The sequence below is a fragment of the Hevea brasiliensis genome, chromosome 17 (assembly GCF_030052815.1).
Source record: "Hevea brasiliensis isolate MT/VB/25A 57/8 chromosome 17, ASM3005281v1, whole genome shotgun sequence".
Classification (NCBI taxonomy): Eukaryota; Viridiplantae; Streptophyta; class Magnoliopsida; order Malpighiales; family Euphorbiaceae; genus Hevea; species Hevea brasiliensis.
Window position 1 is genome coordinate 4473805 of NC_079509.1, and position 68523 is coordinate 4542327.

A 68523-nucleotide genomic window follows, 5' to 3' on the forward strand; every position below is an offset into this window, starting at 1 on the left:
TCTCTTGACATGGATGTTAAGCCGTCTGATCAATAGGGCGGTGATATGTGCTAAAAGGCTACTCGATAATTTTGGTTACTTACTAAGCCAAGCGATAATGACACTTAAATTACGTCATTACTTGCTAATGACCCTTCAAAACAAACACATTCAAACAAAATAAATAAAAATAAAAATGAATTAATTATGATAAGCATGGTATCAAGAATGTAGTGGTGAGTGAGATTGATGATGCAAATTAATTAAATTAGCCATACAGAATTTAAGAGATGCAAAAATTAAATTGAATATCATTAAAAATAATCACTAATTAAATTGACTTAAAAAAAAAATGCATATGCTAATATAATGGAATCTTTATGTTTACCCATTTGATTATAGATGATGCATATGATTGGCAATAATATCAAGTATGACTAGAACACTTTTTTCCGGCATGACAGTAAGGGATACATAAGCAATTCTGTGTCGGTCATTGTGATCATTTTCAATTTTAATTTAATTACTAATTGTAATTAATTAGTTGATGTTTTGTTGTTTAAGCCTTGGTTTAATTAGTTGACCATGATTATATATTGATTATGCAAATATTTTCCATCATTTCTATTTCTTTTAATTTAAGGTAAATTATTATTTAGTCTTTATATCTTAATAAAATTAATTATTTGATCTCTATATTTTAAAAAATATACTATTTAGTTTATATATTTTACGTTTGTTAAATTGTTTAATTGCTCTGTCATTTTTTTGATTTTTCAATATTGATTAAATTATTATTTAATCATTTTATTTTGACGAAACTAGTTAGTTAATCCCTATATTTAAAAAATAAACACATTAATAAGTCCCTATAATTTGACTCCGTTAACTATTTAGTCTCATAATTATTTTTTATATATAAACTATTATAATTATCTCCACTTTATTTATCTCTTATCTTCTGTTATTTCTTTCTCCCTATTTTTTTTCTCCTCTACACTCACCATTCTCCTCCTTATTCTTTCTTTGTTTTTATCTGTAAATAAAAATGATATAAATTATTTACACGAAAAAGTAAATAAATTTTCTTAAATTTTTAAATAATTAAGAAAAATTATTTTTCATTAAAGAAACACAAACATAATATCAAGAAATTCAAAATTTAAAAAAAATGTAAATTCAGATATAGTATTCACATGGTCAAATTTATATTTTTATCTAATAATATATTTTTCAAAATATAGGGATCAATTAATTAATTTTCTTACATAGAAAGACTAAATAATAATTTAAATAGTATAAATAACAAAAAAAAATTAATAGAAAGACTAAATAGTATAACGAAGAAAAAATACATAAGTTAAATAATATAATTTTTAAAATATAAAGATAAAATAATTAATTTTATTGAAATACAAGAACTAAATACTAATTTTCCCTTAATTTAATTTGCACCCTTTCACAGGATGGAGCCAATACAATTACTTCTATATGGATTTTTAGAATTACATCACAATACTTGTAGTTTGAATTATTATGAATATTTTAAATTATATATATTCTTATTAAATAAATCAATTCATTAAAAAAATAATAAATATAAAATACAGTTTTTATCACAATTTTAGTTTTTATAAAATAATATCTATTTTATCAATTTTTTTTAGATAAAATTTGGCAATTCATTATAAAGAATAATAAAATGAGTATAGTATAATGTTTTTATGAGAGAAAAAAATATAAATATATATATAAATAATTAAAATAATTTCTGCAGAGATAGATTCAAATTGAATAGAAGAACCTTCTCAGTAGGAACTTGCCTTTTTTAATTTTGGACGAACAAAAATTTTTTTTATTATAATACTGTATTTTTAGAAACTTGTTATTTTTGTAACTTACAAAAGATACTTAACTACAAAACATCAATGAAAGAATAGACTATATTACCAGACTCGATTGATAGAAGATTATTATTCATATATAAGTTTTCGATCAAAAGAAATTAATAATCTATATTAAATTTTGAAATACCAAATAGTCTATTCAAATATTAAAAAAATAAACAAAATCTTATTAATATAACCCAAATAATAGGGAAAAAAAATAAGACTTAGTATAGAGAAAGAATCTTAAATATGTTATTAAACGATATAAATTTGAGGAGAGAAACTCAGATTTATTCCAAACGAACACCGATATAAAAGTTTATTAGGGAAAAAAAAATAAAACATAAAAATTAATCTAGGGATAAATACAGGTGAAAAAACTCATTGATGACAATTCAAAAAAAAGATGTGAGAGAGAAAAGAAACAAGAGGGAAGAAAGGAGGAGAAGGGGAGAGATGTTAACCCATATTTATTTATTTTATCAATAATTATCACTAATTGTATTAAAAATAACTATAAAAGGTGTAATAATTAAAAATTTCAAATAATTGATGAGCATGTCATTAGTTAAACTGAAAGACCAATGTAGAGCCGTGCTCCCTGAACCTTGTAAGCGACGTCGTTCCCTCATGGCTGAAACTAATTAGATGCTAACCGTTACTCAATCCTCAGCACAACAAATCGAAATTTCACGCTGTTTATTGGAAGTAAAAATCCAAAAATCCGATATTCTACATATGCCTTGGAACTTACAACTGAAAATCTCAAATTTATTGCCAAAATGCACATTCCAACATCTGAAACAAATCCATGCCCTCATCATCGCAGCTTCTCTCTATCAGAACACCCAATTCTTCTCCAGATTTCTTCGTCGAAGCACCGAATTTGGCTCCATGGATTATTCAAATCTCATCTTCTCCCAAATGGATCATGATTTTAACACAGAAACCTTGCTCTGGAACGCCATGATTAGAGGATACGCATTCAACGGTCCTTTTGAGAAATGTATATCGATGTTCGATGAAATGCCTCTGAAAGACCTAAAACCGGATAACTATACGTACCCATATGTGTTAAACTCCTGTTGCGAACTGGGGCATTGCAGAAAAGGAAAGAGAGTGCATTGTCAGATTATAAAGTCTGGATTTGAGTCCAGCTTCGCTGTCGCCTACTCCCTTTTTAACATGTATACAAAAATGCCTGCTTCTCTTGACATGGGATTGCCCGATAATTACAAGTTAAGTGATGTCCGCAAGAGTTTCGATGATATGTTTATGAGGCCGGTAGAAGTATGGAACAAAATGATATCTGAGTATGTAAGCTTTGGTGATGTCAGGTCCGCGAGACAGTTGTTCGAAGCTATGCCAGAAAGGGATGTTGTTTCTTGGAATTCTATGATTTCAGGTTATGTCAAAATGGGAGAAGTAGAAAATGCAAGAGAATTGTTTGGGTGGATGCCAGAGAAGAACGTTATTTCTTGGACGTTGATGATAGGAGCGTATGCTGATACAGGTGACCTTAAAGCAGCAAGGAGGTTTTTTGAGAAAATGCCGCATAGGAATGTGGTTTCTTGGAATTCAATGATTTCTAGTTATACCAAACAGGGGAAATTTGTGGAAGCATCGAATCTTTTTGTTCAAATGCACTCAGAAGATGTGATTCCAGATGGATATACCTTTGTTTCTGTTTTGTCAGCATGTTCAAACTTAGGAGATCTGGAGTATGGGAAATATATACACTACTTAATTGGAGATCTCTCTCAATGGGAAGTCATGGTAGGGACTGCCCTTATAGAAATGTATGCTAGCTGTGCAGATGTTAATAGAAGTTTTGCAGTGTTTTTAAAGATAACAAATAAGGATGTTTTTTGCTGGAATGTTATGATCAAATCTTTAGCTATCAATGGAAGAACTGAAGATGCTGTGAAGATTTTCTATTTGATGCAGAAGTCACGATTGAAGCCAAACGATTTCACATTTACTAGTGCTTTATTTGCTTGTAGCCATGGAGGCATGGTGGAACAAGGTCGCAGAATCTTCAATAGCATGGAGAAAGATTATAAGATTAGTCCGAAGATTGAACATTTCGGTTGTTTTATCGACTTGCTTAGCCGGAATGGTCAGCTTGAAGAAGCAATGCTTCTAGTGAATAATATGCCCTTTGAACCTGACATTGCCATATGGGGAGCTTTGCTTGGGGGTTGCAGCACAAGAAATGATTTGAAATTAGCAGAAGAGGTGGCAGAGAGAGCTACCGACTTGGAAGCAGAAGAATCAGGTGTGTATGTGCTCTTGTCAAATATTTATGCCTCAGTGGGTCAGTGGCCAGAAGCTCTAGACGCGAGAGGGAGGATGGAACAGAAGAAGATAAGGAAGGACGCAGGAAGTAGTCTCGTTTTCTAAATTCTAGGATGTTTATGCTCGTGGAAATTCAGAACAGAATACACAGGGAAATAAAGATGGTAAGGCATCCTCCTACCTGAGTTATAGCATTCTTAGGGGATGATTGTCTGAAATTGTTCAATTTTTTAAAGAAATAAGAGTTGAAAAAAAAAATTGCTATTTCCCCAAATAATTTTTTTCCCGCCCAAGACCGTAAAATAATTGAGCTGAGTCAACCATTAGCCAACTCAGACGGCGTTTGTTTCTCCGATAACAAAGGAAGCAAAGATATAACAGCATCCATCAGGGATTCTTAACGAAATCATGTGTTCTTTATACTGTTCAATCTCATATCTTCACTCAGTTGCAAGTGAAACACAGTTCAACCATCTTAGAATATATAATTTTCTTACCAACAAATGCATAGTACACTAATTCCTATAATCCAAGCACTTGCACACTACTGTACCAAAATTTATATTTCAAAATATGAAAACAAACTAGGTAGCCATAAATAATCCTGTATTTCCTCTACAGATACAGTGGCGGCAGCATCAACACTGTAGAGACATTTCCACCAGGACATGCAAAGCACATGGCGTTCTGACATCCTTACACTAACACGCTAAGTTGAAACTATAAAGATCCTACATTAATTGAGACAAATACATAAACTCCATCAAGCAAAAGTTAAATACCATTAACTTGAAAAAATCAGTTACAAAGCTCTCAGATCCATACTATTGTCTGTAGCCACCATGAATCCAAGCACTACATCGAAGGTGTAAACTCTAGAAATCCAGGTTAAATTCATGTAGCGATCATATTGAACTGGAATCTGGAAAGCTGTTGAGGAATGGTGGATATAACTGGTCCATATCTCTGCCACCAAGCAATTTATGTGTTACAAAAGTAAATTTTGAAAAATAGAATATTATTTATTTTTTATTAAACTGACTAGATCTGGGGGACAAAGATCATGTACGCCATCTTAAAAGAAGCAACTAGGGGTAACTGGGTAAGCGAGTGAAGCAAAAATCAGCAGTTGAGGAATCAAGGATGAAGCAATCCACTGCACAGTTAGACATGCTTTTCATGAAAAAAAGGGGCTAAGGATAATAGAAAATGATTCAGTCACTTTAACTTTCATGTGCATTGAGTTGTCAACTGTTTGATCAGAAAAAGGATTCCAATCGAATGGCCGATAATTTGTGTGCATGGAAACACATGCACTGAATCAGTTTCCAAAGAAAGATAACAAAGAACCCTATGCAGTGGTTTGTACAGGTTGAATACTTATTCACTAGTTACCCTTTACCTGACTTTGAAAAACATTCAATTCTTAACTCATCAAGTATGTAAAGCCAATCCAGTATTTAAAACTGTGAAACAGCAAATAAATATTCAAAGTTAGCGGACCATCCAGCATGGCCATACCTGCACATTGTCATAGAGTTCAAACAATGGAACAGCAAGAAGTTTTAAATTTTTGGGTACAGCGAAGTACTCTCTTTCAGATAAGTGAACAAGGAAAAGCTTCTTGCACTCCTGTATTACCAAGAATGGGGAGACAAGTAGATTAGTATAATCCATACAACCAAGTACGCAAAGAGGCAAAAAGAAATAAGAAAACCCAAATAAGACAGAAACATGCAAATATTCCCCAGTTAGGTACCTTAGGCTTTGTTATGTGCGGTGGGCAATATGGATACATGATGGTCTCAAAGTTTGGCCTCCACCAAATGGCCACACATTCACCAATCTGCAAGAAGATGCCAAGTGACAAAAACACATATCAGAAAAATGCTAATATTCAAAATTCCAATTAATCTAGTTAGTTCACAGAAAGCAGAGGGAACATGCCATCCAAAAATAAGCATACGTTTTATATCTTTTTTTTTTTTTGTTCTCACTTCCTGCCCACTCCTTTTCAGAGATATTTTTCAAATGTTTCACCCTAATCACATCAGTTCCTAACATCTTTGTTTTAAGCCCACACTCAGAACTAAAGTAAAAGAGGAAAGAAATACCTGCCAATCTGGCACCAGAGCAGCAGAATTAGCACCAAGCTTGCTGGTCAGTTTTCTTTTCAAACCCTCAATTTCTATCACATTTGCATGGAAATTTTAAGCAAGACAAAATATCTGGAACAACATATATAGAAAAAGAAGACATTCTGCCACAATATTTATGAAGATAAGACAGCATAACAATAATGGAAAATAAAAGCAGAGCAGCGGAGCTCTACCATTCTCTCCTGGCTTTAGACGTCCACCTGGCAGTTTGCAGAATGTGTTTCCAATTTGCAGAAGAAGTATGTGAGGATGATTATGCTCCTGTACCTGCATGATCAATTATTTAATGAGACGAGAGGGGTAAGAGTTTCTAGATGTACCTGATGCTCTCTTTTTGTTTTTTTTTTTAACCCACCAACCCAAGGATGCCACAGCATTTTAAGGGAAGATTGAATAGATACAGTTTAGCTTAGTGCAAAACATTGGACAGACTATAGAAGGTAGAAGCTTTCAAAAGATCGTGAAATTGTAATAGGTTTCCCCGCTTTCTTATTTAATTTTTTTTTTTATTTTCACGTGTGTCTATGTGAAGGTGGGGGGGTGAGGGTGATCAAAGATGAGATGAGATGCACATAGCTTGTCTGAGATGAGGCTAGAAACAAACAAGCGAAAACATAAATCAAGAAAAAGGTAATCCAATCCACATTACCAACAAAAAGAGTGAGAAAGAGGGGGGAGAGAGACATTGAGACCGTCTGCCAATAAAAGTCTTTATGGAAGGATTATTGTAGATAAATGTTGCTTTTCAAATTTAAGTTCTCGCTGATTTGAAATTAGGGATCAAAATTAGTAATTCAACAAGCCAGCCTGTAGGCTTGGGCAAATTACACTAGAATGGCACACAATTCATGATAAAAAACAAAGGCTTAACCATAATAATTATTCTAAGACTGCCAATCCTTTTAATTGTCTACAACATCGTGGTGCAGCTTTAGCAACCACAAGAGAGTAGATATCCAAATTAGAAATACTAGAGAGGAAAGGAGAGAAATTTTTGTTAGTGAAGAATGAAGATTACAACTTCAATACTAAATATACAATTCCACCTTAAAGATGGCTCAACTTGCAAGTCACAATCTGTATCAACTTTCCCTCCATGATCAATAAATAAGGCTATGACAGAATACACACCTCAACCTGCTCTTTCAGCTTATAAGGAAATATTGACCACTAACAATTATTATCAGCAGGATGCACATGGTATAAATATTTTGACTATCCTTGAAAGAAAGTAAAAAAGTACATACTTTCATTGTCTAGAAGCCAAAACCATTGCACAAAAAGATAGAGAGATGGCTAGCTAACAACTAAATTGAGTTTGTTATCTATAATTCATACTTTTTTTAAATTAAATTAATAATGATAATAAAAAAAAGTCACAGTTTGGCTAGAAAATTGTGTAAAGCCCAAAGTAAAATTGCGAAGCAAAATACTAATAAGTTCATTTTGCAATTAGTCAAGACGCATATTTTAACAAAAGTAATCGGAACATACCAGCAAAATTGCTTCGACACTTGTTCTCATCCCTTCTTTCATATAGCTGTAACACAGAATCAAAAGAAATGATCAAACTCCAGCACTCTAAAGCCATATTTGTTTGGATCCTTCACGTGAAGAGTAAATGAGGAGAAAATAAAGAGGACAAATGAAGTATAGAAAAGAAAAGAAATTAAAATTATTTTCTACTGTTTGGATACTTATGAAATAGAGGAGAAATATTTCTCTCCTAATAGAATTACTTAATAGTAAATTGTGATTTTGTTATTATATGATGTTAAGGATGCATAAGTAATTTTAATATAAATGCTATGTAATTCTCTCCATTTCCATCCATTTCACTCTAAATTGAAGAGAAATGTTTTGGGTTAATAAAGGGAAATTAGGATACATTTCTCCTCATTTATGTCACCTATTTGCTATCCAAACAAAAAAATTTGAGAAATCACATTTCTCTTCTTTTCTTTTCTCTCCATTTCCCTCAAGCTAAACAAAGGGTAGCCAGTTTTTATTTGTAAGAGTTTCTTATATTTCCAGACCAAAAACACTCAGCTTTTAGCTCTGCATTGAATGTGACGCGCAATTTTCTGTTTTCGGTAAAAATCCCACAGTTGGGACAGAAACTAGGGTTTTGAATCAATAATCGAAAATAGCATAAATCATCTGAAGGTAGTTAATTCCTCTCACTAATAGATGAAACAAATAGGCATACAAAGCCCAAAAGAAAATTAACAGATTTAAATTTATTCCTTAAGCTATCACTCTCCAGAATTTATCTGAGGTTTTCAATTGGTCTACTGCCACAAGTTGGAAAGAGAGCGAGGTAGAGAGAGCGCTTACTTGACTTTCATACGAGCAAGACGATCAGCTACGGAGGTATCTTTCTCCATTTTCGGCTCTTTAGTGCCGAATGTGTAGCTCGACAGAGGATAGGTGTTCACCACCGATGAGTTCACCATCTTTTTCTTTTTCTCCGCCTCTGCCCCGTAACCAGATTGAAGCTTTAGTGATCTATCTTCTCTCTCTCTAAATTGGAGAGTCCCTCCGGGTAAGATTTTCAGCAGCAAGAGCCAGAACAAAAACAGGGCGAGAATATGGAGGCATTAGGGATTTAAACCCGGTGGTCCGCCAATTACTTCTTATTGGATCTTTCTCGAGTAACAGGAGTTCTAAAAAATTTCCGAAACCGCCTAGCTATTGACCGTCCGATCTAAATGAAGATAGGAATTAAGCTTGAATCTACGATGATAAAGCTAGTTGTGACCAATGTGATTATGCCTGTTCATTTTCTTTATCATCCTTTGGCCAAATTTAAGTAGCCTGATGCTCAATTACATTGTGCATTTATTGAAAAGTCCAATTTAATTAATTTTTAATTTTTTTTATAATTTATTTTAAAAATTTTAATTTAAGAGTTTAAATTTTTTAATTTTTAAACATAAATCAAGAAATTTAGTTATAAATCATTTTTTTAATTAATAAATTTAATACATAAATTTTAATTTTTAAATTAAATTAAACTTAAATTAAAATTTTTAAGTTAATTTGAATTAAAAAAAATAGAAATATACTAAATCAAACTTCTCCAAGACTAAATTAAACATTTTGCCAAACTTTGTTGAAATTCAAACTCTCACTTTAATATCAACAATCTAATAAAAATTTTAATTCTCTTATAAATCTTATTCTAAAAATAACTAAATCTATGCAAAAATTTTAATATAATACTTGTGACTTTTTTAACAATGACTTCTAATATAATGTTTAGTATTTTGGCCTTAATTAAAATACTATTTATCTTATTTATTGTAACATTTTAAATTTTTAAATAATTATTTTATTTTATTAAATATTTTGAGAATTTATTTGAAATTTTTAAAATTTTTAAAATCGGAATTGATTTTCTTAAAATAATAAATTTCATTAATTTTTAGAAATTAATTTAAAAACCACATGGTAAATCTAAAAATATATTTGAACTCTACGAATTTTTTTGAGTTTTTTGAAATTTTTTTGAAATTTTTGGATCTCGTTTTGAATTACATGGCAAAGTAAAAATTTAATTTTGAGTATTTTAAATTGAACTGGCCAAATCGAACCGAATCAAATCGGACCAATTGAATCGAATCGGCCTTTTTCCTTCTTTTTCTTCTCTCCTTTTGTGCGCCTCAACACCACTCCCTTTCCCCCTCGATTTCTCTCTCCTCTCTCCTCTCCTCGCCGTCCAGCCACGGCCCGTCCCTTCCCCAGTCATCAACACAACTCCCCTCCCCCAAGGCTCCCCACAGTCGGCCGACGTCCCATGTGGCTGGAAAATCAGGCCAAAGTCCTCATCTTCACGCGGGCAATTTTTCAACTTTCAAGGTCAAATCCGATCGATCCGGCCACCAATCAAACCTGATCTTATCTCAAATACCTTCTACTCCTCGAAAGCTTTCTATAGACACCGATATCATAAGTTTTTATTTAGTGGATTGTCCAATTTTAGCCCTAGAAATTTTAGCTCATTTTGACTTTTGGACTAAATTTTTCCCAAATTGGGAACCCCACAGAATTCCAAAAGTACTGGTGTGCTCCACTCAACGAGAGCTTCGTAGCAATATAAATTTTAAAATTTTTCGACATTGAAAATCTGTGGGTCCTACAGACTTCGCATTATTTTTTCGAGTTTTAAACGAGTTTATTTATTTTTGTAAAAATTATATTCTAACCCCTGGTAGTATGGGCTTCACATAGGTACCTTCATTTTGCTGAAAATTCGATCGATGCCCAGATCTACCATTTCGGGTCAAACAGACAGGTTGTCGGACCCGTTACATAATCGGATTGGAATTGCAGTCCTCACCACCATTTGTAGATTCCCTAGACGTGTTCTAAGCATCGAAATTGGAGTAGGTAAACTCGAACTCTAAGTTTCTTCAATTAACTAGTACCAGATTTAGAACAAAAATCCATAAAATATTAGAAATTTCCAATTCCAATTGCATTAGCATTGTAATATTGTTGAGGATCATAGGGCAAAATTTTAGAGCTTGTTTGAAGGATTTTTTATAAAATATTAGTTTTAAGGACTAAGACGTAATTTTTTAATTTTGTGAATATTGCCTATTTTGGATGGCCCATGAGGGGCCATATGATGTTGATGAAATGTAGATATGGGAAATGTGATTTATAAATATTATTTTTATCATTTTGCAGGTTGGGTAGGTCCTAGGTATAGGAGGAACTCTGCTAGATTTTCGACAAAACTTATGATGTCCTTTGATTCTTTAAAGTTATGCTTTAAGTAAAAGATTATTATTTTGAAACTATAAACTTAATGTTATGCGTGTATGTTGAATGGAATGGATATTTATGATGGATGTGGGAGTTAAACTCCCATTAGACTTCATTGATTGATTGAGGATTATAAGGGTGAGTTGAGCTCCTAAATTTGTATATTTTGTGGTTATAGGTCGGGTGAGTTGAGAAATCCTGATTGGATGGTATAGATTACAGTCGAACTCTGTCTGGTTGATTTATTAAAATTTTGTTCAAACATGGGCTTTATGGTTGGGTTAGAAAATAATTAGACTTACTACGGATTTTAAAAATCTTATGCTGATCCAAGTCCTAGTACTAGTCCGGCCCATAATTTGGTCATGACATTTACTTTGTTTAGTGATATAATATTTATACTAATATTTAACAGTTTAAGCAGTGATTAATAAAAAATCATCCTTCTAACTTTAGACGTTGGGATAGTATTTTAACTGTGATTAGTAATATGATATCATTATTTTTACATTTAATAGTTAATTTAATGATTATTTTTATGAAACACATATATTTTAAATCATTATATAAATAACTAACAACTAATATTATTGAATATGGTCATAATTAAAAATTAAAAATTATCCTAATTACAAAAAAAATTTCTTTCATTAATTACCTTTATACAATTAATTCTAATACTATAAAGATTCTTAAATTTTTTTTTTCTCTAAGAATAATAGGTGTATAAGAAAAAAAAACCATAACATGCTTAACAGTAATATTAGCATAAAAAAAATTATCGTAGTATTGTTAAAACTCAACTCAACTCAACTCAACTAAGCTTTTATCCCAAAAATTTGCGGTCGGCTATATGGATTCGCTTTCTCCACTCTGAACGATTTTGGGTTAAATCCTCATAAATGTGTAATGCTTCTAGGTCATGTTGTACTACGCTCCTCCAAGTCAATTTAGGTCTACCCTTTTTTTTCTTTCTATCCTCTAACCTAATGTACTCTACTTGTCTAACTGGAGCCTCCGTATATCTACGCTTTACATGACCAAACCACCTCAATCTCCATTCTCTCAACTTATCTTCAATTGGCACCACTCCTACCTTTTCTCTAATACTCTCATTATGGACTTTATCTAGTCTAGCATGGCCACTCATCCACCTTAACATTCTCATCTCTGCAACTCTTATCTTAGATGTATACGACTCTTTCAGTGCCCAACACTCACTACCATATAACATAGCCGGTCGTATGGCTGTACGGTAAAATTTTCCTTTCAATTTATTGGGAATCTTACGATCACATAAAACTCCCGTCGCACGTCTCCACTTCAACTATCCGGCTTTAATCCTATGACTAACATCCTCCTCACATCCCCCATCTACTTGAAGGACTGAGCCTAAATATTTAAAGTGATTACTTTGGGGCAGTATCACTCCATTCAAACTAACTCCTTCCCTATCACCAGTTTGGCCTTCACTGAACTTACAATGCATGTATTATGTTTTCGTTCTACTTAACTTAAAACCCTTTGACTCTAGAGTACTTCTCCAAAGTTCTAGCTTTCTATTGACTCCTTCTCGTGTCTCATCTATCAGAACAATATCATCCGCAAACATCATGCACTAAGGAATACTCTCTTGTATATGTTTCGTCAGTTCATCTAAAACTAATGTAAAAAGGTAAGGGCTTATGGCTGATCCTTAGTGTAATCCAATTGAGATCGGAAAATCTCTTGTGTCTCCTCCCACTGTGCGCACAATAGTAGTTGCTCCTTCATACATATCTTTCAATATTTGTATGTACCTAATAGATACCCTCTTTTGTTCTAATACATTCCATAAAATCTCTCTTGGAACACTATCATAAGCCTTCTCCAAATCAATAAAAACCATGTATAGATCTTTCTTCACATCTCTATATTTCTCCATCAAGCTTTTAATGAGAAAGATCGCTTCCATAGTTGAACGACCGGGCATGAAACCAAATTGATTGAGAGAGATAAAAGTATCATGACGTAGTCGATGCTCCACAACTCTCTCCCACAACTTCATAGTATGGCTCATGAGTTTAATTCCCCTATAGTTTGAGCAACTCTGTATGTCTCCCTTATTTTTAAAAATAGGTATTAAAATACTCTTCCTCCATTCATCAGGCATTTTCTTTGAGTTTAGAATATTATTAAATAATTTAGTTAACCATGCCACTCCCATATTTTCCAAATACTTTCACACTTCAATTGGTATTTCATCGGGTCTACAGGCTTTACCCACTTTCATTCTCTTAAGTGCTTCCTTTACTTCTAAAGATCTAATCCTTCTAGTATAATTCACATTCTTTTCTATTGTTTTATAATCTATATTCACGCTATTACCATTTTGACTATTATTAAAGAGATCATTAAAATAATTTCTCTATCTTTCTTTAATGTCCTCGTCTTTCACCAACACTTTTCATTCTTTATCCTTAATGCACCTAACTTGATTGAGATCTTGACATTTTCTTTCTCTCCTCCTTGCTAATCTATAAATATCTTTCTCCCATTTTTTAGTTCCCAGTTTCTCATATAACTTTTCAAAGGCCTGTGCTCTTGCTTAACTAACTGCATTTTTTGCCTCTTTCTTTGCTATCTTGTACTGTTCATATACCTCATTATTATCACATTTAGGTAATTTCTTATACCATTCCCTTTTTCTCTTCACTGCCTTTTGTACTTCCTCATTCCACCACCATCTCTCTTTTGAGGGTGGTCCCTGTCCTTTAGACTCTCTAAGTACATTTCTAGCTACTTGTCTAATCTTTGATGCCATCTGTATCCACATATTATTGGCCTCCATATCTAGCTTCCACACTTCGAACTCGAGAAGCTCATTTTTGAACTTCACTTGCTTTGCTCCTTTGAACTCCCACCACTTTGTTCGAGCTATACTATTTCTTCTGACCTTGCTTGAATTGTTCCTAAACTTGACATCCAAGACCACCAACCGATGTTGACTTGTTAAAGCTTCTCATGGAATGACCTTGCAATCCTTGCATAGAGCTCTATTTGTCTTCCTAGTTAAGAGGAAGTCGATTTGGCTTCTATGTTGTCCACTTTTGAAAGTCACTAAATGTGACTCTCTTTTTATAAAGTAGGTATTTGTTAGTATTAGGTCGTATGACATAGCAAAATCCAGGATACTTTTTCTCTCCTCATTTCGACTGCCAAAACCAAAACCTCCATGAACATTCTCATAACCTTGTCTATCACTTCCTACATGCCCATTCAAATCTCCACCAATGAAAATATTCTCTTCATTTGGTATGTTTTGCATTAAATCATCCATATCTTTCCAAAACCTTTGTTTACTCTCACTGTCTAGTCCTATTTGTGGGGCATAAGCACTAGCTATATTTATTATTTCTCCTTTTAGTACTAGCTTTACTAGTATAATTCTATCTCCTACTCTTTTCACAGCTATTACTGCGTCTTTCAATGTCCTGTCTATGATTATGCCTACTCCGTTCTTGTTTCTCTCCTTTCCGATAAACCACAGTTTGTACCCTGAATTGCCCACTTCCTTACTTTTCTCTCCTACCCATTTAGTCTCCTGAATGCAAGCAATATTCACCCTTCTCCTTTCCAAGGTATCCACAAGCTCCATTAATTTTCCTGTAAGTGATCCAACATTCCAAGTACCAACCCTGATCCTCCTTCTATCCTGCTCCTTCCTAATTGGTCTCCTTCTATGATATCTTCTATTGTTTTTCAATGTCTATCTTGTGTTATGTTTCACTATTTATTTTACTATCTGTCATATGGACTAACTTCTTTACCCATACCGGTCCATGATGTGGGAACCCTTGCTCACTTAACACCACACCCGGGCGCTGGCATGGCACGTCGCTTTCGATGAACGCCCTACACCCTTGCACATTTCTCACTACACCCGGACTCCGATGTAGCACGTCGTTAGTAGAGGACGCCCCAATGTTTATATCATTTGAATCCATATCATAGGGTGTGACGAAATTTTTACGCTGGTTGTCACCTACCGCAATCCTTCTCCTTTATCCGGGCTTGGGACCGGCTAAGCACAAACTACTTAGGCGGAGTTTATCGTAGTATCGTTATCATAAATAATTAAAAAAAATCATGATACAAATTCTAATCCTAATTTTACAAGTAATTAATAAAACATATGCATAATATGTTTACACTCATTATGTATTTTAAATTATATATGTATAATTTTAGGTTACGTTATATATAATTCCGTTGATTAAAATAATATACCACATAAAATATATAAATAATATAAAAATCATTACACATAATTTGTTTAACTCATAATGCACATATTATAATAAAAATTTTAATTTATTATTATTCTTTTATCTCAAATTATGCAGTTCTAAAATAAGTCATTAGATTTCTAATGATTTTAATATTAAATTTTTATTATTATATTTTGAGTCTAAAATATATATTGAAGGAAGAGATTTTTAGAAATGTTTTTAAATGAAATAATTTTACATTTAATTTTAATTATCAGTATATTACATAACATATATATTTAAATACATATTTATATTTTCATGATTTTCACATATATAAACTATTCAGATTTTATTAATTATTATTTAATTCCTTATCAATTATTATTATTTTTATATGCAATATGTCTTTTTCATTATTTTTTATTATTAATTTGAATATTGATTTTTGTAAAAAATAATGTATAATAACATGAAATATTAAAACAAGTCTTATCCTATTAAAGTAAAGAGTTAGTCATATTTTTATATATATGATATGACATCTTTTTAAAAACATGGAAACTTAATTTTATATATAGAATTAAACACACCTTTGTAAATGTTATGTGTTAAACGATATAAATTAAATGGAATGATCATGAGATATTAAAATTAATTGAAATAAAAAAATTGTCTATAAAATACTAAATTGGGAACATAATATAAAAATAATGTCATAATATAAAATCTTATGGTACTAATTTGATAAAAATAAAAATTTTATTCCTTGAAAAATAATTAATTAAATCATAAATTATAATTTAAAAATTATCTATAATTTTTTATTTTATAAATAATACTCTTTCACTATAGCTAATAAAATCCCATTACATTGATAAATCAACATTAGATTTAAATTGTCAAAAGAGATTAAGTAATAACCAAATTAAAATTATTTTCTTTAAAATAAAATAATATAAATGAATCTAATACCATGAGCAATTTTCATGTAATATTAATCTGTCATTTTGAAATTTAAACAACATATTCACTTATAGATTTTTTAGAGAATTTGTATTATATCATATTTTAACTTTATTATATTTAAGTTAACTTAACAATAAAATTGATATTATAGGTTAATAATTAAATTAGTTATAACATAAATTTTTTTGTAGAAACATAATATAATTAAAAATAATTTATTTATTTATTTAAACAATAAAACAGGAAGAAGTTCAAATTCAAAGACAAGGACTTTAAGGAATTGCAAAATTTATTTATTTTTAATTTAAAAGAAAAATAATTTACAAAATAAAATATGTCATATCTAAAATGGTATATTTTCATAAAAAGTTTACTCACTCAATATGACCTACTATTAAAGACTAACGTATAAAAAAAAATATATTTATTGTCTCTCCCCACAAGCGTATATATTATTAATCAAAAGTTTTTTTTTATTACCTTTAAAATGCAATAAATAGAAAAGTCTCAAATTAATTTTCACTTATTCTAAATTTTATAAGATGAAGGGAGAATATTTTGCAAGATAAAGTGAAGGGGAACGGTGGGCGAGGGTAAACGGAGGAGAGAATTTTTATTTTTTTTAATAATTAAAAAATATATTTTTTTTTAATAATTAAAAAATATATTTTTTTTAATCTGAATTTTGATTAAATTTACAATTAATTTCAAAATTAAAAGATTCGAAAAGGTGATGATTTTTTTTTTCTTTTCTGGTGTATAATTAGGCCTTTTTCCATTGACTATGCACATGAATCATAAGGTAATGTTTAGATTGGAAAAAAATAAGAAAAAAAAATTATTAAAAAAATAAATATATATATTTTTAATTTAAAAATAAAAAAATAAAAATAAAAAAATAAAAAATATATTTATTATTTATTTTTCTCTTAATAAATATATTTATTATTTATTTTCTCTTCATTTTTAAAAAAATATAAATAAAAAAAATATAAATAAAAAAATCATAAAATTATTTTTTATCTCAATAATTATTTATTTTAATTATAAATAAAAAAATAAAATAAATATTTCACTATTTAAAAAATTATTTTCTCTCATTATCTTTCCCTCCTAATATTCAAACAAGAAAAAAAAAATTTTTTTATATTATTTTTATTTTTCTCCCTTATTTTCTCTTTTTTATTTTCCTTCCTCTCTCGTAAAGTGGTGTAAATTGCGAAGAGGCTGGATCATATAAAGTTAATAAAAAGAGGCTGAAGTCACATCGTGTGGAAAGCCAGTTAATTAGCTCAGTCGAAATTGGCGAGGTAATACAGCAAGAGTAGTTGTTCAGAGAAACATAAAAGCAAAGCGCGCCAAATCAGTAATATCCTTCTATCGAGTATTCCACTCACGGCGACTACCAAATCGCCAGCCCAAAACCTCCCCAGCAATAGCATGGGCAAGCAAAAGCAACAGGTAATCTCCCGCTTCTTTGCTCCCAAAGCTAAAACCAATGATCCGTCAACTCTACCAACAACCCCTTCATCTTCTTCGTCTCCGGCTTCAACCCCCAAAATCTCTGCCACTGTCTCCTTCTCTCCCGCCAAAAGAAAACTCCTCTCTGCCCACCTCACTTCCACTCCAAAAAGGCCCAAACTTTCCCCTCACACCCAAAATCCTACCCCCACCCCCTCCGTCCACCAAAAGTTCCTCGACAAACTTCTAGAATCATCCCCTGAAACCTCACAGCCATCGTCCACTCAATCTTCAATTCCCAAAAAGTACACCCCATTAGAACAGCAAGTTCTGGACCTAAAGAACAGGTATCCAGATGTCCTTTTGATGGTTGAAGTAGGTTACAAGTACCGATTCTTCGGGGAGGATGCGGGGACTGCGGCCAGAGTGCTGGGGATTTATGCCCACATGGATCACAATTTTATGACGGCTAGCGTGCCAACTTTTCGATTAAATGTCCATGTCAGAAGATTGGTCAGCGCAGGGTATAAGGTTGGTGTTGTTAAGCAGACTGAGACAGCCGCAATTAAGGCTCATGGGGATAACAAGACAGGCCCATTTTGCAGAGGGTTATCGGCGTTGTATACGAAGGCGACAATGGAGGCAGCCGAGGATGTTGGTGGAAGGGAGGAGGGCTGTGGTGGAGAGAGCAATTATCTCTGCTGTGTCGTGGACAGGAGCTTTTTGGTGGAGAATGCTGATCGTGAGGTTGAGAGTGGGTTTGATACGAGGATTGGGTTTATGGGAGTTGAGATTTCAACTGGGGACGTTGTTTTTGGTGAGTTTAACGATGTTTTTTTGAGGAGTGGGCTTGAGGCTGTGGTTTTGAGCTTATCTCCAGCTGAGTTACTCCTTGGGGACCCACTTTCTAAACAAACAGAGAAGGTAGTTTTTAACTCATCGTTAGAACATGGTGTATTCTTTTGGGGGTATAAAAAAAAAAAGAAAAGAAACAATGAGGATCTTTTGTTTATGTTGTACAAAGTATGCAATTTTAAAATTTATTTGAGATGTGATTTAATGTGCCTACTGTTAATAATTAACTTGAAGCATGCAAATAAAAATTATATGTTATGTGTGATAACTGAATGGATATCAGGTTAGATACTAGTTCACATGAGGGTCAGGTATAAACCCATCAAAAACAGGGAAAAATGATTGATTGGGTTATTTTTAGTTGAAACATTCCTTAAGGCATGGATGCAAACCACCAGTTCGATCAATCCAGGTATTTAGCTTATTTACTCTTAGGTTATAGAGATGATGGTCGTACTGTTTGCAAAGTCAGCATAATGCATTATTTATAAGTGAAGATGTGCACCTTCTTTGTTTTTTCTCCTTTCTGAAAGTCTTGTTCAACCTTTGTCCCAGTATATTATAGTTCATAGTTGTAGATTTTGGGAACAAGGGCAGCTTTATTCTGTATAAGAGGTGCCCCCATTTCTATCGACAAACTCCTGCCTAATTGTCCTACGAATGATGTTTTCCAATATTAAAATGGTAGATATTATCAAGAATCAGGGCAAATATTTGTTAAAATTAACATGGAAAAAAAGTCTTAAGAGTTTCATAAATCATAATTGATGTGCATCAAAATAAATTTGGCCTTGATGCATGGGACTGTTTATTATCAGTTGCTACTGACATATGCTGGACCTTCATCAAATGTCCGTGTGGAGCGTGCCTCACGAGATTGCTTTAATGATGGTGGTGTACTTGCTGAGGTGATGTCTTCATATGAGAATATGGCTGAAGATAAGACAGAAGATAGTGAAAAGCAGACGGAGGGGACAGAACAGGGCAATTGTCACCTGGATATTGAGGTGTGATATTTGTTTAAATTTTTTTCCCTATTTTTACCCATCAAAGTTCATAAAGCAATATATAAAAAAGAAACAACACTTTCTTCTGCCCTCTTTTCTGAGATATGTTGTAAAATAAATATTTTCGTGTATTCTTATTTGTTTATTTTCTTTTCTTCATTTTGAAATCATGTGTCTTATCCTACTTTAATCTTTTGGGTTATGAAGGGAATTATGAACATGCCAGATTTGGCTATGCAAGCTTTGGCATTGACCATCCGTCATCTAAAACAATTCGGGTTAGAAAGAATTTTGTGCCTTGGAGCTTCATTTCGGCCATTCTCAAGCAACATGGAGATGAATCTTTCAGCCAACACACTTCAACAATTAGAGGTAATTAATGATCATGATTCCTTCGGAACTTGTGTGTACTCTAAATTGCGTTGTAACTGTATTCAGGTTTTGAGGAATAACTCAAATGGGTTGGAGTCTGGCTCATTGCTGCATGTCATGAATTATACTCTTACTGTTTCTGGTTCCAGGCTACTACGACACTGGGTATGGGATGATCTTGATTCTTATATATTTTTACGGCAACTTTGTCTGCTCTCAATATATAAGTTTTACTGTGTGAAACAGGTGACGCATCCTTTATGTGATAGAAACATGATTTCTGCCCGTCTTGATGCCGTTTCTGAGATTGCAAAATCCATGGGATCTTATAAAGCTTCTCAAAATGTTGGCAAGCTTGATGGAGAAAATTCTGATGTAGCAATTGTACAGCCTGACTTCTATTATTTGCTTTCTTCTGTTTTGACTACTTTGGGAAGATCGCCAGACATTCAACGTGGAATAACAAGAATTTATCATCGGACTGCCACTGCATCTGAGGTAGTTATTGGCTTGTTGTTGAGATTGCTTATATATATGCCCATATTATACAAATATTTTACACCTCACCTTTCTGGTTGTTAATCCTAATATTCTGCCTCATGTATCTTTCCCCATCATCAACCCTTCAATCCTGTGCTTCTGTGGGCTGCAGGTAAAGTGGCAGCACTAGCTACATTTTACATTTTATAATTCATTGTAACAATTTAGCTGCACTTATAACTCTTGATTTTCTAATATTTGTGCCATTTGATGACTGTATCTTTTTTATCTCAATATAATTTAGACTTGATTCTTGAGTGGTCCCATGTTCTGTTATGTGATTTTCTGCAATGAAGCTATTCACTATAAATATAATCTATAAGAAAGACCTAGTTTTCTGTATTTGCCACTTCTTAAAGAGTTCATCCTTCAAACTGGTTTTTGAGTCCTACATATTCGGAGTTGTCTAGACTGAAGGAGCGCTTTAGCTGGGTAACAGAAACTAACAAGTAACTTTGAAGAGTACAGTTTTTTTTTAACAGCCACCAATTGTTGGTGCCTTTGTGTTGTGCTTTCTGCATTGGATGCTGACAGATTTAAATTATTGAACGACAGTTCATTTCTGTTATGCAAGCTATATTACATGCTGGGAAACAATTTGGGCGACTTCAGATTGAAGAAGAGCACAACAATGAGAAAGTTCAAGCTAAGACTGTGTGCTCAGTGCTATTAAAAAAACTGATTTTTACTGTGTCATCATCTAGTGTAGTTGGTAATGCTGCAAAACTCTTGTCTACCCTAAATAAAGAAGCAGCTGAACGTGGGGATATACCAAACTTAATTGTCATTTCTAATGGCCAATTTCCAGAGGTTTGTGCTTTCTGTGAAATTCTCATTTTTTTTCTTTTTGTGTTTCACATTGCTGTATTTATAATTTATCTTGTAAATTCTCTATGAAACTCTTGACCTGGTTTTATTATGAACAGGTTGCAAGTTCCCGGAAAACAGTTCAATTGGCAAAGGAGAAGTTGGATTCTTTAATCTGTTTGTATCGCAAGCAGCTTAAAATGCACAATTTGGAATTTATGAGTGTCTCTGGAAACACACATTTGATAGAGGTAGGTAAACCAGTTGACATATTCTGCTAATAGTGAAGTGCATTTGCTTTTTTTGCAAGTCATGAAATATTTTATCAGTGTAATTATCACATTGGGCTTCTATTATTTTGTTGGAATCATCATTTGAGAATTTTTTTTTTTTTTCTGACAAGCCCTAGGAGTTCACCTAGTTAACCAGAGAAAATAAAATACACAAAATAATTCAAGAACAAGCAGGAATTTGATGTGGTTTGGCTTTAAGGTCCGCATTCATGGGTGAAAACAACAAAAGAATGTTCCACTATGAAAATAGCAGATCACAAGACCACTAAAATTATTACAGCCACATCTCATACTCAGTAACTATCACTAGCTCACTTGCTCTCACCTGTGATTTTCATGCTCCATTCCTTGGCCATTGCCATGCTTTAAAGCTCTCAAGATTGCAGTTGCCCTTTAAGTCCGTGGCTTGGTCTCCCGGTTGCAAAGCATGGGCACAATTAATTAGTTTACTGTGCTTGCTTTGGGCTAAACTCAAATAAGAATATGCTCCCAAGAAGCTTCCTAGGCAATGGACTCAAGACAAAAAGCCGTAATTCAAGACATGGACTATTAATAATATTTTATGTATCAGCTGTTTATTCCTTGTTATTAGGCGTGAACTTGTCTGGCCTATATTGGGCAAGCATATTGTGCCCTATATGAGGTTGTGGAAGTTGCACAACTTTCAATTGAAATTTGGTGACATTTACCTTTATTATCTTGGATTTACTAAATTTTGTTAGACACCTAGTTTGACTAGCATTGATTGCAGTTGCCCACAGATGTCAAAGTACCTCTAAATTGGGTGAAGGTAAACAGTACGAAGAAGACAATCCGCTATCACCCACCTGAAGTCTTGACTGCCTTAGACCAGTTATCACTGGCCAATGAGGAGCTCATGGTTGTCTCCCGAGCTGCATGGGATAACTTTCTAAGGGGTTTTGGGAAATATTACGCTGAGTTCCAAGCTGTTGTTCAAGCACTTGCTGCTTTGGATTGTTTGCATTCACTTGCCTGCCTTTCAAAAAATAAGGTACACCTTTGGAGGACTCAGAAAAATTTCCTGACTAGTTGGGATGCTATGTGACCTTTTCTAGAATATCTTTGCAGAATTATGTCCGTCCGATGTTTGTGGATGACAGTGAACCTGTTCAGATACATATCTCTTCTGGTCGTCACCCGGTACATATTTTCATTCCAAAACCTACCAACACTATGTGCTTGCTGGACTTAAAATGGATATGTTAATATCTGTTCTTATCAAAATAACAATGGACTAAGTGGTAAGTGTCGTCCTATTTGTTATTCACCAAAGTGGGGATGGTTGTAACTTTTGAGGGTGAGGAAAATTTTTGTTTGATGACCATAATTATAATAAAAACTGAGATCACTCAGCAACCTTTGTATGATAAGATAATTCAACAAATTCACTTTTTGTTATTCTGATGAGCTCAAAGATGTTGGTGGACCCAGGATCTACAATAAGTTTATAAGTTAGTTTTACTAAACATTTCCGAGCTCACTCACTCTGCTTACTTAAATTTCACAACTGTTTATTCTCTGTTGTGGATATATGACATTGGATTTTTTTTTTCCCTCTCTCTTGTGTTTTTATTTTATTTTATTTTTTTAATGGGGGTGGTTGGGGGGGGGGGGGGTGGGCTTTTTGTTGATTTCATACAAACTTTTGCCAGGTTTTGGAGACCATATTACAAGACAGTTTTGTCCCAAATGATACCCACTTGGATGCAGATGGAGAGCATTGTCAGATAGTCACTGGACCCAACATGGGGGGAAAAAGCTGCTACATTCGCCAAGTTGGGCTCATTGCAATGATGGCTCAGGTAAGATGGGACTATGATGAACTCATTCTCACTTATATAATGTTCTGGTCAATGGTCATACTAGAGCTATTGAATGAAGCCCTCATGATTTGTATGCAATGTGTTCAAGAAGGTTGTTTTCTTCTAGGAATTTTGCATAGAATACCCTAGTTTTCAATAGCAGGTTAAAAATTAAAATTTTATATTTTAAATATGCACTGTGTAGGATATTGTTTTAGTCAATTCATACTTTTATGCATTCTCTGATGTTTATTGATTTGTTGATATGAATTTAGGAGAATCACATGCCAAAAGTTAGTTATACCTTATATTAAAATCCCATACTTTTAATGTGGGACGCAAGTTTTTTTACAATGGGATCATAACATTTTACCACGCTTCGCAGTCTCAGAGCTTATGCAGGCTGGCTTTGCGCTAGCTTAATCTAGTCCTGGGAGAATACTACTATTCTAGCGTTACCACTTGCACTGCACGATTACAATCGGGAGTCACAGTGAACGGCTCTGATACCATTGATATGAACTTAGGAGAACCACATCTAAAAGGTGGCTATACCCATATTAAAATCTCATACTTTTAATGTGGGACACAAGTTTTCTTGTGATGGGATACTTTGAATGTGGGACACAAGTTTTCTTGTGATGGGATACTTTGAATGATCGTAACATTTGTTCTTAATGTCTTTTCTGATTCTCAGAAGTCCAAAATTTCCCTCTTCCTTGCTTTCAAATTTTAATTGACAAAATGAATGTTACGTCAACTTCATTCAAAGTTGCACTCTTATCTGTCTAGGTTGGTTCCTTTGTACCAGCATCATCAGCAAAACTACATGTGCTAGATGCTATCTACACTCGTATGGGAGCTTCTGACAGCATCCAACAAGGGAGAAGTACCTTTTTAGAAGAGCTGAGTGAGGCTTCTGATATACTCCACAAATGCACAGCACGTTCGCTGGTTATCATGGATGAGCTTGGTAGAGGCACAAGTACACATGACGGTGAAGCAATTGCTTATGCTACGTTACACCATCTGCTGAAAGAGAAAAGATGCATGGTACTCTTTGTAACTCACTATCCTAAAATTGCTGATGTCAAAACTGAATTCCTGGACTCTGTGGGGACATACCATGTTTCATACCTAACTTCGGAGAAAAATACGGATGCCATGGACTCAAAATTCTATAATGAAAATGTCACTTACCTTTATAAGCTGGTGCCTGGTGTGTCAGAGAGGAGTTTTGCATTTAAGGTCGCTCAGCTGGCACAGGTAAGCTATGTCTGTGTGTCTATTGCATGTTTCCTTTTTCCTTTTTCTTTTTGAGGGGTGGGGGGGTGTTGTATGGAGTTGTATATTTTATGATTTGTGGCATGTAACTATGTATTAATATCCATTTAACGTCAAAAATCTGATTTCTTTTGTTTTAGCCACCTTAATGAATTAAGTTTCCAGTTTTGTGATTTACATGATGGTGCTCACTTAGGATTTATCTGAAAGTTCAGTTGCATTTAGACATTTGTTGAACTCAATATGGGTGCAATATTAGAAATGAAAAATATATATACATATATGGGTAACTGAACACTCTGAATTTCATTGCAGTTACCTTCATCCTGCATCAGACAGGCCACTATCATGGCTGCAAAGCTAGAATTGGCGATAACCTGCAGGACAGGAAGCAAATTGGATAAAAGGCAGTTGCTGGGGACACTGCAAAGTGATTGGGAACAAGAAACACGGGACAACATTTCAGAATCTTCTAAATGCTTCCCTGCTGTAAAAATGGACAACTACGAAGAATTAAGTAGTTCTTATCAGAAATTATTTATGAACTTGAAGTCTGCGGTGGTTGATGGAGATCCTGCTAAAAGTTGGCAGTTTTTGGAGAATGCTAGAAGCGTAGGAAAGTCATTATTGACAAGGTAAAATTGAAATTATATGTATATAGTTTTTTAGTTAATTTGCTAATTTCAATTGTGTTTTGGATTTTCCTCTGATTTGCTTTGATGATATAGTTACGTGTCACGCTGCCGTCCAGATAAAGAGCACAGCGATGGTTAGGGTTGGAAAGAGTTTCTTCAGTTACGCTACGTAGGTTATCATGTGAACAGAAATTTGTATATCATGTGATCTTTTATTCTATTTTATATGTATTTAACTGTATTAAAATTTGAATTCAATCGTTATTAATTTTGATCATACCGTATCTACTGTAGTCCGACAGTCTCGACTTCCAATTGGAGAAGTCACGAATTTAATAATGTTTCCTTTCTTACAAAATTGTGAGGTCTCCTTGTAATAAACTGCTTCCCATAATCGTAGAAAATAATACATATATGTTGAAAATATATAATAATCTCTCCAAATGAACAAGGAAATTATATTTTGGATTTTTAAATTACAATTTAATTTTTTGACTGAAAAAAGGTCAAAGTAATCTGATTCAATACTCAGTAAATTATACAATATTTTTTATGTATTAAAATATAATGTATTTATTTTTATAAAAATTAAATTCTTAAATGTGAAAAATAAATTTTATATAATTATTGAAGAGAATATTGCATTTTGCTGGCAGTTACTGTTTTTGGGCTATTAGATCATCCGTGACTATTACTGTCCAACCCCTTCTTTCTTAAGTTCTTTACTACCCAAATGATGATTATTTACTAAGAAATGAAAGGAGAGACACGATTTACAAAAGATCAATCAATATTATAAATCAGTTCATGTTTGATATTTCTTCACTACCTAATAACCTCCATTCATTATCTTCAAGAAATGTCGTCTCTAATGCTGGCTAGAAACAACCTAAACTCTCTTGCCTTCCTCGCATGCTCAGGTGACATTTCAGTTTCTGATTCACTCAAGTCTATCACATCATTACGTTGATCACTGACATGTTGGCATCGCGAAACCTTACTTGTACTTGCTAGTGGAGAAGGACTCAAAAGATCAATGATCTCATGTTTTTTTGGAAGACTTGAATCAATGTGACAAGACACGGCAGCATTACAGTTAGTATCTCCTTGTGACTCTGCAATAAGAGGGTCTTGCTTTTTAAAATGAACTGCAACTGCAGTTGCAGTTTTGCTATCCTCTGATATAACTGCTGTTGACGGAAAGGAGACATTAAAACTGTTATTACTTCCTGATTCAATGTCAAGCAACAAAGTTTGGAGCCTTAAGTCAATTTCAGCCACAGTTGAACTTGATTTGTTTTCTGATTTCTTTATTCTTGGTTTCCTGTGATTTTGTTTCTTCGCTAGAGCTCTTTTCTCCTCAAACTCGGCAATCTTTTCAGGACAAGCACTAGATATGGACAAGACAAGAAAACTTTAACTTTTAAAAATCCCAATTTCTAATAATATTAGATTTGACAAATTTGAGAACACTGGTAAAAATGTCAGAAAAATAAGAGTATTCTACAATTCGACCAAGTGATGAAAAAAAGGATAAAGGTTTTTTTTCCACTGGAATTTAACTAAATATTTAATATAGCCTTGTGCACATCTTTCCCTTGATGCATGATTTAAAAAATCTGCCCAATTTAAATGTTATAAGTTGAAACTATGAATTGTTAACCACCCAAACCTCTAAAAAAACATGCACCCCATGTTTCAACTGACATTTGCAATTAATTCTTCAAAAAAGAAAAGAAATTTGCAATTAATAATTACATAGATGGAAAGTTGAAAACAATTATAAGATTACCTCTCTATGAGATCAGCAGGAACTGTGGAGGTTTCAAGTCCATCTAACCCTTCCCACAAAACCTCAAAGCATTCTCTTCCCTGAACTTTTCTCTGTTTAACAATGGTGGATACAGGGCACTTAACTGGTATCTGCAAATCACAAGGTCTTGCCATATATAATGTCATTATATAAGAGATAGCAGACCCCATTTACAGATCAACAACACCAACATGATAAGGCAGAACCCATGAGCACTCCAGAGATTATTATGGAACAGGAGACCAAATTGTATGATTAACATAGTGATATGTTTCTAATAATTATGTTCAATTTTGACAATTAGGGTATGAAATCAATGCATTCAACAATTGCAGGCATTTTACAAAATGGATGTACTCAAGGTTTTGATCATCAATACTAACAATTCATACAAAAGGATGGGCTTTGGGTTTTGAAGCTGCAACCTCATCAACTTGGCAATGTAAAAATTTTCTGGACACTGACCATTGGGAGATTTGACTAACATGAGTGGCTAAAGAGGATTTTTTACAGTCTAGCAGCTGAAAGGGAAAATACATTTAAGAAGATCAATTATTGCCAATTGTAAATTTGTAGAACAATAGTACCTTGCACAAAGGATTATGTACTCCTAGTTCCGATGAAGTTGAACGCAAATTGGCAAATCTCCGCAAATCTCTTTCAGCAATTTTTGGAAGGACATACTCATCTAAGCCAAGGAAAGGGGACAAAAAGGGAAAAAAAATCTAACATAAATCAAAATGATCCAAAAACCTCTCCTCTCACTCTCTCAAATGGCCAACCGTAGGGAAGAAGGGGCCTAAAGTGCAAATATATAAATAAAAGTGGGACTGTGGGAATCAGAGTCAACTAGACGAACACTACATACATAATAAAAAAAATAAAAAAAAAATACCCACAAGCATTTTGACTTTTGGAACTAATAAAACCACGACCAACCTTCAAAAACTTGGGCATGTAGGGGAAGCCTTCAATGTTAACCATTTTCAGAAATCTGTATCAACTTTTTTTTTTTTTTTTTTTGAATGATAAAAATCTGTATCAACTTGATTAAAGCAGTATTTTAAACTTGCCTCCATGAGACAAAGGCAGCCATAAACATTTTTATGTCAAGAAAATAAACTAACATTTGCACAAAACACAAAATTCAAATCAATAAGGGGAAAAAAGCTATGATTTTGTTAATCATGGGATTACAAGAACTTCACCTAAACATCCAAACTATGCCAACATGAGAATCTTGCATCCACATGCCTGTGTATACTAGGAGTGGATATTGCACAGATGAGCACACATATGGATGTGTGGCTTTGTGTGCTGTCAATTAAGGAGCAAAGGACAGACCTGTTTTCTCAGGTGGCCACCCAAAGAACTCAATACATATTTCTTGAAGTTTGGATCGTTGGAATGGCAGCTGAGCAAGAACCCTATGAAACATAAAATAGTTAAAAAAGGAAGAATATACACAGGAGGGGGAACTTTGGAAATTCAATTGCCTCGTCAACATAGGGTAGTCTGACAAGTTTTACTGCTCTACTTAAGATTACTCTAAACTTACAAATTAAGGTCCTTTCTAAGTAAGATTGGATTGATTTCTTTTGCACAAAAAAAGGACAGTTGTCAGAAACCAATCTGAACCATTTCTGATTTCTGAAGAGCCCCATATAATTTTTTTTCCTTATAATCCTTTGAACAGGTAAATATAATTAATTACACAATATTAAGTAACTGAAGCACTTAGCATGGTCTTCAACCTTATATTCAAGCTAGAGAAACTTTTCAATTTTTGTAGTTTGGGTGCAAGGTAATAATGCTTCATTGTGACTTGGAGGGTCAGGTTCTACTCTACTTAACTCAACTCAACTAAGCCTTTATCCAAAAAATTTGGGGTCGGCTATATGGATTCGCTTTCTCCACTCTAAACGATTTTGGATTAAATCCTCAGAAATTTGTAATGCTTCTAGGTCATGTTGGAGGGTCAGGTTCCCAGAAAAAAAAAAAAAAAAACAGCTTCTTTAGAATGAAAGGGAAATGCTCCACGTATCTGATTTTCGCCAAAGTCCAAAATGCAGAAGTCTTGTGCAATTGGACATCTTTTACAGAGATAGGAGAGGAAAATGGACAGTTTGACTAGTTTGTTATTGGTGTTAAGAAAAAGGTGAAAAAAAATGTGTTCATATGCATTTCTTTGATGTTATATCCAATGCACTAACTTGCATTGTTAATGTACATAACAGGAATGAGGCAAACAATATTACCTATAGACTGCATCTGAATCTGCTGCGTGGCATTTAGGCTTCAAATATGCTTCAATTACTTGCAAAAACTGATTCTGGTCATCTAAACTGCTATCACTTCCTACCACAAGCATCAAGAATTTAAAGAAAAAGTCAAGCTACATTCTTCATTAATTAAAACCATTGAAACTTTTTAATTCAATGAATAACTAGTGTTATCCTCATTCCTCATAAAAGAGATGGAAATCTGCTCATCTGACCCTCTCAACTATCTTAACTCATAAAAGCAACAAGCTGAAAACTTGAAACCATATCTATATTACAAATCAATCCTGACTAGTATCAAACAGTTAATTCTAAATATTGCTGTTTTTCAGAATACTAAATTATGTTTAATTTCTAAATGCATTTACCAATTTAACGAGCAAAAGCTTTTGAACAATAAATCTCTAGTTTCAATAAGCATTTAATTAACCATATCCTTCTATTCTTATCTAAACTCTGAAATACAACTGAACAAAACCAGACACAGGTGGCAAGAAGTGAGATGTAGATGTGATCATGTGACAATCGAAATTCAGGATTCAATGAGTTTAATTGGGTCTGTTTTCTTTCATTACCATTAACATTGACTTCAGGACGCAACGGGTTTGGCTGTGTTTGTTTCTTTGAACTTTTAGTCTTCTTTGCAAAAGATAATCCTTCAGTTGCAACTTTTTGAAGAACATTACTGTCTCCAACTGACTTAACAATCTGGCATGCTGACTCCTGTAGGCAAGGAGAAAATGTGCTGCAACATAAGCATTTAATTACCTGCTTACTAAAATAATGGTAGAAATTTGGCAAAAAGAAGCAAGTATCTAGTCAAATTTAGAAGCAGCAGAATAATGAGACATACTGGACCCAGTCCATGAACTCCCTGAGAGTAGTCACCTCCAAGAAGAAGGGCCAGTGTAATCTAAAGACAATAGGATAATGAATTAATAAACTCTACAGTTAATTACAAGTAAAATGTCAAAAGACAGACAAAAATTAGTCATATGAACTTTATGTGATTCACACTCGACCAGGAAATGGATCCAACAGGACACTCATGGGCACAACCACACAAATGCAATTAACTGGCAAGTATTGTTGCCAGGAATACATGACACATCTTATCAAGAAAACAGAAAAAGGAACATTCTTAGAAAAAAAAAAATGTTTCATTGGTTGTTTAAGAAAAATTATAAACTTACCAATGAGTTCCTCCCAAATCCAAGTTTGCTCTCTATGTCTGCCATTTCATAACAAACTACATGACCGCCTTCCCCTAGTTCATCAGAAAAATGGTTAGCTACATTATGCTCAATTGAAATCCATCATCAGACAGATCAACAAGTAAATGAATCTTCATTGACTCACCAAGGCATATGTCTCTGTACACTGTCCTTGCACCAAAAAGGAAGACATCCGAGTCTGAAGTGAAACATCCATCCTAATAATCATCATAAAAATGATAAGCTAACTGATAGTGCACACTCATAAATTTCAACTCGACTGAATTTTAGAGTAAAAAATTACAACTCACACACAATGATTCCGAATTTAGTAGTGCACACTGTGCTTCAGCTTCCTCAACTCTGAATTTGGGAAAAAAAAGACAAAGAGCTCATCAAGGTTTCCAGCAGAGAAAGGAGGGCAGAAACTAACCTAAGATTTCACGCAAGTAATAATCTCCTCGCCTAATTGTTGATGTCCTATAAGATTCCTATATTCCTTGAGCAATGGTCTTCATTAGAATGAAGCGATGGTCGTAGGAAGTGCTGATTGTTCAGCCTTTGTGTGTTATTGAAAAACTTTGTTACTGTTCTCATCTTCAACATTAGCACATTACTATCTACCAAGTAGAGGGGTGGAGGGTGGGTTGGGGTGGTGTTGTGGGTGGTGGGGGGAGTGGGAAGATGGAGCTGTAAAAAAGAAAAGACCCAAAATTTACCCATCTAAGCAAGGGATCCCGAGTGCTAATCCAAGGCCTTTTGCTTCTTTTATCACGCGTGAGAACTCAGATCCCATATTTCTCCTAAGAGAGCAAGTTCTTGTTGAATTTGTTTCATCCTGAGTAACCTGCAGTACAAAGAGTACAGAACAAAAGTATTTACACCTACATGTATAGGGGTAAAAGATAAATAGACATGGTGCAGCATAATGTTACCTACCTCGAATCCTGAATTTAAGCGTTGTCTGTAGGTGGCTAGTTTGATTGCAGGAATCGATCCATCTACAAGGCAACAAGATATCACCAGTCAAATGAAATTAAAAATGACCATTGACCCAAACTCATATTACTAAAATGAACCTTAAAAAATGGCCTCAGAAGTGTCGAAATGCAACTTTATGGGAAACTTTTCTGAACTCCATAAAACTGAAAGCTGTCATCATTTCATAAGAATCAAGTACTAATGCTCATCATTCATAAGAATTAAGTATTAAGTCCCAGTATGAACAAGAACACGCGTCAAGATCATAATTCAACACCCAATTCAATTAAGATAGAGCAGTAAATAGTATGCTTCATCCCCTTTGCTATATGCCTGACAAAGAAAGTCCGAAATTTAAAGAATCAGAAGTAAATGGTAAACCACTGAAACAGAGGGAGAGAATACCAGTAACAAAAATAAGGCTACAATTCAAAGCAATGAGAGCTCTGAGGCGGTGAAATAGACCCTTAAGGTAGAGCTTGTCTTGGATAGAGCAATGTGATTTATTCACCTTTTGAAGTTGAACCATCCAACAAGACAGATCGATGCATATTTTTTTGTTTCTAAAGAAAAAGGAAAGAAAGAAAATTGTAAAGCAGGAGATAACATAGTCGCGTGTGAAAACAAGGGAAGAGGAAGTGTAGTTCCTTACTGTAGATGGTGAAGTGGCAGAGTTTTCTTGCATGATTCAATGATATCCCACAAGTTCTTCACCCCCATAACTCTCTCTCCGACTCCGATACGTTACAGAGCTTCAAAGAGGGAAAAAGCTCTCGTCGGGTTGAATTTGAAAATCGCGAATTTCAGCTCCCTCTTTACAAGTCCTGCAACCTTCAAGGGGATAGGGCAGCAACGAGAAGACGACGTCGTTTTTGGACGAGGGCGCGGACTAAAACAGTGGAGCCTAGGGGTAGGAATGGCAAAATTTATAAATAATTTTAAATTACATTTCAACAAAATCAATTTAATTGACAAGAAAAAATATTATTATATTTATGAACTGCATTAATTTTATTGGATATTAATATATCTTTGCTGGAAGAGCAAGCATTGAGGAATCAAAGCGTTAGAAATATAAGAAAAAAAAGTTTATGACTTTTGCTTATAAAATTAAAATTTTAAATTGAATAATTTTTTACTCATAGGTTAAATTTTTGACAAACCTAGAATATTATTGTGTTCCTAACTCATAATTGTGCTGGTCAATCGTTCAAATATGGCATGTAGAATATTGATTATTATTGATTTTTTTTTCCTTTTTTCTCACGTTTTGATACCACATGATAGTAGCTATAAGTTCTTGGCTTACAGTGGGGTAGGCACTTCTAGCTTAGAGCAACTTCTGGCGCCAAGAATTAGCATCAGTTGTTAAGCGGAATTAATTTGGCATCCTCTCCTTTAATAAGGGAGCATGAAAATACAAGTGAAAGCTCTGGTCTGCTCAGTAGTAAAAAACAAATCATATGATGGCCCCGTTCAATAATTTTGCAACAGCGACGGCTATAGTTTCCCAGTTTTTTGTGGCTCGATGGCTAGTTGGGTTTCCCATTACCATTAGGCCACCATCAAAGATTTTGAGGCAGAATACCCATTGGGGTTGGTTTGGTTTAGAGAGTAGTCAACAGTTGATCGAGACCACCGCTGATTTTTACAAAATTGATTTATAAGTTTTATTTATCCAATAATTTATAACTTAAAAATTAAAAATCAATTTCTAACAGCCCAATTAAAATGGTATTTAATCCATCCATTTAAAATGAGAGAGTGCAGCTGCGACGGTCAAGTGACAAATTACGCTGAAGTTCTTCCCAAGTGTGTCTATTTTCTCAGAGAAAAAAAAAAGTAAGTCCATTTTCACCAGCAAGCGTTTCACGCTTTACGCATTCCATATATGACACGTTTCCAAACCAAAAAGACCTAACTAACCCTATATGTAAAATCTTAAATCTAAAGCAAAGGCTGATGTCTGATGATGATATAAAAAGCAACGGCTTAATAAAATATGTTTAGTAGGGTTATTTTATATTTATATATATATATAAAATAAATAAATTTAATTATTAATTATATTATGAAAATAATTAAATCATAATTTTTATAATTAATAATTATAATAAAATATCAGAATATTCTAAATTAATTAAAAATATGCTATCATGCACGTGATCAGCTCGTTTATGGTGTCTTAAAACAAGTTTTTTAGATTCTCAATATTAAAAAAAAAAATAACGAGAAAGAAAAGAGACCAAAATCCCTAATTTGGTGCTCGCCGACTCTGCGGGGACACAAAGGTACACCATTTCTGATCTGCAACCAAACTCAGAGTCTCAAAAATGGAAGAATTGGTCTTTTACAGACAAGGCTTTGTTTCTTCATATCCATGTTTATTCTCTGGAGCTATCACCACCACAAAGAGAGTAAAAAAGCTGGCAGTACATCGTCTTCGATCTCAAACTCAAACTCACTATTTTTTTTCAAGGCCCATTAGGAACAAGGGTTACATGCCCTTGGTGATCTCCGATCAAGGTGAGTGCCGCGTTTTTCACATGCGTATGCCTCACAAGCTCCACCAGGGCAGCAGCACCGGTCGTGTCTGTAATGTTAGCAACGGCGCCGTCGGCGGTGAGGCCAACAAGCAGGTATTCATAAATCACGGAAATGCCATATTATTTTCTGATTTGGTGGGCATTTGGATTTGGAAGGACATCTAAAGGGCAATCGAGACATTTCACTGGAAAAATAAGAAAATATAAAAAATAGTAGTAGAGGGTCGATGAAATTTAATCGATATAGGTCCACCTAACTAGGGGTAATTAAGTAACTTCATTGAGAGGAAAATTATACAAATAAGTATTGTGTCAGCATCTGGCTTGGCTGGGAATCTCAGCCCAAGTACGCCTTTGAGCTTTGAGGCTCTCACCAGACCATCTCTCCTATTTTCTCCTCTTTCTTTCTCTCTTACCTAGCAAAAACCAATAAAAATGGCTTTGCAGCTGTGGGAGACACTCAAGGAAGCAATAACCGTCTATACTGGACTCTCTCCAGCCACTTTCTTCACAGTCTTGGCTTTGGGTTTGGCGGTCTACTATGTGATATCTGAGTTCTTTGGATCCTCGGATAATCATGCGAGGCCTAGAAGTGTTGAGGAGCAGGTGCAGCCTCTGCCTCCTCCTGTTCAGCTTGGTGAGATCACTGAGGAGGAGCTCAAGCAATATGATGGCTCTGATCCTAAGAAGCCTTTGCTCATGGCTATTAAGGGTCAGATCTATGACGTCTCCCAGAGCAGGTATAAAATAAAAAATTTTTGGTTTGGGTTTTCGGTTTGTGAATTTTGTGGGTTTACTTTTTTCAGGTTTCCAATCTTTTGGGTCAGCGGGTGTTTTAACTGCTGTGTGATAGAAATTTCTAGAAAATTATTAATTGGGTTGGGAAAATTTTGATTTCTTTTAGATGATAGATTGATTTAGAGTTGACCGTTTCTGATCTCTTTCACCTTTTCTCTATCATCCGTTTTAACCACTACTATACTTTATAGTTGATGACCTGCTTTATGCTTGCTTTTTGGTCTCTGATAAAAGGATGCTACTTTTGTATATTCTTTTTTTTTTTTTTGTTGGAAACTTTTGTATGTTCAAAAAGTGAAAATTTTGCAATTTCTTAATTCTTTTTATGGATGACTAGTACAGTACTTTTAAATATTAAAAAAAATTATTGCTATATTCTTTTAATTTTCAAATATATGTTTTCTGGGGTTTCTCGAGAATCTAGCATATGACTGTTGCAAATCTTCAACTTTGTTTCTCGTGATGAATGATTAATTTTGAGTTCTTTGATTTGAATTATTGGACTGATTATCTGCCTTCTCCTCTTTCTGGTTACTGCGTTCCTAATGAGTAAATGATGTTAAATTATGGAGATTCTGTGAAGCAAGATTGATTAGATAATTTAAAATTCGAGCTTTCAGCAACTCATGCTAAATATCTTATTCAAACTTGTAAGTACAAGAAGAACTTAATTGGGATTTCAATGTACAGAGGTTGCAATTTGCAATAGAATAGCTGTACTATCTCCATGTAATAGAGGGATTTCAGTGTGCAATTTGCACTCACTATGAGTCTTGTGATTCTAGGAGTTGATTGGCATTCAGCGGATGGTTGCTAGTTTGTTGTATCCATTGTTTTATGTTTCTATGACCTCACTGGAATGTTTATTTTGTTTTATGCAAGTAACAAAATGTAGCTGGGTTTGATATGTCATGATTATTGTGAATCTTAGATTTGCAGCCGTCTTTTCTTCATTTCTCCTTTTTGATTGATTTGGCTTCATTTTGTGTAATCCAGTTCTGCATATTTGGTAAATATCATTTGTTGCTGTTTGTAATTATATTGTGTAATGTCATGAACAACTAGATCTGCATAGTCATATAATTGCAGCTGATTTGTGGCATTTGAAATGCATTGCATGGATCATAACTTCTAGGTGATATAATATCTAATTAAGAATATCACATCGTGCATCATGCTATGTGTATCACATTGAGACAGAAAACCTTTGTGCATGCTTTTTTACTTGATTTGTTTTTTTAACATTTTTAGCGGAGAGTTTGGTTGTTCTGTCGGTATGAATTGTATGATGGAATTTTGAACTTCTTCCACCAATGCACAAATTTTTTGCTAATACAATTTGCAGAAAGTACTTAATAATTTGTTATGTATTACCATTGTTGCAGGATGTTTTATGGGCCTGGTGGACCTTATGCATTATTTGCTGGAAAGGATGCCAGCAGAGCTCTTGCTAAGATGTCCTTTGAAGACAAAGATTTGACTGGTGATATCTCTGGTCTTGGTCCGTTCGAGTTGGAGGCCTTGCAGGATTGGGAATACAAGTTCATGAGCAAGTATGTTAAGGTCGGAACTATTAAGAAGCCTGTCCCAGTAACTGATGAAGCTGCTTCTGCTGGTGAACCAGAAGAAACTAAAGAAGTTGATGTTGCCAAGCCTGCAGAAGATGGTCCATCAGCTTCAGCCGATGGAGCTGTGGAAACTCCTGATGCTGAAGCCAAGGAGTAATAATGTTAAGATATAAGTTCATGATTGCTTGCGGAGATGCCAAGAACAAGGGATGTTTGTTCAAATCCATGTACTTGGTGAACATTGTTTTACAGTTTAGTTTTTCTTCCTCAATGTAATATAGTTCTGTTACGGACATGCTTTGCCATTCAATAAATCTTTATGTCGAACTAAGTTTGCAGTATCAAACTTGTTACATGTCTTGGTTAATGTCGGTGGTGTATACGGCCATCAATTGCTATGGGTTTAGTAATAAACCTTACATTCAGTTTTTGCTCATTGAAATTAATTTTTCTTCTAAGCCATTCTCCAATAAAGTCAAATAAATTTGAGCATTGAGTATAGTCCGCATTGCCAGCAGCCAAGCACTTACAACACATACTAAAAATTTTAACATTAATCGGTAGAAGATTAGAAAGACTTGACACAGGCAAATTAAAGGATAATTCTTTACATAGCGGATTAATATATAATTTCTTTATTATAGTTTGCATGTACTCGGTTTATATGCCTATTACATAACATTTTGACCCAATCACAATTTCCAAATCGGTTCAGTTCAAAATTAAGATTGATCAAATCAAATTGGTTAAAATCAGTCAATTTAATCCAGTCCAACTCTGGATATATAAAAACACATTTTTCTTTAAAAAATATAAAAATTTCAAAATTTCAAAAATTAAATGCCATTAAAATTGAAATTAAATCAAAACCGACTCGAATTAATATGATTTCAATCTCCCCAAATCTTAAACTGAATTACTGATTTCAACAGAAAACGGACCCCAATCAGTCTGATGGCCACCCTTACTTACATATGCAAATTCACTATCATTCTTATCATTTAAATTTATTTTAAATTTCTAACACAATTCCTCTAAATTATACATAATTTATAAAGAAAGAGAAGATTGCTCTCGCAAAACACTTCAATATCCATCAACATATGTTCAATATAATTAATCTCATTATAAGTATATAAAAAGAAAAATTCATACTCATTAATTTCCACTAAATATAAAAAATAAGCAATTAATTATTTGTACAATCTAATAACCAAATCGAGACATTCCCTAATAGATGTAAATATGTAAAAAAGTGAAAAAACGGTTTTAAATCGAAATTAAATCATATTAGAACAAAATAATCAGTTTTGATTAAATTTAATATTAATTTTAATTAAATCAAATTATAACCCACTATGAATACATATCTGATTTTCCTTATCATTAATTTCTGACATAAAATTAGAGTTGCGTAATGAGCATTTTCATAGGAATGACAACAGGATAAATGAGACGCAAAAATCGCTCTCCCCATTTTCGCCTTACAAGAGTTTGCGGTTGAGGTGGAGACTTTCCCGCTAGAAGTTTTCTACGTTACTTTTCTTTGTATTTATATTTTTTTCATTTTAATTTATTATTATATAACATAAATTTATTTATCTAAAAAAATTATAAATAAGAAATATAAGCATTAAACATAATCTTAATAATTTATCTATATTTTTATTTAAATTTATCATATTTAAATATATAAAATAAATTATTTTTTAATAAAATATAAGGCATAATACACTTTAATACTCTATATTTTAGCTTTTTTGGTATTTAGAGCATATACTTTATTTTATGTAAATTAAGAACAGAAATTTTAGCTTTATTTTCATTAATTATTAATAATATTAAATAATTCTAATGTGACATGCTAACATACAACCTATGTATAATGTGGCACTCATCAACTTTTTAAAACCAAATATGGGGAATATCTAAATATGTTACATACGAAATGGGCTTCTATAGGGCATGCATGCATGCATTAAGGACAATTTCATGCCAATATGTCAATTTTTTTTTCCCCGAAAGCATATTTTAGTTGTTGATTTTTATCTTAGAAGTTTATTAATATATAGTCTTTAAAATGTAACATCTCATGTCTCAACTTTTTAAAACTAAAATGGAGTAAATTTTAAGAGCTTAGTTAGTATTAAAATAAAAAGAAAAATTAAATTAATTGATAATATTATTAGACTTTTTTTAATTAAGATGAGAAGTTAATTCATATATTAACTTTTTTTAAATTTATTAAATTATTATAAGTGATAAAGGATGTTTTAAAGTTGAGAGTGTCATTAAATTTTTCTTACAAAGTTTTCTTAAGTTTTGAATTGCAATAAATCAAAATTGTCATCTAATCCATCAATATGGTGTGGTCCAGATTTTACCTTTTTTTTTATTTTAAATAGATTTAAATAGTCAAAATCTTAATTATCTTTCTTAAAATTATATATTTTAATCGATTTAAATTACATAATTAAATTTTTTTAATATATGTTTCTAAACTTGCACAATTAAGTCAATTTTCATTTTAATTATTTTAATTAAAGATCTCAATTAAAGGTTATTTTCATATAAATTACACATTTTGGTTTACTTTTGATTAGAGTGAAATTAAATTAATCATATTGAACCGTACACAAATCAAAACTGAAATCACTTAAAATTGAAATTAAAATCATTCAAAAACTAGAATTCGGACCAGATAGAACTAGAACCAATCTTAATATCTTCCATTCTTAAATTAGAATTATCGTTCCGATTTCGATTCAGGGCCGTGGGCCTTGTCTAGCTCACCGAGACCGATTGCTCTTATTTTCAGTTTCTTCATCACTCTATGCGCTCAAGCTTACAGCAATTGCAATTGTGCAAATAACACAGGTCTTTGTCCTTCGACAGAGGACACACCCTTGGCACTTGTCAGTCGTCACCTCACCTATGTTACTATTGCAGCTGGCCCGACCAAGCTCAACACCTAGCGAGAGTTGCCTTTCCAATTTTTTCATCCTCAATGACAAGCAGTGAAATTAGTATTGGAGGGCATTTCAGTCACTTCAAATAGCAGCTTCACTATTCACTCACCTGCTTTACTGTAGCAGCAGAACTCCATTCTCACTATAAATCTCTAATTTAACTGCTGTTAAAAACGCTAATGCGTTCAGGAGCAATAGGCTACAAAATGAGAATAGCCCAAACGCATCTTAATATCAAAAGGTTGGCGGGAGCCCCAGTCGGCAGGGCAAGGCAGGCCCTGATTTTCCATAACGGTTATGTTACTGAGGAGTCAGGTTCCTTAAACCCAAACCCAATAAAACAAGGTGTAGCGTGGTAGCTACTGGACCACAATGCTGAAGATGGTTTCTTAAGTGTACAGATCTCGTTTTCACGGGCTGGCCGTTGAATAGGGAATGAGCTATCCTATCAAAATAGTACATATAAAATGCCAATCCTTTTATTTAATGCCTCAGGCCCCTTTTGTCCTCTCATGTTACCCTTAAACCTTCTCATTCTACAATTTCAACATTAGTCTATATCATCCGGTCAAATCTTGCCACATCCAAAAAAAAAAAAAAGAAAGTGGCCAAACATCAATTAACAATGAAAAATCAATTGAACTGAGAAGGTTGTCAAGGTGCATCCATACAACAATCTTTTTTTTTTTAAGCAGTGCCGAGTTAAATTATTTTATTTATTGAAAAGCTTGGACTTGTCTTTTAAACCCTTTTGAGCAAAATATGTTTATCAATTATGGGTTAGGGCTAGTGAAGATTAGAAAAATGGCATCCAAGTCATTCAAATATGATCGGCTATGAATTTTGGCTCCATCTTTTCTTTCTCCCATGGGTCATCTTATCCCCTTATAAATAGACCACAGACCCACTCTAACAGCAACAAAAGTTCCTGTCTTCTCTGCTTCAAAGTTCAAGCTCTTCTTTGAAGCCTCTTCTGGTTTGTACTATCTGAAATCATCATGACAAGTTATAGCTCTTTAATTCTACTTACAGTTTTCACAATCATTTTGGGTACACTCCATCCCTGTACTTGCAGGCATATCAGCTGGGCTACTCATCAAGAAACAGATCAAACATTAAACACAAAGCCCTCTTTTCCATTTCCTCGGCATCTGTCTGCTATTTCTCACTCTGTGCAATCCAGAGATGACAAGGCCAGCACAGTATATGGTGTATCGCATAAACTTGTTCCAGGCGGACCAAATCCACTTCACAATTGATGGAATTTTCCATTATCCAGCTTGTTTCCGGGAAGAACTCACAGGTTTCTCTTGTAGCTAGGAAAAAAAAAAAAAAAAAGAAAGAAGAAGAAGAAGAAGAAGAAGAATAAATCATCCACAGTTTTCTTTTTGTAGTTGGTTCCTGAAAATAATGATAGGGAAAGAAAAAGAAAGATGCTCAAAAATGGCTTCTTCCATAGGATCTAATGTACTTCTCAGTTCTTTCCTTCATTCTTTCCACGAACCAGCTTGTTTGGAGTTGTAAAATGCTATATGTATTACTATCGAAAAGAGTATCATGGATTTACCATGTTAACTTAAATCTCGAGAAAAATATAAGTTCATTTTGTGTTATATTGCATTTGCACTTGATGACTGCATCAAAACATACAATTCTATCACCAACAAATTTGCATTTGGAGCTCCCATTAGTGATTAATGATTAATCAATGAGAGAACAAAGAATAGAAACACCGAAGACGGGAAGCCCTTGAGAATAATAAGCTTAATTGACTTAGGGTTGTAAGATTCCAACATTTTCTTATCCTTTTAGGCCAATAAAATTAAGGAATCATGCATTTATGCAAGCTTACTTATCTGTCTATTACAATATATAGCTATAATTAATTAACTATTATTTTCAGACACCTTGCACTAATGATCAACTGTGTCAGAAGAACAAGTGAACTTCATGAGGCTATCACATGATGAATGCCCGTTGGAATATTTACGGGGGATGGCCACAAAACCTTAGAGAATTATGATAAAATCTGCTTCATAGCTAGATATATTGATATACAATTTACTTGGCGGAATTGAAACCCTTGTAGTTGAGATGGATAGCTGACAGACCAAAAAAAAAAGGACAAATAGAGGAAGCAGGAAGAGCATATCCATTAAACATGAGATATAACCACTGTGAATTTTAATTAATGGCGCCGAGCAGAATTAATTGTAGGTAGGTAATGTATGCTGATTTTTCTCGTTTACAGTACCCTTATTATTTATTAACATTACTTGTGTAATTGACAAGTCCTTCTCCCTTAATTGGTCTTTCCCCATCATATTTATTTTGTTGATCAATTATTCAAACTTTTTCCATAAGCATCCAATTTAGTTTTTACCAACTTTCCTTGTAGTTATCCTCCAGCCCCTTCAAGATTCTTAACCATGCTTCAAGCTTATTAATTCCAAAATTACCAATTTGTCACCAACCTCAAATTTTGAAAAGAATAATGGAGTTGAGTTTCTATGTTATCTTTTCTTCATCAAATAGATAACAAAGCAATAGGTGGCCCGCCTAGCTTTGGTTCAGTGGCAAGAGCATGATGAACCTGGGGCCGCCTCCCCGGTTCGATCTCCCCTCCCCCTGATTAAAAAAAAAAAAAAAAAACAAAGCAATAGGTCAGGATTAAGCAATGACAGAAGACAATGTTAGAATAATAGAAAATTGCAACAGGTCAACTCACTCGCAAAGCAAAGATGAACATTTTTATTTTATTTATTTTATCATTCATCATGTCATATTTGTGTTAATTAAATCAAGAAGCCTGAAAGCTGACACAATAGAATTGGCCGGTAGCAGCTTTAATAAATAGGGAAGCTGACGAACAGGTAACTTCTGCTTTCTACTTGTAATCTTTACTAATTTTATTATGTACCTTGATGAAGAACTGTAATTGGAAGCACATCATCCATATTTGTCTTCATGTTAGATACCAACAGAATGCATATTATTTTCTTTTCTCACTTAACAAAAACATTCTTCTATACACAGATCTCATAGATTTTCAGGTTTTAATTATGCATCTGCAATAACAGAACTGCAAATGGCTCCCAAGGGTCAACACTTTTTTCCCCTTCTTTTCATAGCTTGCTGATTAAACAATTTATCGGCTTACGTAGTCAGCCTATATATTTTAGTAGAAATGCAATATGTATTAGTGCCTAGTCAAGCAATGTATGAACATTGCAGACTTTCTCTGAGAAAGCAAAAACAATGATATGAATAAAGACAGGATCACAAGTGACTGCAGAGTTTATGCGCGTACACCTTCCAAAAAGTCTACCTTTGTCATTTGTGAGATACACAGGAAGAGGATGTGCCTGCAACCAATTAGTTAGAATAAATTATTTTTTTCAGAGAAGTCAGAATTCTCCGATAGGTGGAGGTGGCCCTGATCCCCCTTATAAATAAACTTTCCAACCTACCTACTCATCATACAAACAAAAATCAAAACTGCCTTGGTCCCTCTGAACTAAAATCCCATTAATTGTTTCCCACCATTTATATCATGAGAATTAAAAAGTCTCAAATGTTCCTCATTCTCCTGATAGTGCTAGCACTTGTCCATGGTACCAGTTGCCGCTACACCTACCATGTTCCTATCAAAGACGAAACACAACAGGAATCCAACACTAAGTATTCTGACATGTTTCTACGAAGTATTTCTGCCATACGTAAGGCTATAAACTCCAGCAACGGCAAGATCAACTCTATACACACCGTCTCTCGCCGACTTGTCCCCTGCGGACCAAACCCACTTCACAACTGATTGTTTTAAAGCAAATTCCAATCTCTTTTTCATTTGTGATATATACATATATATACCATTTCTCTTGCCTTAGTTCTCCGTCTGCTCAACGCTAGTTATGAATCTGTAGCTGTTTTTGGAAATAAGATACGTTATTCTATAAAATATTTCAATAAAGTTTTTGTTTTTTCCGCTGGCTTGCTTTTTTTTTTTTTTTCTTCCTAAACAGGCTCGCCTTTCATTCCCAAAACATAAGATGAAAAGCATTTATTTTTCAATTTTCCATTACTAAAAAAAAATCTAAAGCCTGCATATGGTCCGCTGGTAATGGGCCTTTGGTCGAACCCAAAGTCCCAGTTTAGGGCTGAAGGCGAAATCCAAAATGCTTGGGAATTCACTCCTTCCAAAAACAGATCTCCGATACCACGTGACCATCCCAAAACAGCACTAGATTCCGATTCCATACATCCACCGCAATTATTTATTAAAAAAAAAAAAGGGAAATTACCCCCAAAGTGGAAGGAAGGTTACGGTCGGTTAGTCGGTTGGTTTCTTAACCACAGCCACTTGTTAGTGAGCCTTCTTCTTCACTCTCTTTGACCGGCTGTTTGGATAATGGAATTTTAACTGACATATGAGGTTAACTTCGTAATTTGACCGACATATTTAAATGCGGCACGAGAAGTTTGGCAACACGTGCTTTCTGCCATGCCCTTTTGTCTTTGTCCAAATCCGCCTACTCTTTTTTTCAGCTTCACGATTACACAGAAAGAGAGAGATTTGAGAGAGACAGAGAGAGTACCCGGTGATGAAAACAGGAGTTTCTGGCGACAACTGGAAGTCCGATGACCCACTACCGGAGGGCTGGACAGTCCAGGTCAAAGTGAGGAGCAACGGTAAAAAAGATAAGGTAATTAGCAATTTGTTGAAGTCATTGTTTTTCCGTTTTAGGTAATTTTACTGTTTGGCTGCTGCTTGTGCTTTGAATCTCTCGAATCTTTCTGTTTCTTTTTCTGATGCCTGGCTTTAAAAAGACTTGTCATTTAAATTAAAACCAATTTAATTGTTAGGGAATGCTATGATCATCAGTTTGTGAGATTTGTAAATTTGTGTGAAACTATTAATTGCATTTAAAGTTTGAATGTTTGCTAAATCTGTCCTGAAGAAATTGTTAATTCGTTATTTTTCTAATTTAATATGTAAATCTGAAAAACGACTCAATTCTAAGCCATTTTCTACTTTAATAACATGGATTGATTGATACTGTAAATTCATTTTTTCACTACCATGCTTTTCACTAATTAACACAAATAATTAAAAGACTAAGTCCATGGCTTTTATTTTTAATCTTTGTTGTTTTATTTAGTCTTCTCAGTAACTCAAAGATGAACCCAAAATGGAAAGATGCCTAATGGGTTCTATCCTGCTGTTCAAGATTGGGGGATAAGACTATTCGAGGTTAAATTAAGCAATTTTTTTCGCTTGACTTCCTGATCCAGTTGTGATAGTCTTGTTATGGTATGCTTAATCCTTGAACATTCTCTATCTGTTGTTACTGTAATGAAAAGGGCCTTTGTCTAGTGCAGTAGGACAAAGTCTTGGGCTTGCAACCTCTTGGTAGCAGGTTCAAGACTTCACAACAACCACCATCTCCAGAATTCTCTTCACATGACCCTATTTTGATGGAACATAACTAGGTAATGGACTTTTATATGTGTACTAATGCAGCTTTGTAAGCTAAAATTCTTGTATCTCTGGTTAATGTGGGCATAATTGGTCTTTCAGGAAATGATTCTACTCAACTTTGACTAAAAGTAGAAAGTTATGATAGAAGAATCCAAGTCCAACATTAAGAATATTTTTAAGGGAATAATGAACTCTAAGCTATCTTTCAGTGACAAGGCAATTGAATTTTTATATTAATCTGTTTTTATTGCAGTGTTACTTTCCTCCCTCAGGTGAAGGTAAATTCTACTCCAAACTAGAGGTAGTTCGCTATCTTAACAACAGCAATCCTAAATCTGAAGAGAAGGAAAAAGGCATTGACCAGCACAATGAAAATGTCTGATGAAAAATTCTGCTCTTTTTGCTTTTGTTTACCTCTACTTTCCATTATTGTTTTTATCAATATATAGAAGAAGGTTTTGATTAGCTAAGGAATCTAGGTTGTAGTTGAGAAGGCTGAGCCAAAAGGATTACCTCCAGGATGGACCAAAGAAATCAAAGTGACAAAGAAAGCTCATAAAATCAGAAGGGATTCGGTATTCAACCTCTACTACCTCTTTTGGTTTTTAAATTGTTTTTGTACACTTTCTTGAATTATTCTTAGTTTTAACTTTCAAGATCATTGTCTTAGTTTTTATGACCTTTTTCTTGTTCATGAGCTTCTTGAATATTTCTAGGTTTTTAGCTTCAGTGTCATTTTCTATTCAGATATTGTTTCCTTCCAGATTTGGTTGCTTGCATTAATCATGATTTGCAAATTATTTGTACTCTTAAGTTTAATAGATTGTTCATGCAGCTTATTTGTTGAAGATTCTTACGTTCTTTGTCAATCTTACTTTTTGTAGTATTACACTGATCCTGCAAGCGGATATGTATTCCGCTCTATGAAGGACGTACTTCGCTATCTTGAAACTGGGGAGGTAGGGAAACAAGCATTCAAGCCCAAAGACAAAGGCAACAATGATGTTGAGTTGGAAGATGATAAAGCATGTGTATGTGCATCAATAGTTCTGCAAGTTTATATCTTTATTTTATCAATTAATAAGATAATTCCTTATGATGCTTCCTCCAAGATCATTTTATTATTTTATCAAGCAAGGGATTAAAAATTTTATAGGTAGGCCTGTCTATCCATAATATGATTGAATTGAACTGTGTTAACACAAATAGAGTTATCAAGGAAATCTTTTTAGAAAATCATTGATAATATTAGTTATGGGACAAGTGTAAGTGGTGTTGCTAGCCTTGATGTTTGTACCTTTCCTTACCCATGTTCAATGGTCTTTTGAACTGTAAATTTGGGCATTTCTTTCTGTTGTTTTGTCCTCTGTTCTGGAAGTAGCTTTGTTTCCTCAAAACTTTAGAGTCTGTTTTTGGACGTGAGTGTGGATAACTCTTTCAGTACATTTGTCTTCTTTATTCTTTTTATGTGTAAACGGTTGCTTACTGTTGGGTAGCCATCTGCAACTGCAATTTGTGCTTGTTTGGTAAGGTGAAATACTATGATCAGTTGCAGTTTTTGTTAAAATTTTATTAGCATTATCAAATCTTTCAGTGTTTAATTTTTTATTAGTGTTTCTTGTTCATTCTGAACCTCAATAAAGCTAACCCTATGTGTGTTGCATGTTCTAATTTCAAAAAGTGTAGCAAATACAGCAGAAAACTTAAACAAACTGTTCATTGTTTATGGTATCTTGAACAAATCCGTGTTTATGCAGCATTAATAATTGCTCTGCTTTTTTTTCCCCATTGGTCCATGAATGCCAGTTGAAACCATTGTTTGGCTTAGATTTAATAATTATCAATATTTTGACTTCTTCAAAATTTTCATCTCTCTCCCTAGTCACCAGCTGCAGCAAAGAAACAAAAGTTGGCAGTCAATGGAACAAGAAGTCCAACTATAAGTGAGAAGAGCTCAAAGCCATTTGAAGTTGCAAAGGATGAACAAGTACTTAGTTCGGCTAATACAGGAGAATCCTTGCCTGTCTCTGAGCATAGTAATGGCCATTGCATTGTCATAAATTTCCTTACTGTTTACTGAGCATTGTGTGTGTTTCTGCATGTGCACATTCATGAGCTTTTTTCCGCTTATTCATTTCATGGGAGTTGATTGAAGGTGACAAGATGTGGAAAATTTTATTTTAGAACAGGAATTGGATGAGACTTGACAAATTGCTATAGGACGTGATTGGTTATCGATATTTGTCTATTTGTTGTGGGGCTGTTGGGGTGGGTATATGTAAAATATATACTCTAATTTGAATATATGAAGACCATGCATCTAGTCCCAGGTGAACATCCCAGTAGTTAGAATTTGGGCTTCCAATCCTAGGATACATCCCATTGGGGTTAAGGGGATATTTATATCTAATTTGAATTTTCTTAATGATGCAGATGTAGTAGGTGCTCAGTCTAACAGCTCAGAAGTGCCAGAGGGCAAAGGTTCAAACCAAACAGTAGGGAAGAGTGATCCTGCTACAAGTGTAATAGCTACTGCAGTTGATATCCTCCCAAATGAGCCACCAGTGGAAAGTAGGGTGATGAAGGATGAAATTAGAAGTACACCTCAAAAATGCAAGAAGAAAAAGAATCTTAACCTGCCTCGCCGGGCTTCAAAGCGACTTGCTGGCCTTCCACTCGATCCTACACCTGAATTGAAAACAACAAACCGAGCCCGTCAAGCTCCAGTTAAACAGTCTGATGATATAGTTGTAAGTACAGGTGGAGGTTCTTCCCACACTGAGCTCCCCAAAAGCACAAAATGTTCATTTGAGTCAAATAAGAGCAAGCATCCAATTGTACATACAGCTGCTCCAAGCGAACATGTAGAAAAGGTAGAAAGTGTAAAAAGGGGTGATGAGAAGCCTGAACATGCTGTTGTTTCATCTATAGGAAATCTAGTAGAAACAGAAAATGAGGATAGTAAGAAGTGTGAACATGCTGTTCTTTCAGCTGGTAGGAATCTGGCTATTGGAGAGGAACATCCTGGAATGATCATAACTGACAATAATGCTGATGAGAAGCCAGGACTGCCTATTGACCTGCCACTTGGGGAGTTATGGCAAGATCCATGCATTGCATTTGCAATAAAAATCCTCACTGGAATATCATTTGACAATTCTGGAAGTGTACAAGTCTCATCAGGGTCAAACAATAGTGAATTTGGGAGCTCAACTGCTTTGGAAGACCATGCCAGGAAAGAGGAAGATCATAGGAAGCAAGGATGCACTGTTCATCAGCCTCTGGTTAACATAGTTACTTCAGAAGAACGTCCTAGAGGAATTGACATTGGTGATAAAAGTGATGAGAAGCCAGGATCCCCTCTTTCTTTTGCAGATGCATGGGCAGACCCCTGCATTGAATTTGCTATAAAAACTCTCACAGATGCAATTCCATTAGACTATGATATGGTCATTCAGGATTGTCTTCCACAGAAAGCGAGCTCATCACAGTCACAAGAAAGTAGTGGCTTGACCTTGCAGAATGTAGGTGAGCCTGGTCAAACCGAATTTTTTTATCGGCAATTTGGCATTTCAGAGAAGCCTTCATACAATCAAGGGGCTTTGATGGAGCCTGCATTACCACACGCTAAAAATGTGAACTTAGGATACTCGGGTGGAGCCATTCACCATCAACTCAGTGAAGACAGAAGCAAAGAATATAAAAGGTAGCAATCCAGTTGTAGTAATCAATTCATTGTACAGTCTAGGGAACTTCGATCTGGACGTGATTATTTTTGGGACGAGATCATCTGTAATTCTCTAGTTAGCATGAATGTTCACCCCCTAATCTATCTGTACTCAGATATAAACTTTGTTGTCATTCATTTGAGATAAAAATTAGTTGGAACAGCAGTTTTTCTTAGTTTTGGGTTATTCCTTTCTTGGTTTGTTTTCTTATCCTGATGCTTTTTTCCAGCACCATAAGAACGAAAATTTGAAGGTCCACGTTGCTTGTGCTTGGGTCTCAGCGGCTTAGCTCTTTGCGTACCCGTCACCGCTGACCAGCTTATGCCACCACGTGATGCACACTAGTGTTCTTATTCAAAAAGAGAAAAAAATGAAAGGGATTTGATATAGGGTACTGTGCATATAGGAAATGCGTAGAAGTTGATATTATTCTATGCCAGTTTCTTTTCCCTTTCGCCGTACCCAAATTACCTATCGAATCATAAATGCATATGCCTAATTGTCGGTGGGTGTGCTTCAATTGGGCAAAAGAATGAATCCGTGGTATGGTTTTTTTAACCCCCAAGTGAAAGATTTGGGCATTTGAGGTTTCCAAGGTGCATGCCTACGGTAGGCAATGTCAATATGCCTGTGAGGCTGTGACTACATACATCCCTTTGCCCCTGTCGCTCCTTAGCACCTGAAACCAGCTCAGGTAATCAAACGGGTTGCTTAAATTCTGGCATAATAGAGTTCTTGCCTAATTGGTTTCAACTACTATAATGGACAATTGGAATGTTTATCACCATTTTCTGGATTATATTAAAGATGTATGCTAAATAAGCGGTGAAACAATTTACTTCCATATGATTTTTTTTTTTTTTTTAAAGTATGTCTTTTCCATTTTATAGGAGATATATTCATTTACATGTAGCCATTACCCCCACAAACACAAATTCCAACAATCATTTTTTTTCCTTTCAGAACCACAACCGACTGTTAAGAAAAGAGCAAATGCTGCATGTCCCGCAATTTCAAAACTAGTTTACTCGAACACACATGCTTCTTTGTGTAGCAAACTTAATATAGATTTGACCTCCTAACAAGCCAGCAAAATTTTCGTTTTTTTTTAATCCCTTTATAGCATCTGCATCTTGTTGCTACATCCATCAGGTTGGAACATCAATGGCTACACCTTACACTCTGAATGTAATACTAGCATTTTGAATTGCACATAAAGTTGCAGGGTATCTTGGTGAATGTTGATCCGACCACACGTTGGCCTTTCTGCTGAACTAATACACAACTTTCAAGGGCACGCCACACGTGAACCATAATGCCAAATCAAGGCCATTGTGGACTATCCTAAACTTGTGTTGTGAACCATCTTAGCATTCCTTGAATTTGAACAGTGCCTAGAATGTTGACCATTTTTAGTATTCAACGCGAAGCATTTCAATAAACTTGCAATCTTCAGAAACCAGAGGTAAAAGAAAGTATTGCACCAAAAAGCTTAGCAGTTAGCACAGATTGAATGGCTTCCGTTTTGTCTCTCCTTTGAAAATATTTTAAAATAAAAACATCATCTGAAATTGTCAGTCACCACTGAGCAATTGAAACAAAAGGCAACACTTCTGCAGATGTAAAAAAAATGGATTACCTTTTGGCCATGTATAATCTAATGTAAACCCTGTTTATTTACATAAGCTACAAAGGCAGGCAAACAACTGTAACTCGATTTAGTTTCTTCTAGGCACCAGGGCCTGCAACACCTGCCCGAACTCTCAACATTTCTGTTCTCTTGCTTTGTTCCATTACCTCCACAAGCCACTCCACACTTTCTTTAATCCCCATCCTGCAATTAAATCTCTTTCTGAGTTTGTAACTTCCACATAATATGCTACTTTTTGGGTATTGTGAATGTAGGACTGTCAGATTCCATAAATTCTTTTCAACACCTCTTCTGAAATAAGGTTATGTACCGACATTCTAGTATCGACTTACCCGTCATATGCTGAAACTGCATCCAACATGTAAGCCCTCTCCCTCTCATCCAACTTCTTAAGATCTAAATATTGAGCAACTTCTTCAGCTGATACGGCTTCAGAAAGATCCTGCCATTAGGATGATGCCTATTAAGTGAATAGTTTCTTTTTGTTCAATCACATGCAACATCAAGCTACATGCTACAGTGAGGATCAAGTCATAATTATTCCAAGTCCAGGTTTATAATATTCTTTACCTGCTTGTTTGCTAATATCAAAAGGGGGGCTCCTTGCAAATCCTCATGCCTCAGAACTTTTTCTGTTGATACAAGTTTGAGATATTGGCCAATCTTACACTAGTATATTTTTTTCTCAATATTAATAACTGAACACCACTCACCTAATGCTGACTTTGAATCTTCAAAACGAGAAGGACAAGTAGCATCGATTACGTATACAACAGCATGAGCCTCTTCGTAATATTTCTCCCAAATCGAGCGAAGACCAGGCTGGCAGAAAAATTAAAATGCTTCAGTTGCTGCCAATTGCGCAATTTGATTTTCAAACCTTGTACCATGTGCGGCCTGCTTCCTAGGTGAAACTAGAAAGAGTTTACACACGATTTTTTTATCATGAAAAACAATAGTGATTGCATGTGTCATAACATGTAATATTTTGTCATATAGAGCCATGTTAAAATTGGCCTATAGGCCCTAGCAAGTAAAGTGCCTGCTTGAAATAAGCTCAGCAGGCTCTTTATCAGGCCTTAAATTTTTGTCCATACTGGCACTGTAGCACCTCTGTAGTGATTACTGCAGCATTCTACAAAGCCAGGAATACCATTACAGCCTAGATCCTACTAATTTGCCAGAATAAAAATGGAATAGGAGCAATATCTAGCCAAAAATGTTTTATAGATGAGATTACCTGTAAACACTCAAGCCCTTGCCTAAATAAAGGAAAAGGCCCACCCCTGCAAATATTTTCTGAAAATTAGATAATTTTCATGCATAAATTTTACATACCTGACCACCCAGGTCCCAGAATACAAGTTTTGTATTTGATACTTCAATGCGACCAATGTTAAGTCCAACAGTAGGAACAATTCGATCAGGAGGGAGGCCTTCTAAGTTTGAGAACAATGATTTCAATTTCTCCAACAAAGTCTACAGATTCACATATGGAAAAAGATAAATGCATGGCAATTGTGTTCTAAACCAATGACACAAACAAAATTCACAATTTATTGTGGGATTAAGAAGAAAAGCATTTTGTAAAGCACATGAAAAGTTCATCAATTCAGGGCTCAAAGAAGCATTACCGTTTTTCCCGCCTTGTCAATTCCAAGAATGAGTACATGAAACTCTGTCTTACTGAATAGATACTTCCAAAGACCATAGAACAATGAGAACATTTCTGTTATTTCTAATCTTAAATATTACTTGGTCCTTCAAACCTTTAGGTTTACGAGAAAAAGAATTTCATAATTCTAATTTGATCTCCATCACGCCCACTTCTTGAGAATCCTGGAACTGATCAGAACAATACATACATTAGAAATAAGTAAAACACAGAGAAAACTGAAGACAACAGCTTACATTAAAAATATTCTATCTCCGTTTTCAATGATCTCAGCTGCAGCCTATCAATCCTCAAATGTTTAGCTAACACACTTTAACATATGACACAAACCATTTGTATTATTATTTATTCACATTATGCTAACCCAACAGATACTGATTTTAGAACTTAAAATTACTAGTCTTTCCACTAATCTATTCCCATGTCCTTAGGCTGGCCATGACACCACTAATCTGAGTTGACCTCACTACAGTATTCACAAGAATAGCAACAGATTGATTTGCGATTAAATCACATTTTGGTCTACTTTATCCAACTTTATGCCTAGCTTCTTAAAAATTTAATAAGAAAACAACAAAAATAGTAGCAAGAAACCACAACTGATTACATGGTTAATAGATATTCAACACCTCTCTTCTTCTTTACTTTTTATGAGCACTGAATCTTGAAGCATCCAAAGCCAATACTCAATAAAAAAGAAGTAATCAAATTCTCTCTTCCTTACCTGATCCTTTTGTTTATTTTAGACAATTGGTGGAGGTAACAAATCACAGTCTGAAATTAAAAATTACAGGAAAGGAATTAGCTTTAATTAGTAAATTCTTAGGGGGAAAAAAAAAAAAACAAAACTCAAGATCTCATCTCAAACGATCATTAAAGTAACCACAATATAAATTGAAGACAACTGTGAAAATTGCGAGGTACCCAGTTGCCCATCAACATTCAACATTGAAAAGCGACAAGGCATAACAGAAATTCCCAGATCAAGAATAAAAATGATCATGACCAGCTGCTAAATATACAGGGAAAACAACAATTGGACTCCACAGTATATATGTAAAGCAAAATAAACATATTGCTGTAGAAATCAAATCTGCTCGAGTACAGATTCTTACTATTGATGCCTGAGATGAGAGATACGGAGACAGAAAGCTCCCGCTGGGTAAGTTCTCCGTTTAAGTCTGCGAACCAGACCTCCTAACAAAACACACTCCCTCTCCCTACGCTCTTATTTACAGCACCGGTTCGGTTTATGCAAGGCTTTCAAGTTTCATCGTCCTTATTTTCACTTTTATTTCTTTTGACAATACATTCCCCATTTTGCCCCTTCGATTATGTTTCAATACGGTCAAGGATCAGATCCCGCCACGTCTTTCAGACCTATAATCTCTAATGCGTGCCGCGTGGCATGATCTTATTGGAATCCAGCTGGTATTTTTCGTATTTATTATTAACAAAATTAAGACTACTACAGTACTTACCACTCATTAGAATTTTCTTTTTCATTTATTCTGTAGGAAGTGAAACAGTGTACGGTTGTAATCACCAGATCAGGGCCTATCCCCACCTCATTCTTCACGCATTGGAATAAAAGGGTATTATTGGAAAATAAAACATCGTTCAATAAGAAAAGTAGACAAACCGAAGGGCCGATTCCAAGACATAACAAGCAGGAAGGGCAATTCGCAGGTACATGTATCTCTGATCCATTTTCTTTTCCAATTTATTTTGTTGTTTGGTTCTTGAGAAACTGCTTGAAGGACATAACAGGAAAGGAATAAACATCCTGTATTTGTTCTATTCTGTTGGCGTTCTTGTTAGAAGTTCGCTTTTTTGCATCTGTGGCTATGAATTTAATTGATTAATTGCTTAAATTTATGGATTATTGAACTTTTTGTTGTAATTTAGGATCATTGATCTCATGACATGGTTTTATTTCCTTGTTTAGTTATTTGTTTATGGAAATGGATTCCATTCTTTGCTTGTCTAAGTTTCTTACAAACGTGGAGTGTTTGCATATTTACGATTAGCTGAATCTAAATCCTACAATTTGAAAGTTTTCTAACGTATATGTACAAATTGGCATCTAAATGTAAGCTGAGCTAGAGGAAGAAATTGTTTTGGTTGTTCTAACTTGGTGGCATCTTTTATTTAGCCTTTAAATTTAGATTGCGTTGATTGGCTGGAAGATCTCTTCTGTTTTCCAGTTATTATCACGTTTGTCAGGGGGCAATGCTTAGAAATGAATTCATAATTTTTTTTTTCTACTTCTATTATTTATCTCTTAGATTTATTAAACTTATTAATGCTTTGGTTTGAGTTGGGAATTAGTCGGTGAGGAAATAACTCCAAGGAAAGTACAGGTAGCTTATGGGTATCTATCATGGCATTCTTGTCTGTCCTTAATTCTTTTCAAAGTCTTGCAGCTGTTTTTGAATCCCTGAATTTTCTTGTATATTTTGTCATTTACTTTGTTGGGGGATGATTTTCTGTAACTCTTATAGGCATTCTCTCTGCTAATATTAAGCTATTTTTCATGTCAGACCTCTTTTTTTTTCCTTTTGTTTCCACATTGTGGCAACTTTTAATCACTTCTTAAATTTGCACAGTGGATTTTGTATGGTTTTGATGATATATCATATCTAACTTGTTTCTTTGATTTTGTTTCTGCTTATTTTTGTTTCAATTTATCCCTGGTTTTGTTCCTCTTCCATTCTCCACAGTCCACACAAATTCTATCCAAGATAGGTTTCTGGCTTTAACACACTTAATGTTACTTGTCATGCCAATTAACATCTATCTCATTATGCAGCATTTGGTTATTGTTCTCTGACATCAACAATTTAAAAAGTTTATTTGTTTATTGTCCCAGTGGAATCAGATCGTTCAGCTACTACTTGGTGTTTATTGGTGACAGAGGAGATAGCAAGTTCATAAAAATGAAGTACTTTAAACTTTCTGCTCCAAAAATTTTGTTTGTCTTCATTTTTCTGATAGTTTACTTTATATTATGTACAGAGAAAACGATTGTTGCTACGTCAGGCATTATGTTGCTTTGCTAAACAATACCCTAGTAAATTATTACCTGTATTTTTGGTACATGAATGTTAGTAGAGCTAATGTTAGGAGATTAAACATTTATAGACCTACTAGCAAAGAAGTTGAAAAGATATTCTCATTCATTGATGATATTATTTTAGTTCAGAGAAATCTGTTAGGGAGTATTTGGTGAATTCTAAGTTTCTAACAGGAAACCATGAAGAGATGTTAAAAATATATGAATGCAACCGTGTGCAATGAGGAACTGAATCAGTTTTTAGATATTTATGCTCAAAATCATTTTATCATCTTATTTTTTTTACATGCATGAGAATTTGATCGGTGCTTTTGTTATTCAGCTCAAAATATTTGATCTGTTGTCCTGGTACCAGAGGCCAAGGGATTGTTAGTATAAATCACAAGGAATTAAAAGAAGACAATATTAAATTGCCTATAGCAGAAATTAGTTTTTTAATTCCTAGTGCTTCACTGCAATAGGTGATGCACGACTTACAATCATGACAACCTTGTGGCTGTTTGTCCTTTTCCAATTTGTACTATTATTGTTTATTCTTTCTTTTCAGAATAGTCATTCTTTTATGAATTTCTTGCTAGAGCAGTACATTAGTTTGCTTGTTTACAATATGATCTATTATTTGAAGTCTATGCTGACATCCTCTCATTTAATAGAGGTAATAGGGCTCGTGTAAGATGGGATGAGGCAAATATAGGGGAAATTGAAGCAAATAAGCCCGTGAGACAGAAAATAACTGAACCCAAGACACCTTATCACCCCATGATTGATGATGATGGTAAGTTGATCTGTATAGCTTCTCCTTCTACAGAAGTCGGTTAAACGTTTTATTTGCACGTGTATATGTTTTATGTAGTAGTGTTTCTCTACCATTAACTTGCAGCTGTGCCTGTGTGTTGGAATAAGCCCTTGATTAGTTTAATTTTTGTCTAGCATTTCTGAATTTTGGCTTTATTTTTTCATTAGTTGATATTGGATCACTGAATTGCTGTTTCAGTGATCACCATTTCTTTCACTGTCAGCTTTACGTTGGAATTTTATGATTAAAAGTTGTGGTCTTCTGAACTGTCATTGGAAATAATCTGAAAATTTTATTGTTATAGGGTCTCTGTCTCCTAGGCGAGGCAGCTTTGATGATGTTGTTGGTGAAGCAATGCGTGCAGAGGAACTACGGACTGCACTGGATACAGTGGCTTCTTCCAGTAGAAATGCTGGTAGGCGATCTGGTGGCTGGACATCATCTGAGGATGAGGCTGATCCTATGGAACAAGATGAAGGTGGTTGTTCAAACAAGTTTTGCTCCTTGTTTATTCTTTCCCTTAGTCATAATTTTATTATTTTTGTTCAGCCTTTTCATATGAAATTAATGCTTTTCAGACTTGAACCTACAATCTTGTGGTTGCAAGCTCATTACCTGTGCCACTGCTTTGCAAATTAAATAGATATGGTGATTCTAATCAAGAATTGATGAAAGAATATGAAAGGAGCAGGAGATGTAAAGTGCTTTCCTTGTACGAGTGATGCATGACTGCTTTGGAGTTGCATTATAATTCTCCTCTTGAGATACCTAATAACAACCAATCATTTTTAGCAGCAACTGTAAAAAGAATTCTTAAATTTGTTTTCAAACATATGAATCAGATTTCACCTTCATTTGTTGTATCACTATTTTTTTTTCTTGGTTCTTGTGACAGCAGGTTGGTGTTATTTGCACCTTACCTGCCCTACTTAGACCCTGCCACTTTGCTTGATAAATGATCTTATTTTCCCTTTCGCCAAACAACTGGATGAGAATTCGATAAACTTAGCCATGAAATAAAAAAAGATTGCTCCTTCCCTCACTTCATTTATTTCCCTTTTCTTTTACTTGTACAGTGTGTTTCAATTACTTGTCTTAATATGGCTGATGGGTTTTTTTGCTTGGTTGTTACCAGATTCTGAATCACTGTTGCCAGATTCTGAATTAGATAGGAATGCAAGTTTTAAGGAGCACAGACGAGCACACTATGATGAGTTTCGAAAGGTAAAGGAACTCCGGCGGAAGGGTTCTTTCTTTGAGGACAAGGATGATGATGAAAATGGTGATAATAAGCTAAAGGATGGGAGATGCGACTCATCTTCATCATTAAGTGCTGGTGTGAAAGATATAGACATTGAAGAGGGCTCACCAGCATCACCTCATCAGTCTTATTTGCCCCCAACTAATGGAGTTTAGAATTTATTGAGCCAATATAACACTTAAAAACTTACTGTTTTGTGATCATCTTTTCAAACTTTCATGGTATTTGGTGTAAGACAACTCAAGGAAAGAATTGCATGCTTCTATATTCTGTTGTGTAAATAATTTTCACCTATAAACTAGTGACAAAAATTTGTCATTGTCAATGAACTTGTGTTTTCGGTTGGGACACCGCTTGCTGTTTTTTAATGACCTGAAAAGCATTACGTGTAATGATCAGAGGGGGCTTTCGCCCAATCATGCTGCAGTTTTTTAACCACGCTTGCTTGTAGTTGTTAGTCTAGATTTTTCATCCGAAAAACCCTTTTGTCTATTTCCAGTAGGGCTATTTATTGGCCGGTCTAGAGATAAATTTCCTCCAAACCGATCAAATCCAATGTTTCGTAATATGTTGTGAATATTGGTTACAAACCGACCCAACCCGACAGCACAATTGTTGGATTAGTCGGTCGGGTCACTTAATTCATTTCGATCTTTGGGATTGGAGTATTGCCATATATAACAAGTGTACACGTAATTAAAATTTCACCAAATATAGTTCTCATCATTCAATATTCAAGAGATTAAAAAAAAAAGAATACAAATTTGATTTCTGGCAGTGCAAGTTAAAAGTAAAATAGTATTCACAGCAAGAATGATTAATGGATCTTTTACAATAACATTGCCTTCTACCTTTGATTTTTACAGTATGAAAATAAATTAAAATAATAAGTATAATGAAAAAAATACATAGACTAGATATCTTTGAAGATTGGAAATTTTTAACTTCCTAGCCAAACAAATATTGATCAAATCCAAGAAGTTTCATCTAATTAATCATATCCCAGCATAAATTGATCTATAATCTACGCTGAGCTTATACTGAAGCTGCTAGTGTTTTTTATCTTTCACTTGCTGTTAAACTATCACTACAGAAAGAGGATCTAAATGCTCCATGGCTGAGTGGCTTTGGTCTGTCAGGCAACGTTGGGATGTCAATATCACCCTCTAGCATTCTAAAAGCATCTTCAATGGTAGGTCTAAATGCCAATATTACATGCACACAGAGAATCCCAACAAGAACAAATCTTTCCGTCACCCCTTTTGGTCCCTGCTCCCTTATCAACTCATCAAATATTTGCTCTACATTTTAAGATTTTGTTAGTGTCCATGCCTAATAAGTAATAAAAAGAAATGAAGAATTTGATATATCAAGCACCTTTCTTCTGCTCATAATTTCAAGAATCACAATTCCAAAGGTATATATGTCACTTTTCCCTGCTAATTGACCATATTGAGCATACGAGGTGCTAAATAACCATGTGTAACAGCTACCCTTGTGGTGAAATGTGACTGACCTTCGAAACTTTGCTTAGCCCACCCAAAATTTGCAACTTGTATTGAGATGTGGTCAGGTCACTTTCAGTAGATACCAGTCAAAACCAATATTGAGTAGTTCTCAAGTGTGATGGCGTGTATTTGCAGAATTTATAGGCTAAATAAACTCTAGTCGCTCCTAGATGAAATCAATAGCATAAACGCCTGAAAATAATTAAAAGAAAAAATAATTTCCAATTATATATATTTCCCGCAAATTTCTTCAACAATAAACTAAATTGGAAAAACAAAGTGTAGTTGTAATCTAAACTGTTTAAACACATAGGAAAAGTAACACTGATAACACCATTCCCACCAGACCCACTTAATTGATTGTTAGAACTTAAAAGCTAGTCTGTTGTTATATGAAACAAACTTCAAACTCAGAACCAATATGTAACAGAATATGCTATTGTAGAAATGCATATTATTTCAAATACAAAAACTACAAGGTCCTTAATAAAGGAAATCCAACAAATGTACCTTTTTATACTATTACGCAGAAGTGAAAGAAGGGATCATAATTAGAGAATAATTGGATAATTATATGGGCATTAACCCTTACTTAACTGTATTTCACAGATGTAGAAAATGATTACCTTAACTGCAGTTGCTACAAGATTTACAAATTCAATGGGCAACTTAATCCAAAGTTCCACACTCCCCTCTTCCCCTGCAAAAGATAAACTAAAAGGTATTTCAGTACTATTACCAATTACAAATCAACTCAAACTGTCTAGTAAACCAGTAAATATCTGATTACGCACTTAAAAAGATATATCCAGTACCCAAATAAACCCAATATTCATAGCCAAATTAAAGAAGAGGAAAGCAGCAAAACAAAACCCAAAAGTTAAAAGAGGTTAAAGGGATCATCAATCATTTACTCAACCTTAGAAAAATCAAAAGAAAAACCAAGTAAAATCAAAAGAAAAACCAAGTAAATCAAACCAATCACAAGCACAACCCAACATGAAAAAATATGTCCCACGAGTCCACAATCTGATGTGGTTCAAGTAAGTAATTCCTGGATAACCATGAATTTCAAGGGTAGAGATTTCGGTGTTAGAAATTTCGAACATTTCATACAAAATTCTGAACCCATGAAATCACAGAAAGCCAAATGCTAGTAGGTTTAACCTACCGAAAGACAGAAGTTGTACTTTCGTCGGAAAACGAGCAACTAGTGATAACAGAGAGATGCTGGCGACGAAGATGGAGGTTTTTGGAGGAGTCGGCGGCAACAGCGAAGATCTTGTTACTTTCGGCTAAGGCAAGAGATATTGGTAACGAAAATGGAGGTTTTTAGGGGAGCGAGCGGCAAAGATGAAAATCTACCGTCGACTATGGCGCAGGAAGAGAAACATAGGGCTTAGATTTCGCGTGTTGTTTGGATGAAACCAAACCGACAGCAAAAAAAGATAAATATTTAAATTAAATCATCGAACCGATCCGATTATTGTCATCCAAACCTAATTTTCGATTTGGATGAATTTGAATTGATCGATTCGGTCCGATTAATCTATAAAGTGAACAGCGCTAATTTCTAACATAATTCCTATGTTGGATTGTGCGCTGATGTGGCATTTTAGGACCAATTGCAAGAGACTGGACGCTATCGGTTGGGCATCTGCTATCCATTTCCTCTCAGCCGTCTACTAATTGCAAAGATTATCCAGTCCGTTAAGAAAAGATTGAAGCCCCTCCAACGCCGATGGCGGCGGAAGCTCCCTCAATGTTCTCTCTAGCCTCACAGATATGCAATCACATAGCCTCCATTTTCTCCAAACCCACTGATCCCCATCCACCTCCTCTAGAACTGATGGTCACTAATCTCTCCGCCACCGCCGCCCGGAACGGCCGTGTTTTCCTCTATGGAGTGGGAAGGGAGGGTCTGATGCTTAAGGCCCTATGCATGCGGCTCGCCCACCTTGGTCTCTCCACCCACTTTGTATTCGACATGACCACTCCTCCAATCGCCTCCAACGATCTCTTCATCGCCTCTGCGGGACCTGGGGGATTCTCCACCGTCGATGCCTTGTGTTCGCTGGCAAGATCGAATGGTGCCAAAGTGTTACTGCTGACAGCTCAACCTGAAAGCGGGTCTTGTGTGAAGCATGCGAGCGTGGTTTGCTACGTGCCAGCACAGACCATGGCAAATGATGAAGAGGCGACATCTCGGCCGCTGTTGCCGATGGGAAGCGTTTATGAGGGAGCTTTGTTTGTATTGTTTGAGATGGTGATTTACAAATTGGGTGAAGTTTTGGGACAGAGCTCAGAGACCATCCGATCTCGACACACCAATCTTGAATGAAAATGATAAAAATCTGGAAGCCATTTGTGCTCTTGTCAAGTTCCTTGTAATGGAAAATTTAGGAGAGAAATTTTTAGCCAGTTTGTGTTGATGTATTTCCTGTGGTGCTATTTATGTAATCTTTCTTCTTAGTCTTTTGCTATGAAATTCCGGTCTCCCTCTGCCTTTTTTTTTATTATTATTTTTATATGGAGTCTCGTTCTGCTTTTGATAACCCTAGTTTGGATTAAGGGGCTACGGCGGTAAGGGAAAATAAGGCATAATTTTAAAGGATTTTTTATTTGTTTGGGATGGGGGGTTATGGAATAGGAAGAGTTTTGGGGTTTATTTAGGGGTTGAAAATTCTCTAAAATCTTTCAATTTTTAACTCATTAATTTAATAGGTTGAAGAGCATTGAAAAAATTTTTATTTTTTGATTTTTTATATTATTTATATTAATTTTAAAAATCTTTAAAATATTTTTTTTACTATAAAATAATAAATTTTATAAAAAATGATAATTTTATAATTTTATATTTAACCTTACCTTTTAATACTATCTAATCAAATAAAATAATATTATAAAATTTTCATTTACGTTACTTTCTTTCTAAATATAAATAAAATTATTTATTTTATTTTAACGTACAATATCTTCCTTTAACTTATCTTATCTTATCTTATTTTATTTTACTAAACTTTCCTTTACCCGTTCAAACAAATCCTTGAAAATTTTGTAGAAGTTTAAGCTGAGGCATCTGTCTTTTTTCCTAAAGATATTAAAATTTATTGATATATGAAACAATTTACAATTTTAGTTTAGAAAAGGGACTCGTGACCCAATTTACAGAGGCCTATCTAAACAAATCCAACCATATTCTTAAAGAGGGTCCAAGCCCATCAAAAATAGCTGATGATGCACCATTGCCTAGACCCATGACCCGTGTTTACAAAAACCAAAAGCCGCCATAGAAGGAGCTGCATAGAGAGATGACCGAACTTTCACCAAGGAAAGACAACTTCGATTGAAGCGTCAATGGACTACAAACAGCTGAATTGCCTGAAAAGGAAGTCCCAAAAGTAACTTATGGTGAAAAAGGCCAGGCAAACTAGAAGACCTCCTGAAAACAGAAGCAGCAGTCATGGCAGCACCGTTGTTGAGATTAAATGGGTAGGAAATATAAAAGCAATGCTAAGGCCCCTAGATACAAAGCTTGAAAGGAGCAGAAATTTGAAAGAAAGGTGAAGCCCTGTGGCTTCTCATTCTCATATAGCCGGAAGGGGGGACACTCACTCGGCCAACTCTTGACCATTGAGGTACCTCCCTCTCTCTACCACAGCCATTGAAGCAATTTCCCTGCAAGAGTAACAACACAAACACAAAAACACATGAAAGCTAACACAGAGCCAAACAGGTCAAAATAAACCCTCATTTTCAACTGTAGACCTGTAAACCAAAAACAAAATAGCCTATCTACAACCCATCTCGGAGGGGAGGGTATAACCTACATCCGGGCTGAGGGAGGAGCTCCCCCTGCCCTTGAGGGGCAGAGTTGCTGGCCGGCAGAACAAAGAGGAACTAGACCCTAGCTAAACACACAAAAATGAGAGAAAAACGTCTCTATCCCCCTTTATGTTAGAAGAGTGAATGGCCCTCAGATTGGCTTCTGTTACAAATTTGATGGAGCAAATTAACATTTAAAATTATTTTTTAAAAAATTTATATCATAACTCAAATAAACTTTTAAGATTTTAAGGAGATTTTATTAGGTACTTTAACATGTTCCTTTTGTCACAGTTAGATGAGTTCACATTCCATAATTTATAAAAATTAATGCATTGGGAGTATTTTATATTTTTTCAATTTTGATATATGATATTTACTTATATAAAAGGAAGGCTATCTGTACTGTTTGTACAACCTAATGTGCTGTCACTTTACTTTTTAAAAGGATATGTGTCAGGGCATCCAATGCTAACTGTTTGTACTACTCTAATAACTTGTCACTACGTGTCAGTGTCATGACCCAACCTATGGACCGGATCGGTACTAAGACTTGGGCCGGCATAAAGCCCCCAAGGCCCGTAGTAAGCCTTACTGTTCTCAAACCCATGATCAAGCCCATAATTTAGGCCCAACATGCATATAAAAATAATTTTAAATTAAAATATTATAATTTTATTTCGAGCCAACTTAATCCAATAATTATCAGAAACTCATATTAGGGGAGTCCAACTCAACTTAGTTACATCATTTACAAATTGTTTAAGTATCATATAAATATTTATTTATTAACCTCAAGAATGTAAATTAACACAATTTCCAAACAGGATCTATACTACTGCTAACATATGGGGAGTTCTAAATTATAAATTTAAAGAATAATAATATAATTAAGTAATTATTGATAACCTGTAAGAAAAGAAGCAGGTTATTTTGAAAAAGGTCTCATCCTGTAGCTTGAAAAAATAAGGTGAACAGGAGTGAGCGTTCGACTCAGAGAGTAAAATATCAATTTTAACCATAATTTCTATAGCTATCTAAAGCTAATGTATCTTAAGGAATGAAATGCAACATCATCATAAATTTCATATAAATCACATCATAACAATGAAAAGGCAATTTTGAGGACTCACACACCCAATACTGTTCAAACAGTACATATATGGGAGCTGATTCCCTATATAGCTTTCTTAATCCGACCTCTGCCAGCGAGTGTCTCTCAAGTCGGACTTTTGCTTAATAAACCAGATGCGACGGCTAGTGAGTGTCTCTCAAGCCGTTCCTACCCTGACTTATCCATAGAGGACCAGGTCTCAGTGAGTGTCTCTCAAGCAGTGTCTACCCGTCCTGTCCATATCCAATATCACACACCATACGCACACCAACGCACTCACATGGCTCTAAATTACCATAAATAACATCCATGACACTTCATCAATTAAGAATGCAATATAAGACGTGCCTAGTATTTAACTACACAGATACATATTTATAAGTGATGCATGGACATGCTTGAACATATAATAATATTGAAATTATAATTAAAATTAATATTTTACTCACAGTACATCAGAGATGAAAGTAGAGGTTGGGTGAAGGAAGATAGTTGACCCTAATCACCTACATAATTTTATTATGAATTTATTAGTGCTAATTCAAATAAAAATAAATTTAAAAAGGCAACACATCTTAATTTATGCCAAAAATTCACCAAAGTTTCCCCTATACCTAGGACCTACCCAGCCTATAAAAAGATTCAAATAACATTTTTAAATCTCACTTTTCACAATCACATCTCATCAACATCATATGGCCCCTCCTGGGCCCTCTAAATTAGACAATAGTCATGGACTTGAAAAATTACGTTTTAATCCCTATGATTGACATTTTGTAAAAATCCACTCAAATAAGCTCTAAAAATTCTAAAATTTTTTCTCGAGGTCCTTAATAGGGTTATAAGACTATTGCAAAAATAATTATAATTTTATAATCACCCATGAATATTTTATGGATTTTTATTCTAAATTGGTATTAGCCAGAAATGAGCAACTTGGAGTTTATGTTTACCTATGTTAATTCTGACACCTCGAACGCGTCTAAAATGTCTGAAAATACTAGGATTGACTATAATATCAACCACGTTCTGAGACGAGTCGTCGGGCAGCCGAATCTGGTTGAAAATGTGGTCCCAGCGCTAGTGAGCTATCCTCAATCCAATTGCACCTAAATTAATTCCAAATTTTGTTATTAATTATCATAAAATTATTTTTGAATTTTAGAAATTGGAAAAGTTCAAAAATCTCACCAAGCGTTTTGAACCGTCCGATTATCGCCTTTTTCAAACAGTGTTCGATCGGAGCAAGACCGGTCCTATCTCAAAGATTTCGCCGTCTTGAGTCCATTGGTGGTCTCAGATTTTTTATTCGATGGTCGGATAGCCGGGAAAATGGCCGGAAATCCCATTGCCGTCACTTTCTTTCTCCTCTTTCTCTCTCTTCATTTCTCGCCAAAAACTTCATCATTCCGGGCATGGCTAGTTGGAAAATGGAGCTAGGTTCGTGAGGAGTTGATGGCAGCTTGGATTGTCGGCGTTAGTGGCTGAAATCGGTCAAAAAAGATCAAAATTTCTCTTTCTCTCTCTCTTCTTTTCCTTCCTTTTCTCCTCTCTCTCTCTCTCTCTCTCTCTCTCTCTTCCTCCCTGCCACCTGCTGCCGTGGCTGCCACTGCCTAACGTCATCCTGCGGTGGGGGAGTCCCACGGGCGCTGGTGCTGGCCGGAAAACGAGAGGGAGAAGGTGAGGGGGAGGGGTAACGCGGAAGAGGAGGAAAAGAGGGGGGGGGGGAGGGGGGCTGCTGTGTTTTTCGATTTTCTGAGTTTTTTTGTCACAAACCAACCTATGGGCCAAACTGGCACTAGGACCTGGGCCAGCCTAAAGCCCCCGAGGCCCATTGTAAGCCTAACTATTCCTCAACCCAATTCTAAGGCCGATTTGGGCCCAATTTCAAGAATTCAATCGGATAGAGTCTGGCCATAAAATGGACCTTTTAACGGGAAGTTTTTGACTCACCCGACCTGTAAACATAATATATAATCAATTGGGGAGCTCAGCTCACCCTCCACATACTCATAATAACATAAAGTCCAATGGGAGCTCAGCTCCCTCATCCAGTCCAACATACATACATATAATAAGTTTACAGGTCCAATATGGTAAATATATTACAAACCCAAATCAAATAAATATTTCTAACACATGCGGAATTCTAGAAGTTAACAGAATTATACAAACATTAATAAACAACCTGCGAAGAAGAAAAACAGGTTAACCACAACAATAATCCTCCTATAGCCTGGAAAAATAATTGAACAGGAGTGAGCGTTTGACTTAGAGAGTAAAATATCAATTTTAACCATAATCTCTATAGCTATCTAAAGCTAATGCATCCTGTGGAGTGAAATGCAACAACGTCAATATTTTCACATCATAACAGCAAAAAGGCAATTTGGAGTACTCACACACCCAACACTATCAAACAATACAAATATGGGAGCTGATCCCCTATACAGCCTCTTAATCTAACTTCTGCCAGTGAAGATCTCAAGCCAGACTTTCTCTTAATAAACCAAATACGGGGTTCCAACGAAGATCTCAAGCCGTGTCTACACCGTAGGACTGGGTCCCAGTGAAGAACTCAAGCCGTGTCTACCCATCCTGTCCATATCCAGTACCATACCACATGCATGCCACACACACAGACTCCTCCAAATTACCACAAGCAACATCCATGGCACTTTAACAGTTGTGAATGCAATATAAAACGTGCCTAGAGTTTAACTACATAGATACATATTTATAAGTGATGCATGGGCATGCTTGAATATATAATAATATCGAAATTACAATTAAAATTAATATTTTACTCACAGACTTAACCACAGTCACTGTGGTGGCTGAGGGGAGGAGGAAGGCTGTCCCGGCTCACCTGACAATTTTATTAAAATTATTTAATACATTTGACTCAATACTGTAACATCCTCACTTTAGCTAGTCCGTACAGTCTACTGTTCCGGTGACCAATGTCGGTCCGGACAGCTAGAACATCAGAAAATATATTTAAACTAAAATGAGGAACCATAATTAACTCAAATATTAATAAGAAAAATTTAGAAAAAATTTTAAAAATAAAATACAACCAAGTTAAATGAGCCGGTGCCCTAGCGATGGGTAACCTAGTGAGAAGTTGCGGTTCTCGCAACTAGGAACCCTAGACCTGGGGGAAAAATTATAAAATAATTATTTGGACTCCAGAGAAGGGTCATTAAGGTTCTTATGGCATTAGAATGCCAAGGAAATGCTTAGAAAAATTTTTCAATCGATACAGACAATTTTGGCTCGTTAAGCCAAACGGAGGGCATTTTGGTCATTTCGTCTTCAGAGATGATTTTTGGCCAACTTTTCCAATTAAATAAATAATTTATATAACATAAAATATGAATAAATGTTTTTAAAAATTTAATTGAAATTAAATAGACAAGAAAAGGAGAGAAAATAAAGGAAAACGGCATTATGACATCATAATGATGTCATTAAAGTTCTCCCAACCTATCTAATATGGACACATGGCATAACTTTATTTAAAAGAGATAATATGGGCTAGAAAATGAAATAAAAATCAGACCTTTCTCCTTCATCCTTTTCTTGCCGTGACCTCTCCTTCCCTAACCACCATTTTTAAGCTTTCAAAGCTTAATTTCCCTAGCTCTCACCCCACTAACCCTTATACTCCCAACACAAAAAAGTGTTCTTACAACTTGGTGATTCTTTTGGGAGCAAAAAGAAGAGAAAAACAAAAACCTTAGCAAGTGGAGAAACTTCACTCCATAGAGGTTAGTGACCTAACCTTGAATTTCATTTTAAATTCATGTTAAGGACCTTAAATGAGTGTAAATTTCAAAGAAAAATTGTTGAATACCATTTGTATGTAAACCTTAAATTTCAGCAGCCTTGGTTAGGGTAATATGGTGATGATTTTTGTAAGCTAAAATGCTAGTGTGGCTGCCCACAATATGTATCTACTAAGTGGATTGATGAAATGAAATAAAAATGCATGGGTTGTAATGTTTGAGTTAGGGTTTGGGGTGGAAAAATGGGACATTGACCATGTGATGATGAAAATAGGTTTTAATGGTCAATTAGTGACCATTTGGTTCTATTTAAATCAAGAATAAAGTGTGTTGAGCAATGGGATTTGGGTTTGGTGTGGCTACCCTTGGTGACCTACAGAATTGGACATGAGTCCAGCAGGTTTGGGCATCAATAACTTGAATTATAGAGGTCCAATTGGTGCAAGGCCAATTGGATATGAAACTAGACACATAATGGCACAACCTTGGTGAAGAAACCACGCCCAGAAAACCAAACCAAGTGGACCAAAAGATTGCCCTAATCCGGGTGACCTGCAGTCTGCCTGGGCAAAATGACCAAATGAATAGTGTTTGGTCATTCGGCCATAACTCAGTGTAGAAAGGTCCAATTGACCTAAAATTTTATCAGCAACAAGCTGAGATATAATCTACAACTTTCATGAAGAAATCTAACCCAAATTATGACCAGAACATATTCAAAAAGTGAGCTGTAATCACTATTCCTAACACTAAAGATTTGGTCAGTCCAAAAATTTTGGAAAAATTTCAGTCCGGCCAGTTATGGTTTATGGGCCATAACTTGAGCTACAAAACTCCAAATGGAGTGATTCAAAAAAGGAAATGCAACTAGACAAAATAAGGAACAACTTTCATGTTGATTATTTTACCAAATTCCCACTGCAAAAATGACTAATAGAACAGTAAAGATAAAGCATAAAAACTGAAAATTCTGTCCAATTAACATTAAGTTTAGAAATGGTGTTGGCAATCAATACCAACAAATTTAGAATGTAAAATGTGGTATGTTGGGAGT

At 34.7% G+C, this 68523-nt stretch overlaps 9 protein-coding genes and 2 long non-coding RNA genes across 25 annotated transcripts; 7 read left to right on the plus strand and 4 right to left on the minus strand.

Annotated features, from left to right (window-relative positions):
• The first annotated feature begins 2267 nt into the window (after nucleotides 1-2267).
• Nucleotides 2268-4644, plus strand: LOC110641115 (putative pentatricopeptide repeat-containing protein At5g37570). The gene has a single exon (XM_021792716.2). It carries the CDS (start codon nucleotides 2517-2519, stop codon nucleotides 4269-4271), a length of 1755 nt encoding a protein of 584 aa, XP_021648408.2. The 5' UTR covers nucleotides 2268-2516; the 3' UTR covers nucleotides 4272-4644.
• Nucleotides 4645-4703: 59 nt separating this feature from the next.
• On the minus strand, nucleotides 4704-9122 carry LOC110641122 (pre-mRNA cleavage factor Im 25 kDa subunit 2). Its single transcript, XM_021792727.2, has 7 exons — nucleotides 8663-9122; nucleotides 7820-7865; nucleotides 6499-6592; nucleotides 6281-6354; nucleotides 5926-6012; nucleotides 5688-5798; nucleotides 4704-5132 (listed from the first exon to the last, which is right to left on the minus strand). Exons 1-7 carry the CDS (start codon nucleotides 8779-8781, stop codon nucleotides 5061-5063), a joined length of 603 nt encoding a protein of 200 aa, XP_021648419.1. The 5' UTR covers nucleotides 8782-9122; the 3' UTR covers nucleotides 4704-5060.
• An 8449-nt stretch (nucleotides 9123-17571) lies between these two features.
• Nucleotides 17572-25671, plus strand: LOC110641131 (DNA mismatch repair protein MSH3). Of its 2 annotated transcripts, XM_058139344.1 has the most exons (13): nucleotides 17572-18702; nucleotides 19452-19640; nucleotides 19848-20012; nucleotides 20079-20177; nucleotides 20259-20510; nucleotides 21108-21362; nucleotides 21479-21610; nucleotides 22404-22664; nucleotides 22742-22813; nucleotides 23326-23475; nucleotides 24268-24741; nucleotides 25075-25394; nucleotides 25488-25671. In XM_058139344.1, exons 1-13 carry the CDS (start codon nucleotides 17758-17760, stop codon nucleotides 25531-25533), a joined length of 3360 nt encoding a protein of 1119 aa, XP_057995327.1. In that variant the 5' UTR covers nucleotides 17572-17757; the 3' UTR covers nucleotides 25534-25671. The 2 variants fall into 2 exon arrangements, with proteins under 2 accessions (XP_057995327.1, XP_057995328.1); XM_058139345.1 differs by lacking the exon at nucleotides 20079-20177.
• A 495-nt stretch (nucleotides 25672-26166) lies between these two features.
• Nucleotides 26167-32536, minus strand: LOC110641140 (single-strand DNA endonuclease 1). 5 transcript variants are annotated; one of them, XM_058139600.1, is made up of 14 exons: nucleotides 32337-32535; nucleotides 32090-32247; nucleotides 31643-31704; nucleotides 31423-31550; nucleotides 31015-31066; nucleotides 30849-30921; nucleotides 30683-30756; nucleotides 30343-30402; nucleotides 30065-30212; nucleotides 29466-29565; nucleotides 28552-28634; nucleotides 27795-27895; nucleotides 27187-27317; nucleotides 26167-26784 (listed from the first exon to the last, which is right to left on the minus strand). In XM_058139600.1, exons 1-14 carry the CDS (start codon nucleotides 32402-32404, stop codon nucleotides 26247-26249), a joined length of 1776 nt encoding a protein of 591 aa, XP_057995583.1. In that variant the 5' UTR covers nucleotides 32405-32535; the 3' UTR covers nucleotides 26167-26246. The 5 variants fall into 5 exon arrangements, with proteins under 5 accessions (XP_057995583.1, XP_057995586.1, XP_057995587.1 ...); XM_058139603.1 differs by lacking the exon at nucleotides 32337-32535 and adding an exon at nucleotides 31783-31848 and having other exon boundaries at nucleotides 32090-32226; XM_058139604.1 differs by lacking the exon at nucleotides 32337-32535 and adding an exon at nucleotides 31783-31855 and having other exon boundaries at nucleotides 32090-32185.
• A 1368-nt stretch (nucleotides 32537-33904) lies between these two features.
• LOC110641153 (membrane steroid-binding protein 2) lies at nucleotides 33905-36927 on the plus strand. 2 transcript variants are annotated; one of them, XM_021792778.2, is made up of 3 exons: nucleotides 33905-34323; nucleotides 34678-34970; nucleotides 36414-36927. In XM_021792778.2, the coding sequence occupies exons 1-3, from the start codon at nucleotides 34018-34020 to the stop codon at nucleotides 36751-36753; spliced, it is 939 nt and encodes a 312-aa protein (XP_021648470.2). In that variant the 5' UTR covers nucleotides 33905-34017; the 3' UTR covers nucleotides 36754-36927. The 2 variants fall into 2 exon arrangements, with proteins under 2 accessions (XP_021648470.2, XP_021648478.1); XM_021792786.2 differs by having other exon boundaries at nucleotides 33905-34970.
• A 3345-nt stretch (nucleotides 36928-40272) lies between these two features.
• On the plus strand, nucleotides 40273-41178 carry LOC110641474 (uncharacterized). The gene is made up of 2 exons (XR_002492301.2): nucleotides 40273-40541; nucleotides 40641-41178. It is a non-coding gene; the product is annotated as an uncharacterized LOC110641474 (long non-coding RNA).
• A 2871-nt stretch (nucleotides 41179-44049) lies between these two features.
• On the plus strand, nucleotides 44050-48947 carry LOC110641165 (methyl-CpG-binding domain-containing protein 13). Of its 5 annotated transcripts, XM_021792811.2 has the most exons (8): nucleotides 44112-44268; nucleotides 44725-44816; nucleotides 44945-45055; nucleotides 45298-45420; nucleotides 45524-45619; nucleotides 45929-46075; nucleotides 46927-47080; nucleotides 47478-48947. In XM_021792811.2, exons 6-8 carry the CDS (start codon nucleotides 45968-45970, stop codon nucleotides 48752-48754), a joined length of 1539 nt encoding a protein of 512 aa, XP_021648503.2. In that variant the 5' UTR covers nucleotides 44112-44268; nucleotides 44725-44816; nucleotides 44945-45055; nucleotides 45298-45420; nucleotides 45524-45619; nucleotides 45929-45967; the 3' UTR covers nucleotides 48755-48947. The 5 variants fall into 5 exon arrangements, with proteins under 5 accessions (XP_057995136.1, XP_021648487.2, XP_021648503.2 ...); XM_021792803.2 differs by lacking the exon at nucleotides 44945-45055 and having other exon boundaries at nucleotides 44725-44876; XM_021792817.2 differs by lacking the exon at nucleotides 44725-44816 and having other exon boundaries at nucleotides 44125-44268.
• Nucleotides 48948-49703: 756 nt separating this feature from the next.
• Nucleotides 49704-53382, minus strand: LOC110641190 (uncharacterized). 4 transcript variants are annotated; one of them, XR_002492254.2, is made up of 9 exons: nucleotides 53214-53382; nucleotides 52823-52872; nucleotides 52058-52268; nucleotides 51762-51902; nucleotides 51137-51245; nucleotides 50994-51055; nucleotides 50756-50865; nucleotides 50412-50606; nucleotides 49704-50166 (listed from the first exon to the last, which is right to left on the minus strand). XR_002492254.2 is itself a non-coding variant. In XM_021792827.2 (8 exons), exons 3-8 carry the CDS (start codon nucleotides 52148-52150, stop codon nucleotides 50501-50503), a joined length of 621 nt encoding a protein of 206 aa, XP_021648519.2. In that variant the 5' UTR covers nucleotides 52151-52268; nucleotides 52823-52872; nucleotides 53214-53382; the 3' UTR covers nucleotides 50272-50500. The 4 variants fall into 4 exon arrangements, 2 of the variants coding, with proteins under 2 accessions (XP_021648519.2, XP_021648530.2); XR_002492253.2 differs by lacking the exon at nucleotides 49704-50166 and adding an exon at nucleotides 50272-50306; XM_021792827.2 differs by lacking the exon at nucleotides 49704-50166 and having other exon boundaries at nucleotides 50272-50606.
• A 245-nt stretch (nucleotides 53383-53627) lies between these two features.
• LOC110641216 (protein phosphatase inhibitor 2) lies at nucleotides 53628-57579 on the plus strand. Of its 2 annotated transcripts, XM_021792861.2 has the most exons (5): nucleotides 53628-53787; nucleotides 54971-55042; nucleotides 55828-55949; nucleotides 56275-56448; nucleotides 57106-57579. In XM_021792861.2, exons 2-5 carry the CDS (start codon nucleotides 55038-55040, stop codon nucleotides 57384-57386), a joined length of 582 nt encoding a protein of 193 aa, XP_021648553.1. In that variant the 5' UTR covers nucleotides 53628-53787; nucleotides 54971-55037; the 3' UTR covers nucleotides 57387-57579. The 2 variants fall into 2 exon arrangements, with proteins under 2 accessions (XP_021648553.1, XP_057995138.1); XM_058139155.1 differs by lacking the exon at nucleotides 53628-53787 and having other exon boundaries at nucleotides 54363-55042.
• Nucleotides 57580-60199: 2620 nt separating this feature from the next.
• LOC110641233 (uncharacterized) lies at nucleotides 60200-61241 on the plus strand. Its single transcript, XM_021792881.2, has one exon. The coding sequence runs from the start codon at nucleotides 60481-60483 to the stop codon at nucleotides 61078-61080; it is 600 nt and encodes a 199-aa protein (XP_021648573.2). The 5' UTR covers nucleotides 60200-60480; the 3' UTR covers nucleotides 61081-61241.
• Nucleotides 61242-61823: 582 nt separating this feature from the next.
• Nucleotides 61824-62724, minus strand: LOC131175339 (uncharacterized). The gene is made up of 2 exons (XR_009145417.1): nucleotides 62570-62724; nucleotides 61824-62417 (listed from the first exon to the last, which is right to left on the minus strand). It is a non-coding gene; the product is annotated as an uncharacterized LOC131175339 (long non-coding RNA).
• Nucleotides 62725-68523: the final 5799 nt, after the last annotated feature.

Bases quoted from the DNA above. Each gene is read 5' to 3' on its own strand.
- LOC110641115 (XM_021792716.2), top strand. From the start codon at position 2,517: ATGCTAACCGTTACTCAATCCTCAGCACAACAAATCGAAATTTCACGC.
- LOC110641122 (XM_021792727.2), bottom strand. From the start codon at position 8,781: ATGGTGAACTCATCGGTGGTGAACACCTATCCTCTGTCGAGCTACACA. The intron at 7,866-8,662 runs GTAAGCGCTCTC...TCTGTGTTACAG, and splicing joins CTTGCTCGTATGAAAGTCAA to CTATATGAAAGAAGGGATGA. The intron at 5,799-5,925 runs GTACCTAACTGG...TTGGTAATACAG, and splicing joins CGCACATAACAAAGCCTAAG to GAGTGCAAGAAGCTTTTCCT.
- LOC110641131 (XM_058139344.1), top strand. From the start codon at position 17,758: ATGGGCAAGCAAAAGCAACAGGTAATCTCCCGCTTCTTTGCTCCCAAA. The intron at 20,511-21,107 runs GTAGTTATTGGC...ATTGAACGACAG, and splicing joins GGACTGCCACTGCATCTGAG to TTCATTTCTGTTATGCAAGC. The intron at 22,665-22,741 runs GTACACCTTTGG...ATATCTTTGCAG, and splicing joins CCTGCCTTTCAAAAAATAAG to AATTATGTCCGTCCGATGTT.
- LOC110641140 (XM_058139600.1), bottom strand. From the start codon at position 32,404: ATGGGGGTGAAGAACTTGTGGGATATCATTGAATCATGCAAGAAAACT. The intron at 31,551-31,642 runs GTAGGTAACATT...TTTGTACTGCAG, and splicing joins GCTTAAATTCAGGATTCGAG to GTTACTCAGGATGAAACAAA. The intron at 27,896-28,551 runs GTCTGTCCTTTG...TCCTTGGCTTAG, and splicing joins GTGGCCACCTGAGAAAACAG to ATGAGTATGTCCTTCCAAAA.
- LOC110641153 (XM_021792778.2), top strand. From the start codon at position 34,018: ATGGAAGAATTGGTCTTTTACAGACAAGGCTTTGTTTCTTCATATCCA. The intron at 34,324-34,677 runs GTATTCATAAAT...ATGGCTTTGCAG, and splicing joins GCGGTGAGGCCAACAAGCAG to CTGTGGGAGACACTCAAGGA. The intron at 34,971-36,413 runs GTATAAAATAAA...CCATTGTTGCAG, and splicing joins TATGACGTCTCCCAGAGCAG to GATGTTTTATGGGCCTGGTG.
- LOC110641165 (XM_021792795.2), top strand. From the start codon at position 44,167: ATGAAAACAGGAGTTTCTGGCGACAACTGGAAGTCCGATGACCCACTA. The intron at 44,269-45,297 runs GTAATTAGCAAT...TTTTTATTGCAG, and splicing joins GCAACGGTAAAAAAGATAAG to TGTTACTTTCCTCCCTCAGG. The intron at 46,076-46,926 runs GTATGTGCATCA...CTCTCTCCCTAG, and splicing joins TGGAAGATGATAAAGCATGT to TCACCAGCTGCAGCAAAGAA.
- LOC110641190 (XM_021792838.2), bottom strand. From the start codon at position 52,150: ATGTTCTCATTGTTCTATGGTCTTTGGAAGTATCTATTCAGTAAGACA. The intron at 51,056-51,136 runs GTGAGTGGTGTT...TTGTATCAACAG, and splicing joins AGATTCAAAGTCAGCATTAG to AAAAAGTTCTGAGGCATGAG. The intron at 50,866-50,993 runs GTAAAGAATATT...TCCTAATGGCAG, and splicing joins TGATATTAGCAAACAAGCAG to GATCTTTCTGAAGCCGTATC.
- LOC110641216 (XM_021792861.2), top strand. The intron at 55,950-56,274 runs GTAAGTTGATCT...TTATTGTTATAG, and splicing joins CCCCATGATTGATGATGATG to GGTCTCTGTCTCCTAGGCGA. The intron at 56,449-57,105 runs GTGGTTGTTCAA...GGTTGTTACCAG, and splicing joins TCCTATGGAACAAGATGAAG to ATTCTGAATCACTGTTGCCA.
- LOC110641233 (XM_021792881.2), top strand. From the start codon at position 60,481: ATGGCGGCGGAAGCTCCCTCAATGTTCTCTCTAGCCTCACAGATATGC.